At 34.9% G+C, this 72089-nt stretch overlaps 1 long non-coding RNA gene across 1 annotated transcript; it reads left to right on the forward strand.

Moving 5' to 3' along the window:
- Nucleotides 1–14441: 14441 nt before the first annotated feature.
- Nucleotides 14442–36206, forward strand: LOC106998386 (uncharacterized). Its single transcript, XR_001444835.3, has 3 exons — nt 14442–14971; nt 27914–27976; nt 34607–36206. It is a non-coding gene; the product is annotated as an uncharacterized LOC106998386 (long non-coding RNA).
- Nucleotides 36207–72089: the final 35883 nt, after the last annotated feature.

Consider the following 72089-nt stretch of genomic DNA (forward strand, 5'->3'; position numbering starts at 1 on the left):
TGACTCTAACTTATTCCGAAGAAAAATGATGCTATTAACTTTACTAATATTAAATATTTCTTTACCAAACCAAACCAAAGTACAAAACAAAAACAAGAATCATGCTATCTTATGCAAACTGCTTAAATTCAATACTTTATATGAATATACTAAAACCTTAATGAAAGTAGTAAGAAAACCTATAAAATGTATTCATTTATTTTTTATTAGGTGGTTTAATTTTTAGGTCAATGTAGCCCTAATATCTAAGCACAGAAATTGGCAGTAATGGTCCACATCATTATGCCTTAAAAATTAGACTGTGCTTATCTACCACTTTTCTTCCTTGAAAAGCAAAAAATCTTGCATTGTTGAATAAAACCACTATTTTAAAAAGAATTATTAATATCTGTGTTCAAAGGGAAGAATTATATCCAGTAGTACTGTAATTTATGGTATTTATTCCAGAATCACTAGAATCTGTACATTTCTAAAGAATTTTAAATGTTAAGTCTATTACATTTTTTAAAAGAGATTTTAAGTAAAATCATGACAAAAAATACAATTTCTAAGTAATTTCCTTTAGTTGAAGAGAGGTATATTCTATGAAAGACTACAAGGACAAGGAGGAATTTACTATTTGTAGTTATAATACCATTTCCCACAGAGTGATTCAAGCAGACGGAATAATTTCAGACATAGGAAATGCTTTCCTAATAATACCTCTAAAATATATGGACTTCCAACATTTTACAAATGCCAGTATTTCCACCTCTCTGTCTTTTATTTACATAATTTCATCCTTACCATTCCAGAAATAAGGTCAGATTACTATTTCATTAAGGAAATTACTAAATGGAGGCCAAGATATTAAATACTATAATTTAATTTGCACAGTTTATTTAACATAAGTGTAGAACCTAGATATTTTGTTTTCCAGTATGGTGTCCTTTCTATTTTTTCATGTGCCCACCTTCTCTGCTGAAAAAAGTGAAGAAATTTAATGTGAAATGTGTAAGCAAAATATATATTTATGGTAGCACTCACGTTGAAAGAAAGAAAGAAAAAGGACAGGAACGGGAAGGGAGGGGTGGGGAGGGGAGGAGAGGGAAGGGAAGGGAAGGGAAGGCAGAAAATGAGAAAGTTTGAAATAAATACCGTTAAGATGGAAAATAATTAAAGGAAATCTAGTCAGTATTAAATAATGAAATACTAGTAAAATAAATGTGCCAGATCAAATGATTTCCTTATTTTTTAGAAACAAATAATTTATTTTAGTTTTTATATCGTCTCATGATCTATGAAAATCAAACTTAAAATATACAAATCTGGAATGCAATACTTGTCATAATTTTAAAATAGAAATTAGCCGGGCGCGGTGGCTCAAGCCTGTAATCCCAGCACTTTGGGAGGCCGAGGCGGGCGGATCACGAGGTCAGGAGATCGAGACCATCCTGGCTAACACGGTGAAACCCCGTCTCTACTAAAAAAATACAAAAAACTAGCCGGGCGAGGTGGCGGGCGCCTGTAGTCCCAGCTACACAGGAGGCTGAGGCAGGAGAATGGCGTAAACCCAGGAGGCGGAGCTTGCAGTGAGCTGAGATCCGGCCACTGCGCTCCAGCCCCGGCGACAGAGCGAGACTCCGTCTCAAAAAAAAAAGAAAAAATATGAATCTCTTCCTGCATATACCTCAAGGAAGCCTGAGAAACATGTGATAGGTAACAAAAATGAAGAAAAAATATGTTGGTTTTGAGAGATGTTTGTTAATTCGTTGGAAATGTTTATATTAATAGTACTCAGAAGTCATGCATCTTTATCCATAATATGTTCTCAATGACTACTGTTTAGCAGAAGTTTTTATTGACTTCCAAAAGAGGGAACAACATAAAACATTTGCTTTCTGAAATACCAGTAACCATTTTCTCTTCAGCTACAGCAATGTATTACTTTGAAATTGATTTGGGGCTTAGGAACCAAAATAACTTAGTTCAACTCCTGACTCCATCATGGGTAGCCCTGTGCCTCTAACTAGCCCCTGAACTTCTGCAGTCTTAGTTTCTCGAATGAGCAAAGCAAATAAGCAATGGTAATTACCTTTGATGTTGTAAAGATTGACCAAAATAATGGATGGGGAAAATGGCTGAGATATAATAGATTTCCAATAAATGTTGACCATTATTAATTAAAATAAATCTGACATCTTGAGCCTAATTGATTGGTCACAGTGTAATGCTTTTCACAAAAGTAGAGAAGCAGCAATAAAATTTCAGATGTCACTATATAAATAAATTGTTTGGACTTGAGATGCAAGTGAGTAGTTGGACATTCTTGGATTTAATTGCAGAAATATTATTTATGTTTAGGAGACCATTAAAGAGATTACACCATAATCTCATTAGTTTTCCCAAAAAGGAAGTTGGACTCAAAGTAATCATTAAAAGTGATGTATAAATTATAAGTGAAAGCACCAGCATGACATCAAAATTATTTTACATTTCATTTTTCTATTGTTATTTCCTCAATTACAATTTCAGAAATTATTACAATAAAGTTACTATAGCTTAAAGATTTTAACCTACCTATTTGGAAAATTATTATTTGGAGAGTGCTTAAAATGGTGCCTAGTACCTACAATTTTATACACACACACACATAACATGCACACACATAAGGGGGACAGAAGGAGAGAGAGAGGATACATTTACACATGCATACATACATAGAACATATTAGGTATCCAGCTGCATAGATAAATGAGTAGAAAGATAATGTCTTTGTCTGTTTTGTGTTGCTGTACAGGAATACCTGAGGCTGGGTAATTTATGGAGAAAATAAGTTTGTTTGCTTATAGACTGTACAAGAAGCACGGCATCAGCATCTGCTTTTGGTGAACATTTCAGGGAGCTTCCAGTCATGGTGAAATGCGAAGGAAGCAGATATCACATGGAGAGAAAGGAGGCGGCAGGAGAGAGGGGAGGTGCCGTGCTCTTTTAAACAACCAGCTCTCAAGTGAACTAATAGAAGGGGAACTTAATACCACAGGGAAGGCACCAAACCATTCATGAGGGATCTGCCCATGACCTAAACGCTTTCCATTAGGCCCTACCTCCAACCTTGGGGATCTCATTTCCACATGACATTTAGAGGGAACAAAAATCCAAAGTATATCAATAATCATACATCGTTTTCCTTAGTGGGGTGTTTTAAATAAATAGGACACTCTGAGTTGATAGTTTTCTATTCTAATATACATAGACACATACCAATCATTTCTAGGTTATTTACTGACTCTACATTTTTTTCATAGAAAAGGAAAATAAAGCATTCCCTTTTAAGATAGCATGTTTCCATTTCTTGATTTTTAAAGAGACCCAGATGAATTACATTTTTGACAAGTAATAAGTTTTAGATAGTAAGATAAATTTCATGTGCTGGAAAAGTAGCTAAAGTGTGCTGATTGTCTTATTTCTTCAATGACTGATGCTTTAAATGCTTAAAAATGAGAACCTAGAATGGCCTCTCTAAACAATCAAGTTATAATGGAAGTACTGAAAATAGTCAACTAAACTTTTTACTGTTCGTTTGTTCTCCCATGAAGTAATTATTTTCTGTTTAATTTATATATTATCTCCAAATGTTTTATTTTCTACAATAGAAGTTAAATATTTAATTTTATTTTTTTAAATCCAAATAAAAAAGCACTATGGCAAAAAATGTTTGATGCTCAGAAATGAAAAAGAAGAGTCGTGCCCTCTATCTACGAACATCAGCTTTATTAAGATTTTCCACATTGAAGACATTTGAACATATCTCCTGTCTTTTATCATCATTATTTAATAAAAAAAAACAAGGCATTAAAACACAAGTAGTGAAAAGAGCATAATCCCAGAATAAATGAAAAATTTGTTGCATGAAAAATTCACCAGTGTTTTCATATTTCTCATAGTGCACCTAGCTGTATACTAACATTTGTGAATGGCTAGTTTACATTGTTTCCCCTTTTCAAAATGTATAGCATAATGGAATGTTAATCTTACAAGTCATAGAATCTCAGTGAATGTGTAATTAAAGAACTGTTCACCTAAGAATCATAGAATCTCAGCCTATAAGGAAATATTATTGAAAATCTAATATTCTGCTTGGCTTGCTAAAAAAAGAAGTTATTTTATCATTTTACAACAATATCTCATATCTACAGTCATCCACTCTACTTGTCTTCTTGTTTCAATGACTGATTTGACCTTCAGGCTCTCTAAAGCCCAACTTCTCCACTTGTAACATGAAATTACTTTCCGCATCCTTCAAAATTGCAGATGGCCACCTCTCTTCTGGAACATTATTTTCTCTAGGGTCATTTCTGTCATTAAACAAAATGCTCTAGAGTTTTCTATCTTCACAAATATCTACTTTACTTTACAGCTCTTCAAAACACAAGTTCTCTGCTAGCAAGATTTTCCTAAAAGACTGTTTCCGGTTCTTGCCATTCTCCTCCTAAGAACTTTCTAATAGTTTCCGCTTTGAATTAGAATAAATTTCAGAATACTTACACAGCCTACAATAACCTCTATAAAGTACACCCTAGGGCTTCTCCAAATTCATTTTGACTACTCCACCTCCCTTACTTATCACTATGTACAGCCGCACTACTCTTCTTTCATATCCTTAAGCAGTCGGGTAGCTTTTCTGCTTTAGGGATCACTGGACTTGTTTTGCCCTCTCTCTAGAAAGCTCAGCCTTCAGATATTAACAGTGCTGTCATTCAGATGTCCATTCAAATTCCCAGAGACCTGCAATACCCAGACTTCCTTCAGTAGCATTGTCCACCACTGTCACCCTCATCGACTATTTTACTTTCTTCATATCACTATCTACAATTGACTTTTTACTTGTTGAATACTTGTCTTATTACCACTCTGGGATACAAGTAAAATGAAAACAGGGACCTTTTCTGTTTTATTTACTGATACATGCATAAAATAGTTTCTGGTACATAGTAATAGGCAATGGTATTTATTTTCTTTTTAATACATGCAAATATTTAACTATGTATCCCTGAATATTTCTCACATTCACATGTATATATAGTTTTAAAGTAATATTAATTAACCTATGCATGAAATTTTAAAGAGATTTGATCCCATTTGCAGTTGCTTTGATAAAATGATAAATGATATAGTTTGGATATCTGTTCCTGCCCCAATCTGTTGAATTATTACCCCCAGTGCTGAAAGTGGGGCCTGGTAGTAGGTGTTTGGATCATGGAGGGAGATCCCTCATAGCTTGGTGCTGTCTTTGTGATTGTGAGTTCTTGTGAGATCTGGTACTTTAAGAGTGTACCTCCAACCTGACTCTCTCTTGCTCATGCTCTTGTCATGTGATGTGCTTGCCCTCCAACCTCCAACCCTGACTGTCTCTTGCTCATGCTCTTGTCATGTGATGTGCTTGCCCCACTTCACCTTCTGCCATGAGTAAAAACTCCCTGAGGCCTCCCCAGAAGCCAAGTGAGGTTGGTGCCATACTTGTAGAACCTGCAGAATCTTGAGTCAATTAAACCTCTTTTCGTTATAAATTATGCAGTCGCAGGTATTTTTTATAGCAATGAAAAAGGCCTAATAAAATAAATAATCACAAATATGCATCTCCGCAATTTTCTTTTCTTTTACTTTTTTTAAAATTTATTTTTTGAGACACAGTCTCACTCTGTTGCCCAGGATGGAGTGCAGTGGTACAATCTCGGCTCACCACAACCTCCACCTCCCGGGTTCAAACAGTTCTCCTGCCTCAGCCTCCCCAGTAGGTGGGAGTACAGGTGCATGTCAACACACCCAGTAATTTTTGTATTTTTAGTAGAGACGGGGTTTAACTATGTTGGCCAGGCTGGTCTCAAACTCCTGACATCGTGATCTGCCCACTTCAGCCTCCCAAAATGCTGGGAGTACAGGCACGAGCCACCATGTCCAACCTTGCAATTTTCAAATAACTACATTTTTAAGATAATTCTATGTTTTCATTGCTGTTAAAATTACAAAAATGAAAAAAAAACTCTAATTTCTTATAATTGATAAGTATCTGATTAAAATATATAAATAATACACACACAAATATATTTACATTTAAAAGTTCAAACAACAATTTAGATTTTTTATTGGTAAGTGGTAATTTACAGTATTTCTGCTTTTTAATACCAAAATTATACCAGTAGGTATTTATAATCTCTAGAGAGCTCTTACAACATAGATATACACAAAAGCACTGTGGTAGATAGGCTATGAACTGGATGCCTTCCTTAATTATATTCACACCTTGAGCATAGGATAAACCTAATGACTTCCTTCTAAACAAAGGAATACAGCAAAAATAATAGAATATCACTTTAATGGTTAGGTTACAAGAGGCCGTGACTTCTGTAATGCTGGAGATGTTATTGCACTCATGGATGGCATGCTTTAATAAGGCAGGTTGCCACGTTGAAGAAATCCATAAAGAACTTACTCCTGCTACATGCATTTGGAAGCAGAGCCCTTCCCAACTGAGACTTGAGATGACTATGGCCTGGCCTCCACCTGATGTGAGAGACCCTGAGCTAGAGGACCCAGGTAAACAGTACCCAGATTCCTGACACACAGAAACTGTGAGACAATAAAGATGGGTAGTTTTAAGCTGCTAAGTTTGGTGTAATTTACTATATAATGATAGATAACTAAGGCCCCTTTAAATTCAGATTCTATCTTTGAAAATATTTAGAATTTCCACCTTTGTTTTGTGTTCTCCACTCAATTATGTTATTTAAATATTTTCCTCTATTTTTATAATTCTAAACCCATGTTTTCTTCTCTTTTTATCTAGTGAAGCCATAGCCACTGTATATTCAATAATACAATTACCTAATCAATCTTCAAGTTACTACAGCAAGAATTTAATATTATTGACTATACAACTCCATATGATTACTGCTAAGTTTTTGTAATTATAGAAAGAGATGCTTGTACATTAGGTTGGAGAGTTGAGAGATAAAACACATTTCAGGGGCATATGGATTGAGGAAGAAGTAGAGCTCAATATAAATAAACTGGAACTTCTCAAGAGTTAAGAGGCTTGTCAAAAATAGTTTTTCCTAACCATTTATATTATTATGTTTCTGTTAGATCATGCACACTGATATTTTTGAGATTGGATGCTGCAATTTGAAATAATCACATCTAGTTTCAAAGAGTTAGTGAAATGTAGATGAAAATCAATATAGGCCCTCAAATCTTACTTACTAGTTACTTTAGGAAAATTACAGAGTTTGTTATTTATTAAAACCAAGCAGCAAAACTTAATTCCTTCTTCTGATATATTCCTACCTCTTTCTTTTGAGGTGTTTTAAAATTGTGCTTAAATTTACAAAAACTGTGGTTACACTTCTACTTGAATCTAGTTGAATAAGGCATAGCATGTTATTGTTACTGCTCTCTTAAGTCAATGAGACTTATATGAAAATATACTGACTAGAGTATCTCTTTGCTTTATATCTTTCTTGCTTATTAGATGCTGGTTTCATGATGACAAGAACAATGTATTTTTTAAAAACCATATGCCTTTAAAAATCGACACCCTTTCCATTCAATATCTAATCGATTGCTACATTTCTAATTCGGTCATTTTTGCTGTGTGTGTGTGTGTGTGTGTGTGTGTGAATGTTGGTTAAAATCAAGTATAATCATGGATCTCCTAATTAAAATGTATTAATAGTAGTCTATGGAATGAATTCCATTCCTCCTAATATGACATACAAGTTCTTGCTAGTGCAGTATATAAAAAGATTTGCAGGCTTGAAGCAGGAAGTCCTGTGAGTTAAACCTTGGGATTTCATTGATCAAGAAAATGTCATTGAACATTCCACATACCTTCTCAAATTAATTCTCAATTCATCAAGGTGAAGATAAGATTGCATACCTTAATATATGTTGAGGAAATAGAATGAACTAACTTATGGAAAGAACATATTCAAGCACATGATCCATAAAATTAGGGTGTAGTTGGTGTCAACAGTCTCATTTTCTATCTACCTTATTCCCATTCACTCTCCAGCCGTGCGAACGAGAAAAGTTAGGGGCATTGTATGCCCTGTGTTCAGCCATCTCTTTTACATATCTTCTCGCTTATAAATTATAAATATTTATTTCAGGCCCAACTCAAATAATTTTCACCTTTTTTAAATTTTCTCCCCTACAATTCCCACAATCTTTATAACTTTATCATTTCTCTTATTTTTAACCATATCATTTTATATATGATTATCTTTCATCACTTAGTAAAGTGTCAGCATTTAAAAGCCATAAAAATATTTTACTTAGCCTTCTCTTTGTTTAGCACAGCACAAGGAAGGCACTTAATATTTGAGTAAGTAAATTAAATTAGTCACTGAGAACCTATTTCTAGCTATTGATTTGTGTTAGATACTTATTGTAAATAACATGAAAATAAATGTTTCAACTGTTGTTCATTTGCTATGAAATTAGTTACATAAGCTAAGGGTAGTGGAAAGGCTACAGTATTTTGTACAATGAATCACAGACAGTTCTCCCCAAAAAGCTTGGTTGTGTACTTTATTGACTTCTTATCACATAAAAGAAATATAGGTCTCTCTACTCGGATGATAAGTTTTGTGGTCTTGTCATGGCCTCTAATTTTGCCTTCAATTAAATAGTCAAAAGAGCAATTAGATTTAAGGGATTTCTTTCTTTATTAGACCACTTGGCTCCATCTAGCCTTTCATTGGGAGCATTGATATAGTCTTAAATTACTTGGAAAAATTGATAATGAATTATGCTCCTCGAGGCTGTGGTTAATTAAATTGGCTACCCTTTTGTCTTCAGCATAGGCAGCTGGGGCACTGGACTACAGAGGACTAATGAGTCCTACTTAAGGTAAGTCCTCAAGGAATGTGAATTCCTGCTGTCAGGCAGGAATATCATTCAGATCACAAAGTTCTCTAATCTACTAAGTAGGTCAAACTCTCTAATAGAAAATATAAATCAATTTGGGGTCTGTTAAAATCAGAAACTATGAATTTAATTAGTTATTATATTCAACAAACTTTTATTAATGCTGTTTTGGACCACTGGTTGTGGAGAAATGCTTAAGAAATCCTTTATAATAGGGAAGCACTTGGATCAAAGAATAGTTCTGCTGAAAGCCATGTGTCTCCAGACTTAAGTAGTTTCAGAACAGATTACATGTCTAAACAGGTCACAAGAATTCATTCCATAGACTACTGTGAAATTCATTCCATAGACTATTATTTTGAATTTGTTAAAGCTCTAGTAGAGTGATTAAAATTGCTGTACCTAGTAGCAAATTACATTGCTTTGCAAAATACGCATTGTTGAATGTTACACTTCCTGCTTGAGTGTCTAACATTTTGATGCTGAGAATAAATAAATGTTTTGTGGCTTTCTCATTGTTTTAATTCAATTGTGTTTGTAATTTTTCAGTATAATCTTATTCTTGATATAAGTCATAAGAACATAAGTCAATATTTAATTGCTCTAATCAAGGTGAAACTAGAAATGAAAGTTTATAATGATACTATTAATAAAATAATAATGAATTATTAACCACTTATGAAATGGTAGACACTGTAATAATCATTTTATTGATTGATTTATTAAATATTCAGAAAAGCATTATGGTAGTTACCATTATTATCATTAAAAATAACGTTGAAAATTACTTTAAAAATAAAGAAACTGAGAAATGGAGAGAGTAAAACATTTGCTTATGGTTATACAGCTAATCCCTAGGGAAGTAAGATCTCAAACCCATTTTAACAACACAGCCCACACTCATAGACAAAGAAATATCGCCTCCTTTTGGCAACAAACTGAAAGATTTCAAAAATCTTATATTTCAGATACAGTGGCATGTTAAATATAATACTTTACTGTTTAGTATGTACCATGGACCAGCAGAATGACCATTATCTAGCAGATTTTTAGAATTGCAAAATTTCAGCATCAGAATTGCAGAACATCAGCTTCAGCTAGACACATTGAACCAGAATGTGCATTTTAACAAGATCCAAAGGTGCTTTAAATACACATTAAACTTGAGAAGCACTGATATACCACAGTGTTTCTCAATTTTAAATACACATTTAAGATCACCTGGGAAAATGTATGTATGTATGTATGTATGTATGTATGTTTGTATCATGTGTGTTTATCTGCACATACACACACACAAAGACACACACACATTTCTCATTTCTGAATAATTAAAAATCATTATCTCTGAGGTGGTTACCATGGTACTGGTATTTTTCAGGCCTTCGGGATGATTCCAATGTAGATTCAGGATTGAGAAACACAGGCTAAAACCCTGATACAGTAGTTCTTAATTTTTTTTGTGCACCAGAGTAAGCTAGAGGGATTTGTAAAACTCTCATTGACAGACTCCATTTCCATAGATTTTTATTTTGTAGGTCTGAGATATGGCCTAGGGATTTGTATGTCTAAATGTCCCCAAATGATGCTGATCTAGGAATCACATTTTGAAGAACTATTGATGTGATAAAACTTACGACTTTGCAGAAGTAATTAGGCTTACTGGGGATGGAAGGAAAGAGGGGTAGAAAGTGCAGACTCTAAATCAAGCACACTTGGATTAAGACTCTTCTGTCACCTATTACTTTTGCAAACCTGGTCAAGATATTTACACTTAATTGAGAAAACCTTCATATCCACTTAATGAAGATACTAGTGCCAGTATCATGAACAGTGGTAAGAATGAAATAAAAATGTGTATAAATTCCCAAGATGGTGTCTGACACATATCCTTTCCTTAATCCATGTTGTAGCTAATTATTGGAGCTCAATTATCCCAGTTTTTATTTTAAATCCCAATTGCAGCAGTTAGTATTAAAAAATAAATTTCGTATTGCTAATTAGGGCTCATACAGTTGATAGAACTAGCCAAGTGTACAGTGAGAGAATTGGAAAGTTCAGATATTTATTATAGATTAATCATCAGAAAGCTAACAGCACTGGGAAATCAGCCCCTCTACCATACATAGAAAATTTTTCAAGTAAACCCATAGATAGTATATTTACCTTTTTCTACCTTTTATTAAAATTTAAATTTTATGCTTTAGGTTCTGGAGTTCTAGTCAAGTCTCTTCCCATTTACCCACATGCAACTTTCACTATAGTGAAAAGAAATTGCAGATTCCTGACATCAAAATTCTGTTTCAGACATCTGGCATTCTACACATCAATTTTCTACTGCATTTGCTGTTCTTCTCAATTGTTCTGTAAACCCACAACACCCTGTATGATGATCTGAAATGAACTTAACACTGCATTACAATATTTAACGTACTTTCTATCTTCATTACACCATAAGCCTTGAGAAGGTAGATCTTTATTATTTGTCTTTACTTTCCCAAAACTTCCCACAATCTGCATTATTGCAGACACTCAACAAACATTTACTGAATGGATGATGGAGCAGTGTCCTCCAAATAAAATACAAGTGTTAAACAGGTATGTCAAGTATGACCATACGGCTGATGAAATAAATTCTGCTTAACTAGCATTTTCAAAAATAAAGCAATGGGCCAGGCATGGTCGCTCACACCTGTAATCCCAGCACTTTGGGAGGCCAAGGCGGGTGGATCACTTGAGGTCGGGAGTTCGAGACCAGCCTGACCAACATGGAGAAACCTGGTCTCTACAAAAATACAAAATTGGCTGGGTGTGGTGGTGCAAACCTGTAATCCCAGCTACTCGCGAGTCTAAGGAAGAATTGCTTGAACCCGGAAGGCAGACGTTGTGGTGAGCCAAGATCATGCCATTGCACTACAGCCTGGGCAACAATAGTGAAACTCCATCTCCAAAAAAAAATATATATATATATATATATATATACACACACACACACACACACACATATATAGCAACGAAAACTGAAATTTATACAGTGAAATATTTTCTGCTATTATAAAAATGAATTACTTTAATCCAATATACAAACTAATCAAAAATATGTACTAGAAATTCTCTGAAGCCAAAACCTTAGGATATAGTAGTCTCCATGAAAATGATTGTGCATTACACTCAGAAATATGCTCTATTTTATATGTGGTTAAAGCACATGAAATTAAACAAAAAAAAACTTTACAAGTACTTAAATAAAGGTCCAAATTAACTTTATTTTAAAGGAACATTGCAATTAGGGCAGCCAACAAGGTTATGAAACAAGAAACATTTTATGAAATTGTGGAGGAAGCTGTGAATCTTGCTGTGCCAAAATAAATAAACCACAAGATAAAAATAACTCAGAAGTAGAACAAGCAAGAAATGATATCATTAGCAACTAACTTTGACAATTACTTTTTCCCAGGTAAAGCAAGGATACTGTTTGCAAGGACATGATAGGACATAGGTAAATAATAACTGAAAATACTAACATGATTAACATAATATTGAAATAGAAGTGTGAATGTATTTATTCCATTTTAGAGCATCAAAAGTTCTAAAAATATATGAGATAGGAGAAATACTACAGGATTTTTTGAGCCAGAAGCCCAAAGCACGAATACCTCCTCTGAACACACTGATTCTGTAACCTTGAGCATAATATTTAATTTCGGAGCTTCAATCCCTCATCTTTACTTTTTGTGCGTGTACGTGTGTGTGTGTGTGTGTGTGTATGTGTGTGTGTAGTTTCAATAAACTAATACATATAAAATTTCCTAACCCCCTATCTAGTATATGGGTTACATTTAATATATTTCTTTATTTGCCATGCAAGTATGCAGTATTAAAACATTGCAAATCTGTTTAATATATATTTGAGAGGCAGTTAGAGAATCTTGAAGAAGATGAAGCCCCCTTAACAATGAAAAGTCTGCTAATATAAATAGCAGGTGCTTTAAATTTTATATAGTGAAGTTGTCTTTAAATAATAGCTTGTGTGTTTGACTTGTTTCTTACAAAATATTTAGAAAAGTGCTAATCATGAACACTGAGTAAATTAGAAAGTTTGGCCCTTATTCTTTTGAAAATCCTGTAGCCAATCTCTTACCTGATCTCAGATATTCGTTTCTAGGGGCAGTAATTTCCTGAACTCCACAGAAGTGTAGCAGCAACAAAATTAATCGAGATATAGTCACCCCTTGGGGAAGTTGACATAAAAGCCTAGCTCCCCTGGGATTTTTTTTCCAATCCTTCCCATCAGTTTTCACTGTATGAAATAGGCATACCAAAGGTAAATTCTATCATTCATGAAAATAATTCAAAGCCAGTTCTCAAGTACTCTCATCTTATCTACTTAGTATTATATCTATAACCAAGAAAACAAATTAAGCAAGGTATATAGCAGGGAGTTAATAAGCCAGATGGTATCAAAATTGCTAATAATAAACATTTAAGAATTTTTGTAAGACTGAAACACATTTTATCTAAATGTGTTTATTTAGATAAATATTATTTATCTAATAATATTTTTATTATTAGATATTTTTATGTGATTTATGAAAGTCATTGTGCATCCAAATACATGTCTTCTTAAGGATACTGACATCGTCACACATGTAAGTTTTAAAATGCTAAGGATTACGTCTTTTAGAAAAGATATATAAGAGAATCCTAAAAATGATACACACTAATCTCTCTAGGAATAATTAGGTATAACCTTGCTAAGACTGAAAGGATAGACTGAGTTCATTATGAAAATCTGATTTATGAACTTTCTACTCAAGTAACTTTATGGGAAAGTGTTGGATATTCTTTTTTATATTTTAAGAAAAAAATTTCATTAATCAAATATCGTCAGATCTTGACCTGAAATTCCTCCACCAATTCATCAAAAGGATGTTTTGCATTTGTTTTCCCTCCTCTCGCAATCTTTTTGTTAATGTACTAATTTATATTTTTTAGAAAGATGTGTTCTTTTCCGGTGATTACTTGTGCTAGGAGTGCACTGTGCCCCTTTCCTACATTATGGTATTTGGAAAGAAGGAAAAAATAATTGTAATATTGCTTTCAGAACATGTCATCAGAATAAAGAGAGTTGTATAATCTCGATTCATTAATTTTACAAACATTTAATAAACACCTATATTTAGCCAGGAACTCTTTTGGGTATTAAGTATACAATCATAAACAATTCAAAGTCCCTGGCCTCATAGAACTTACCTTGTGAAGGCATGCATGGGGGGCAGGTAGAGATGCATATAACAAAAATAAATAAATAAATATGTATTATGTCAGATGAAAATAAATACAACAGAAGGGAAAAAGTCAGAGGAGGAAATTACAGAGTGTCTAGTATCAGGGCAGGCTGGATGCTATTTATAGAGACTTATCAAAATGACATTTGAGTTCAGACCTGTAGTAAATGAGAAGCCATGAGGGTATTCAGGGAAGAATGTTTTAGATAAAGGAACAGCGAGTGCAGAAACTCCAGGGCAAGAGTGTACAGGGAGGCCATCATAGCTGAAGCAAAGTGGACAAGAAAGTGGTAGAGAATCAGGAAACATTGGTAACAAAGCAGCCAGGTTGTAAAAGGACTTGTATGCTCCTGTAAAGAATGTTGGCTTTTTACTAAGTACAATGAGAAAACACTGAAGGGTTATTGCAGAAGAATGATATAATATAACATACATTTTAAAAGGACAGCTCCGCTGGCTGCATTGAGAATAACCTGAGCCAACCTAGAAGTTGTGATGATACTTCTGGCTTGGACTAGAATAATGCAGGTAGAAGGGATGAAAACCGGTTTGCTGATGGTTTGGCACGTGGCATGTGTGGGAAACGGAGGAATCAAGGATGTCATAATGTCATGTGGATGTGAGCTTTTTCCAGTCCACTGAAAAAGCCAGATGTGTTATCATTATCCCACAGCAAAACATCCATATCCCTGGCTTCATTGTACCTCTTGCCTGAACTGTGCTGGATAAACAGCCAAACATTGACTGTCTCCTTTTCAAGTTCCTTGCTGTCTGTAAGTTTTACTTTATCTATCTCACTTTACTTAAAGTTACTTACTTTACTTTAAAGTTTCATTTTACTTATCTTTAATACTTTAACTATATCATTTAAAAGCAACAGTGCCTTTCACAGTCAAGTCTATTATATTTTCTCTGTTCTCTCTCTTGATTAGGAAGTCATCAGGCCTTAAGAGAGAAAATCTGAGCACACATTATGTGCTATAGACTGTAATGAGAATGCTAGGTAAATTAAATAATTAAATTCCACAAAATCCTCATGGGATAACTATTATGTATTGATATATTTATACAAAACATATACCTGTACTCTATGTATTAAACATATGAAGTCTAAAATGGACTGTTTAATTTTCCCAGGGTCAACAACATGGATGTGTGGGAGCAAAGATTTGAGTACAGATCTATGTGCTTTCTAGAAAAGTCACTAATCTTACTAATCACATGCTTGTATATTTTAAAGACTAACTCTCACAAGATAACTATATTTTCAGTTGTCTGACCATAACATATTGAAGAGTTCCTACAAAATTATCTATATTATGATCATTTATTAACCCAGAGCTACTTATACTTCACTTTGCTGAGGTCAGAGCAGGACCCAGGCTTTGGAATGAGAGAAATCAATTGGTATACGGTGAAGTGGTCCTAACTGCCAATGATGGGCAGAGGGCAATGGTTGAACGTGTGTGTACGGGTTTGTGTGTATGTCTGTGTGCATGTGTGCAATCTTGATGAAATGAAAATTTACAATTAATATGTTTCCATGGTTAACTTGGCCTAGTCTTTTATCTAGGCCAAGTTTGAAAACTTGTTCTGTGATTTCCTAGTTTCATTTGTATGTATGGGTGCCACATGTCTGTCTCATTTAGCCTACGTATTTATTTCAATTCTTCACAATTTAGAATGGTATTGGTGCAGCACTACCTTTAAAAACAGGAACATAATTAATATGTTTTACTCTAAAATGAATTTTTCTGCACTATGGGATTCATTTGAATTAAACGGGTTCTTAAAAGTGAGGGACTAGTTAACATTAGATCATCAGAAGCAGGAGTCCATCCCAAATAGAGGTTTATTTATTGTCATCATTTCAACAATTAACCAACTGGTAAGTATTCATTTTTACTGCTTATATTTAGCACTAGTTGTAAGATATTATTCTCTAGTTTTGTATTTTATATGATAATTTACAATACTTCATTTATATTTATAATCATGGTTAGGATTAGCTGTACATTCATTATGCATGCAAAGTTGCAATAAATAGTTAGAAAATTACCTGCACAAATCACTGAAATAACCAGGCACTTTCTATTTTGCAAATAGAGGTAGATAAAATTCTTAGAATCCAGTTTATTTTGCATAAGAAAAAAAAGTACATAATTACGACAGCTCTTTCTAAACTATCTAAATCACCCATGATTGGCAACTTAGACCTCTGTATGCTCTTTTATTTGGTTGATTTTGCATATTCTGTCAGTTGAATGTACAAGGAATTTCTCTCATAGACACTTTACATTACTGAAGTCACAAGAAAAAGTCCAGGCTCAAACTTCAGAAAAAACATCAAGCCTTGTACCACAGTATTTTGAACTCAGTCCTCCCAGACTGAGAAGTAGGTTGTGGGCTTGAATAGATAGGAGTTTTATATTGAGTAGAGGGGCAAATACTGTTTTTCTAAGAAAAAGTTCCATAATAGAGTAGCAATAGCAGTCCTGTTTATGGATAGTCAGCATCTGCTGTATGCTTCTTGTATTTGTCCATTCCGAAATTTTCTTAGTGATCTGCTCTCAAGATTTCACGTGACAAGAAGCTTCCAAGAGCCAGGGTGTAACAGGAAGCAATCAGAAGGTGAAAGAATTAATTTTTTTCTTACCTGTCCCATTTAACTTAATAATTATGTCAATATCAATTCTAATGGCCTTAGAAGGCATAGAAAAATCAGCTTTTCTGCTACCTCTCCTAGTTCAACAACCACTCCATCAAACCTGTGTTAAGTTTAATTAGAATTGCAGTCTCTGATGCGTATGTATCCCAGGGAGTTGACCACACCTCCTGCCAAATAAAGAACTAAAGAATGGGCAAGGTGTGGTGGCTCATGCCTGTAATCCCAGCACTTTGGGAGGCCCAGGCGGGCAGAGCACTTGAAGTCAGGAGTGCTGGGATTACATTTTTATTTTTAATTTTTGTGTAATTTTTAAGATGGAAGTTTTCCTCCGTTGCACAGGCTGTAGTGCAGTGGCAGGCTCATAGCTCACTGAAGCCTCAAATTTCTGGGCTCAAGGGATACTCCAACCTCAGCCTTCTACATAGCTGGGACTACAGGTATATGCCACCATGTCCAGCTGATTTTGTTTCATTTTTTGTAGAGAGAGGGTATTGTTTTGCTGCCCAGGCTGGTCTTGAACTCATGGCTTCAAGTGATCCTCCTACCTTAGCCTTCCAAAGTGCTGGGATTACAGCACCATGCTTGGTCCAATTATATTTTTAAATGTATATGTTTATACATTGATTATATATACATAGATAATTATATATATGCATATATATATATATATCCTATATTTCAGCTGGGTGAGGTGGCTCATGACTGCAATCCCAGCACTTTTGGAGCCCAAGGTAGAAGGATCACTTGAACTCAGGAGTTACCTAGGCAAAACAATGAGATCTCATCTCTACGATGAATGAAATAATTAGCTAGGCATGGTGGCACACATCTGTAGTTTCAGCTACTCAGGAGGCTGAGGTGGGAGGATGGCTTGAGCCCAGGGAGTCAAGGCTTCAAGCCTTCAGTGAGCCATGATTGTGCCATTGCACTTCAGCCTGAGCAACAGAGAAAGACTCAGTCTCAAAATAAACAAAAAATAAAATAAAAAGGTAGCAATAGAAAAAAACCTTAGATTTTAAAAAGTCTCAGAGACTTTGAATGGAAGTTCCATATTACTGCAGAGGATCATACACACAGATTTTATTTTACATATATATATGTATATATACACACACAGACAAATATACATACATAAATATATTGATATACACAGACATATGCCACATAACATTTCAGTCAAGGACAAACTGTACGTAAGATGGTGGTCTCATACTATTATAAAGGTGCTAAAAAACTCCAATCTCTTAGTGATGTCATAGCCATCTTAACGTTATAGCATAACGTGTTACACATGTTTATAATGATGCTGATGTAAACAAACTGCACTTCCAATTGTGTAAAAATATAACACAATTATATACAGTGGATAATAATTTTTAATAAATGACTATGCTACTGGCTTATGTATTTACTATACTACATTTTTATTATTATTTTAAAGTACATTCCTACTTACTAAAACAAAAGTTAGCTGTAAAACAGTCTGGAGCAGGTCCAGAAAAAGGCATTCCTATCTGCTCCATGCATTTTATTGTCCTTGAAGACCTTCCAGTGAGACAAGATGTGGAGATGGAAAAGTGGTATTGATGACTTGACCCTATGTAGGCACAGGCTGATGTATGTGCTTCTGTCTGAGTTTTAACAAGAAAGTTTAAATTTTTTTAAAAAAAGTAAAAATTAATAAAATTAAAATAGAAAGCAGCATACTGATTATGGATATGAAGAAAAATCTTAGGCCAAATGCAGTGGCTCACACCTCTAATCCTAGCACTTCGGGAGGATGAGGTAGGCAGACAGCTTGAGCCCAGAAGTTCAGGACCAGCCTGGGCAACATGACAAAACCCCATCTATACAAAAATACAAAAAAATCAGCCTGGTGAGGTGGTGCACGCCTTTAGTCCAAGCTACTCATGAGGCTGAGGTGGGAGAATCACCTGAGCCTCCAGCAAGTTGAGGCTTCAGTGAGCCGTGATAGTGCTACTGCGCTGTAGCCTGGGTAAAGGAGTGAGACTCTGTCTCAAAACGGAAAAAAGAAAAATGTGTGTGTGTTTTATGCTAAATGTTATTACAAGAGTCCAAAAGTTGAAACCATGTTTTATTAGTATAATTTCAGTTCTGGGATACATGTGCAGAACGTGCAGGTTTGTTATATTGGTACACATGTGCCAGGGTGGTTTGCTGCATCCATCAACTCATCATCTAGGTTTTTAGCCCCACATTCATTAGGTGTTCCTAATACTGTCCCTCTCCTGGCCCCCTACTCCTCGACTGGCCCTAGTGTGTGATATTCCCCTCCTTGTGTCCACGTATTCTCATTGTTCAACTCCCACTTATAAGTGAGAACATGCAGTGTTTGGTTTTCTGTTCCTGTGTTAATTTGCTGAGAATGATGGTTTCCAGCTTCATCTATGTCCCTGAAAAGGACATGAACTCATTCGTTTTTATGGCTACGTAGTATACCATGGTATATATGTGCCACGTTTTCTTCATCCAGTCTATCTTTGATGGGCATTTGGGTTGGTTCCAAGTCTTTGCTATTGTAAACAGTGCTGCAATAAAGATACATGTGCATGTGTCTTTATAGTAGCATGATTTAAAGTTTATGAAAAGTTTATTAGGTAAAAAGTTAAAGGAAGCAAATGTTCATTTATTTTCAGGAAAAAATATTTTTAAATAAATTAATGTATCCTAAGTCTACAGTAGAGCATGGTAATGTCCTAGGCCTTCACATTCACTCACTACTCACACACTGATTCACCCAGAGCAACTTTCAGTTTTGTAAGCTCCATTCATGGTAAGTGCCCTATATAGGTATAACTTTTTTAAAATTTTATACTGTATTTTTCCTGTACTTTTTCTGTGTGTAGATATGTTTAGCTCCACAAATAGTTACCATTGTGTTACTTACTATTGCTACAATATTCAGCACGGTGACATGCTGTGCAGGTTTGTAGCCTGGGAACAATAGGCCATACCACGTAGCCTAAGTGTGTAGTAGGCTATACGTCTAGATTTGTATAAGCACATTACACTCTATAATGCTTTCAGGATGCTGAAATCACTTAACATTGCATTTCTCAGAACATATTTAGTTGTTAAACAATACACGACTGTTAAGCAATAGTTTGGTATGTTTAAACCATTTGGTAAGTAGAGGAATGGTTGTTAACTATAGAGATAAATCACTTTAACCCTTAATCGCACTAATATATTTAAATTTGTAGTAAAGAGAAAGACTTTGATAATATATTGGAATGGCGAAGGCAGAATAGACAATTTTTGAAGGTGGACAATATTTAGTAATGTAAACAAACCCTTTGTGTGTCCCAAGAAGTAAGAGCCTTAGCGGTTCTGAGTATAGACTTAGGGCAGGTAAAGACCTGAGAGAGATTTTAATAAGAAAGACAAGATAGATGCTACATACTTTACAGTATATTAAGACTGATACAGTTATTTTGAGTTTGATATAATATAGGCTCAAGGTTCACAAAACAGCATCATAATGTTGACAGTAGTACCATCAATCAGGCTATTAAGATGATAGAACAAGACACAGCTCTCACAGCTTACACAGAGCCAGCACCTGCCCTACATATAACAGTACAATGGGAATTCATCAATCACATCACAGCTATGAGATGAACTTCTGAAGTTTAATATGGGTAAATGGATATGACTTACTTTACGGGCTGTGTTATCTGTAGTGTGAGTATCTGTTTTACCTGGGGCTTTCTAAGTCAGGCTGACTCATCCATACACCACACTTCATGTCAGTTTTTTAAAGAAAGGCATGGACACACTAACAGATGTTTCCATAACTGACCAGAATTTTCCTGTTTCTTCAATACCTGATTATCCGCTTAACTCACCACTATGACCACAGTAGCACACACTGACTTCTTCTTACCCTATTTGTATATTGCCTTATTTTCTGGGCCATAAGCCAGACTCTATAAACCAATGTATAACACTGGTTTTGTCTCCATCTGACTCTTTGGTCTCTGAAATTATTATGATTTAGTTCCAGTCTTTAGTTTCTGTGGCCTGTGTGGTACTGTCTTCAAAACCCTAGATATACTCCCTAGCATCTTCCTCCTCATTCTAATACTTGCTACCTTCACTGTTCTTAAAATGAAGAAAAGAATGGAAGAAATATGGGATTAGATAACTTAGATTCCAAATTCATAATGTTTATGAAGTAAAATGTTGATATTGATATACAAAATATATAAAGTTAATACAGAATTTAGAAAATCTTAGACATGATTTTTACTAGCTTACCTCTTATACACAGACAATATTGAACATGTGAACTACATTTACAGATGCAAGCAAAACAATAATATCAGAATTATCATTTGTTATTCAAGAATTACTGATGTATGTTAATATAAAAAGTTTCCAAATTGAAGTGTTTATTTCAATGAACATTCAGTGTATTCAGTGTATACTTTTTTACTCTGTACTGAAATATAAAATTATGAAATTTCACACAAAATTATAAATTTCAGGTTTCTTTATACAAAAATCAAAAGATCTAACTATCATGAACACATATTTCTCTATGTCAACAATTAAGCCCAGAAGAAGCTGCCTACTCTGCTAAGGTTTACATAGTTTCTACCATTACACATTAAATTTTTAAATTTACTTTTTATTTTATACACATGTATACATTTATATTTTTGATGTTTTTTGTTCTTTTTATTTTTTACGAATTTCATATTATAACGAAGTTGCAATAATAGTAAAAAGAACTGTATTCCCATGCATGTATGCCTACATCAACTTTTAACATTTAAAAATTACAGACATTATACTGTTTATGTGCTTCAGTATGTGTTTCCTAAGAACAAAGTCATTTTCTAATATACCACAATATAGTTATTCAATTAGTAATACAACATTGACATGATGCTATTATTTACTACAAGTCTCTTATCTTTTGTACAGTTATTTCTTTGTATGTAAGGTAGCATTTCTTTCTGGTCACTTTCAATAATTTGCTTATTTTATTTGTTTTTCAGCAGTTTAGATACAATGTGTCTAGACATTGTTTTCTCTGGGTTTAAGATGCTTAATTGTTGCTGAGGTTGCTCAATCAAAAGTTGATACAGGGTAGCTTTGTAAGTTTTCAGGAATTTTATTTTTAAATATTATTAATGTCCTCTCATATCCTCCTGGGACTCTAATTAAATGCGTACTATACTGAACAACATTTTTTCAGAGGTCACTGAATTCTTGTTTATTTCAGTTTTCTCTATATATAACACTTTAGTTCTTCAGATCTGATAATTTCTATTGATATAATTTCACATACACTGACTTCCCTGTTTTGCTGTCTCCAACTAATCATTAAACCCATATAATTAATGTTATATTTTGTCTGGTTCTTTTTTATAATTTTAATTTCTCTACTAATAGTTACATCCATATACTTACTATAAATATCTCTTCTTTTATTCTTCTAATATTTATTATAGTTGCTTTGTCTTTGTCTGCTAGTTCCAATTCTGATCATCTTACTGTTTTTTTATTATGAATTATATTTTCTTGTTCTATTGAATGTCTAGAAATTTTTATTGGTTATAAGATATTATGGATGATACAATGAAGTGATTGTATATTTTGTTTCCCTCTCCATAATAATTGGATAAATTCCTGAAAAATATTAAGGGAGGAAACCATGGGAATTGCTGTGGAAAAGGCATTTTGTACAAAGGAATTACAAATGCAGAGAAATGGTGCATTCAAGGAAAAGGGAAGAGGCCAATAAAAGTACATTTTCAACTTTATATCTTACTTTAGCCATATATGGTAGCTTGTGCCACTAATTCCTAAGAATTTTCAGGGTTCAAAAGGAAATTTTGTTTATATCTTGTTGGTATGAAAGTTTACAGATGTTAGTTTTAATTTTCTCTGTGCTTCCAGGTTATTAACTACTTTTTTTTTTGCCAATTTTCTTTCCAAAAATGTGTAATTTCTCATTATTTTTAATTTATTCTCTTGTCTTTTTGAAAATCTGGGTTAATATGTTTTCATGGTTGTCATTTTGGGAAATTAGATTTAATCACTTCACCTAGCAGTAAGACCCTTTAGTATTACACACTACCTGTGGCTCAAGTACAACCCTGAGTATGGGGGCCTCTGTATTACCACACTTAATCCAAACAATGACCCACTTATGGATTTGTTACACCTATTCTTTTACATTATTTTACTCTAAGAAGGTGTAAGATTTTGTGTTCTTCCCTCTCTCTTTACCTCCAAGAAATGTAAACTACGATACAGCTGTATGTACCATATGAGGTGTGGTACTTCATATGGAAGGAATAAGGAATTTTAATTAAAACAGGCAAGACAACTATCATCTTGAATCACAAGACTTGGATATCTTCATTCTTTTTTTTCCCCCATGCACTTTAGTTATAGCAAGAGGAGCAGTAGTGGGAAACAGAGCAAAGTTACATAAAAGTATGTGTGGAATAGGGTGCTCTTTTTGGCCTAAATATCTAAATCATAAACTTAAAAAGTACAATGGATATTCAATTCTTATAAACAGAGGAAAAATCATCCATGATTTGTGACTGAATCATAATTTTGTTTAGAGCCAGAATAAATCATAAAATGAAATAAGAAAAAAAATCAATTTTCCAAAGTATTGCAACATTATGAAATAAGAGTCATTCTTATTGCACAGATAAGTAAAGTAAAACTCTAAAACAGGAGATGGAAAACTCTGTTATGGGCCAGATAGTAAATATTTTAGAGTTTACAATGACATAGCCTCTGTGGCAACTATTCAGCTCTGTCACTGCAGCATGAAAACAGCCATAGACAATATGTAAATGAATGTGAATGACTGTGTTTCACTGAGGTTTAAATTTCATATGTTTTGAATGGATCATGAAATATTATTACTCCTTTGAGTTTTAAAATTATTATTATTAAATGTAAAATCCATCTTAGTTTGCGAACCATTCAAAAACAAGCAGAATTTGACTCACAGGGCATAATTTGCCAACCTCTGCTCTGGAAGGATAAATAATTACCTAAGGACATGCAATTGGTTGGATCCTGCTAGAACATAATCACTTTACATTACAAAAGTAATTCTCTTTTCATTTAATTTCTATGTGATCCCATCAAAATTAAAATCAAGCATTTCTCACCTCTTTGCAAAGCTCAGTCTTTTCTTTTTCAAGGAGCGAGAAATGCCAATAGAGAAGGAGACAGGAAATATCTAAAATGTTTTTTCTTCTTCTTTTATTCCTTTTCAAATGCAGTGTCAACTTGTATCCAGATATTGCTCACATTGTTCCTGCTCTCTGTCTGAAGGTGAAATTCTTCAAATACCTCACTGTCTAAAGTCAACAATTGACATAGTTTATTTTTGTGGGGGAACAGAATGACTTTCTAAGAAAAAAAGTGAACTTACAACTTTTATTACTTTATCCAAGCCAGAAAAATTTGAGTCTTTGAAAAGACTCAAATGTATTTTTTTTCAATATTTGAGATACTGTTGTTAAGAATTATTTTATAGAAACACAAAGATGAACTAGGCCAGGCATGGTGGCTCACGCCTGTGATCCCAGCACTTTGGGAGGCTGAGGCGCGTGGGTCACCTAAATTCAGGCATTTGAGACCAGCCTGGCCAACATGGTGAAACCTCATCTCTACTGAAAATACCAAATTAGTCAGGCATGGTGGTGGGCACCTATAATAACAGCTACTTGGGAGGCTAAAGCAGGAGAATTGCTTGAACCCAGGAGGCAGAGATGAGCTGAGATGGCGCCATTGCACTCTAGCCTGCTGACAAGAGCGAGACTCCATCTCAAAAAAAAAAAAAAAAAAAGGATGAACTTAATTTCTCACCAAAAGTGCTATTAACCAAGGATTTGTACATATTGTACAACATAAATGGCCATAAGGGACACAAAGACCTTGGCCTATTGTGGAATGAATACTATTGTTTACTAGATATTTACATTTTCCTATCACCTGGTAGCATTTCACTCTCTCTGCCTCTGTACTTCGGGGGAAACCATGTGACCACTCCAGTCAATGAATTACTAGGAGAAATTGAACTGTATCACTTCTGAGTTGAGAATTTAATTGGTTCTGTTACATACTCTGGGGTGCTATTTACTATTTATCAGACTAAGTGAAAATGTTTCAGATTACAGTTCCTCCAACAGCCTGGGTCCCATGGTAAGAATAATGGCAACACTGAAAAATGCCACCGTCAACTTGCAATCAAAATTTACGGTGAATAACACATAGAATGAGTAAAAAACAAAGCTTTGTTGGTTTAGGCAGCTAAGGTTTGGGATTTTGTTTATCATGACAGAATAACTTGGCCTTTTCAGACTAATATAGTTATTTGACTTGAGGTCACAACCTGTTAACTCCATCAGCCTTTTATGGGAAGGACAACCATTTATGTGAGCCTATTAAACTCACATAGAAGATTTTATGAAATTTGTCTAATTGCATGTGCTACTTCTAAAATGAATATACAAGAGAGTATATTTTGTCTACAGCTATCCTCAGAACTTGTATAATCTACTTCATCATGATTTACCTAGAGTGGAATTGACCCTGCTTTGTGCCTATTTTCTCTATGTTACTTTAAACAAAGGAGCTAACCTAAGAATATAAGACTTCCCTGACCCTTGATCTCAAGAGTTAAGCATCTGGCAAGACTCTTTGTTGGTTTTTTTAATTTATTAATATTAGACTCTTAGAATGTGCTACTTTAACAAATTATAGCAAAAATAAATACAAAGCAAAAATAGGCTGAGATACCCTATCTTTGCAGATTCCAATGAAAATACCTCCCATCTTGTAAGTCCCTGGGTTATTCCTCTGACTATGCTTAGTATTTTGGAAAAGGATGCCATATTATTTTAGGAGAGACACCTTAAAAAACAAACAAACAAACAAAAAAAACCCAAAAAACAAACAAACAAACAAAAAAACAATGTTACCATAAAGAAATGCCTATTTTTTGTTGTTTTGAATTTTATCTTTTATTTTAAAAATCTGTGCAAAATCTGATTGTACAAAATAAAAACGAATCAAGAGAGTGCTCCATTTTTCTAATCATATGTTGCTAATAAAATCATAGGTTAAAAAAGGAAAGCCCTCAAATGAGACGGGTAAGTTTAAAGAGAGACAAAAAATAAAGGTGACATATTTGCCATAAAAAAAGAGGAATGAATTAGACACCCATTGGAGTATTAAAACCAAGAGCAGTGGATTCTAAAGTGGTGAACAGGTAGAATTTTATTTGTTTTTGAAGTGTACAATGCTTTAGAGGCTTCCTTTTTGCTACTGAATATTTTAAAACCTAGTAAAAAGTGGTTAGATTATTTAAATAAATTAAGTAGTTTATATAAATATCTTTTTCTGCCAGAGTTAAATCACCATGGCAGAAAGGGGAAGGAGACTCTTGAGAATCCAGTGGGAGAAATGACACAATTCTTTCAAAGTTACAACTTTGAGGTACAATATTACACATGAGAGCACAACAAACTCAGTATTAATGTAAAAGGACTGGATGCAGTGTCTCACACTTGTAATCCCGACACTTTAGGAGGCTGAGGTGGGAGGATCTCTTAAACCCAGGAGTTTGAGACCACCCTGGTAACACAGAGAGACCCTGTCTCTAAAAAAATAAAAAATTAGCCAGTATGGTGGCATACACCTGCACTCATAGCTATTCGGGAAGCTGAAGCTTGGGAGCTGAAGCTCACTTGAGCTTGGGAGGTTGAGGCTTCATTGAGCCACTACGGTGCTGAGAGACAGGACTAGCTGGATTTCCTAGGCCAACTAAGAATTCCCAAGCCTAGCTGGGGAAGGAGGCCACACCCACCTTTAAACACAGGGCTTGTAACTCAGCTCAAAACCGATCCATGAGGTACTAAAGAGGACTCACTAAAATACCAATTAGGTTAAAAGCAGGAGGTAAAGAAATAGTGAAATCATTTATCACCTGAGAGCACAGGGGGAGGGACAATGATAGGGATATAAACCCAGGCCTTAGAGCTGGATCGGCAACCCCCCTTAAGTCCCCTCCCATTGTATGGAAGCTCTGTTTTCACTCTATTACATCTTGCGACTTCACACTCTTCTGGTCCGTGTTTGTTCCAGCCTGAGCTGAGCTATCACTGGCCATCCACCACTGCTGATCGCCGTCATGGCAGACCCACTGTTGACTTCCACCCTTCTGGATCTAGCAGGGTGTCCACTGCGTTTCTGATCCAGAGAGGCTTCCATTTCCGCTCCTGTTTGGGCTAGAGGCTGGCCATTGTTCCTGTGCAGCTAAGGGCCAGGGTTCGTCCTAATTGAGCTGAACACTAATCTCTGGGTTTTGTGGTTCTCTTCCATGACCCACAGCTTCTAATAGAGCTGTAACACTCACCACATGGCCCAAGGTTCCATTCCTTGGAATCGGTGAGGCCAAGAACCTCAGCTCAGAGAACAAAACACTTGCTGCCATCTTGGGAGCTCTAAGAACAAAGACCCACCGGTACCATCGCCACTGTACTTCAGCCTGGGTGACAGACACATCTGGAGCTCTAAGATTGGACCCCAAAGGAGGACACTCCATGGGTTCTGCAAACCTCAAGAGATTCTGTCTCTTAAATAAGTAAATGAACACATGAAATTATAAAAGGTAACCGATATACCAGCAGACAAATTAAAAGAATACCTGGCATTATAAATGTGAAATTATGGCACTGAGGATGGAAAATAGAATCTGGAGGCAGGAAACATAAGGCCCATTCACACTTCACCTATAACACCTATATCCTCTCCCTAGGGCATACACTGTAAATGACTTTGTAACTTTACTCCATCCCCTTCATTTAGATAAGGCGTACCTCAAGTAGAGAGTATTTAAACTCACAAAAGCTCTGTAACAGGGCTCTTGAGCCCCTATGCTCAGGCCCGCTCCCACACTGTGGAGTGTACTTTCTTTTTCAATAAAACCCTTCATTCGTTGTTTTGTTTGTGTGTTTTGTCCCATTCTTTGTTCAAGATGCCAAGAACCTGGACACCCTCCACCATTAACATGTTTTGGCGAGCCATCCCAGAGGAAGAGGTAAGCCCTAAGTTTGGGATTCATTTTTCTCCCTTTCCTTTCTGCTCCATTCAGGGTCTTTCTCTCTCTTTCTCTCTGTCTCTCTCTCTCTCTCCTTTCCTTTCCAACTTGGCACCCTTGGAGGGCAGCACCTAAACACTGAAGTAATTGCAGGTTCTAGCTGTGGCCAGTGAAACCAAGGGGTTTTCACGTGGAGAAGCCTAACCGGCACCGCGCGGTTGGCTTAAGGAATCTGGGTCTTTTATTTTTATTTTTTTCCTCTCTTCCTTTTTCAGTCTTACAGTAGCTTTTTCCTAGTAGTTCCTTGGAATTGAGGGCAATTGGCTGGGTCACTCCCCAGTATTGCCTGAAGGCCTGGGAACAAATGGGAATAATTGCCCTGCCCTGAAAGGGTAAGGAAGTTTAAAAAATTCTTTTCTGAGCGTGGTCCCTAATCCCTACGTGGGATGCAGCTCTGAGCAAACTCACACGTGTTTCAGGCAACTTAAACCTTCTTTTCATATGCTAAATCCTTCCCTTGCTGTACTCAACTGGCTAAGGAACAAAAGGCTCACAGGGCATCCAGTTCACATTACAGTTCATGACTCTTCTTAAAAATCGCATAGTATGCTTTGGAGGGGAAACCTGCATGTGGCGGGCACTCCTAAGGCCAGAGACATCTGGAGTTCTAAGATTGGACCCCAAAGGACACTCCGTGGGTTCTGCAAACCAACAGTATGCTCTTGGCAGAGGTTCTGAGATCTAGTATCAAAACCTCCTTAGAATGTTCTCTCGCAGTTGCAATGCTGCTTGGCCCCAAAAGTGTTTGGAATCTGAAGTTGACTGTCTAATTGGAAAGTTTGATGACGTTGCATGTATATAGGCTTTTATGCTGTTCTTCCAAGCAGTGGCCCTCATTAGCGTTTGACACCCTCCTTTGTTACTGTTTGGCCCTAGTGCTCCTTAGAGTCTGAGGACTGATTTACAACTGCAGTGGAGACTGCTTAACCTGGAATTTTGTTTCACAGCCTTCCTTGGATTGTCTACTGGGGCAAAGTAAAACTGGCAAGCTTGTATTACTATCTCAGGCTAAGGTTCCAAGCTATTGGATCTTCATTTATGTGTGTGTGTGTATGGGTCTAGATGTGTTTATGTGTATGTACACTTAATTGTTTTATGCCGTGTCTACCAAATTGGCTTGTAAGTAAAAGAGTACTCATAGATTAAGTAAATAAGTCTAAGCAATTTTCAATTTCACATGACTGAAAATATAACTTTACTAAACAAGCTAGCTTTAAAATTATTGGTGAAATGAAAACAGAAATGCCTTCAGAATAGTTAGCATACGTTTTATCTAAATTTTATGTTTGTCTTTGCTAGGTATTTTTAAATGTCAGTGTTAATTCAAGATGGGAGCTGTCCTGGGTGAGCCTGCCTCCCATTCTATTCAAAGTCTCACTGAGATAAATGCATATCTGATTGCTTCCTTTGGACAGGCTAATCAGAAACTCAAAAGAATGCAACTGTTTGTCTCCCACCTGTGATTGGAAAGACCTCCATCCTCCCACTCGCCTGGAGTTGTCCTCCCTTTCTGGACCAAACCCATGTTTGTTTTATATATGTTGATTGATGTCTCATGTCTCCCTTGTTAAAAGTAAATTTATGTACAGTGAATGAGATAAACGCTTTAGGTAAATTTATGTGTAAATTAAAATCTTAAGGCTATTTTTAATGCTCATTTAATATATGGGTCATTTCCAAATAAGAAGGGTTGTAATATTGAGAGGCAGGTCTAGCTGGATTTCCTAGGCCAACTAAGAATCCTTAAACCTAGCTGGAAAGGTGACTGCTTCTACCTTTAAACACGGGGCTTGCAACTTAGCTCACACACGACCAATCAGATAGTAAGGAGAGCTCACTAAAATGCTAATTAGGCAACAATAGGAGGTAAAGAAATAGCCAATCATCTGTTGCCTGAGAGCACAGCAGGAGGGACAATGATGGGGATATAAACCCCAGGTATTTGAGCTGGCAACGGCTACCTTCTTTGGGTCCCCTCCCTTTGTATGGGAGCTCTGTTTTCACTCTATTTCACTCTATTAAATCTTGCAACTGCACTCTTCTTGTCCATGTTTTGTTATGGCTCGATCTGAGCTTTTGCTGTCTGTCCACCATTGCTGTTTGCCCCTGTCGCAGACCCACTGCAGACTTCTATCCCTCTGGATCTGGCAGAGTGTCCACTGTACTCCTGATCCAGCGAGGCGCCCATTGCCACTCCCGATTGGGCTAAAGGCTTGCCATTGTTCCTGCATGGCTAAGTGCCTGAGTTCATCCTAATCGAGCTGAGCACTAGTCACTGGATTCCACGGTTCTCTTCCGTGACCCACGGCTTCTAATAGAGCTATGACACTCACCACATGGCCCAAGATTCCATTCCTTGGAATCCGTGAGGTCAAGAACCCCACGTCAGAGAACACGAGGCTTGCCACCCTCTTGGAAGTGGTCTGCCGCCATTTTGGAAGCACCCTGCACCATCTTGGGAGCTCTGGGAACAAGGACCCCCCGGTAACAATATGGGGAAATATGTTTCTAAAATTTTTGAATTATTCTTATTTACAAATGCTCGTATCTAATAGTTCAGTATTGTTTGCTTTTTAGGTCCTTACTAAAGTTTTAAGTTACTAAGGATAAAAATTTTAGCTAACATGTAATTCTGTATAAAAAATGTGCCAGAAAGGGTTATGTTATTAGTGAAAAAAAAAGAATAATTTTGTCCAATTCAAAAGTTATCCAAGAGTTAGTTCAAATTACAGATTTGAAAAGGTTGTTTATAAAACAATGTAGTAAGGAATGATTAAGTAGGGGAGCAAAATGTGGGGAAATCTTAAATAATAAAATATTCTGTAAAACCTGATAGAGAATTGCAGACATTTGGCTAATTAACATTTTCCTAGTTAAAGCTCTTAGTCTTGATTGAAGTAAAGCAAGAAGTATTATAAAAATTGTATTGTCAGTTTGGCAGTTGTATTTTAATATAGTTAAGCATGAAGCTAAATTTAGCGTAAAGCTAAATTTCACATACATGCTTGCATTGCTTCACACTATGTTTACTGTTTTGTGTGGATAGTGCTAAATTGCTTATTGGTCATGTGCCTAACATGGATTTTTTTATTGCACAGAGTGTATAATGGTATTAGTGAACTTAAGGGTGTTGAATTGTGTATCAGGAATAAAATATTCATTATGTGATTTTTGGGGGGGCCCTAGGTAACATTGCAGCTTCCAGAGTAAATTGAGTATGAAAATTTAGGATTGGTTTTTGTTTATTTGTTTTTGCTTCTAGTTTTCATTTATTTGCTGTTTATTCTCCTCTGGCTTTGCTTGTGTATCTCTATATATAAAATCATGATTTTTTTTTTTTTTTTTTAGTTCCTAATGGAAGGCTTTTATTCAGTTCTGTGTTCCTATGCATTTCCCGCAAGTCATCATGCATTCAATTTATCTGGAATTCCTAAGCTACTTTTGTCAGGCCTGCAGGAATGAATGGAGCACACCAGCTTTTTATTCTTACACTAACTTTTTGGATTTTAGGCTTCCTGATACTTTAAGTGTGTTGAGTGTACTCTCACAAATAAAATTTGAGTCATTTTTCTCTCTCTGTTTAGTTTCTCCAGAATTCATAACTATCTATGAATATTCTTAATTCAAGGCAGTGTGTTTGTTTGCATACAGTAAAGCAGGGTCAGCAGGGTTGCCAGGGCTGCTTAGGGAGAGCGAACCCAGGAACCTAGAATGACTGCAAAAGGGTAAGAATTTCTTACCAGTCTGTCTCTGGCCTCTTTCTCTCTGTTCAAACTGGTTAAATATAAAGTAAAAACCACTGTTTATCTCTTCTGCAAAGTTTTAATTAATTGGTTTAATAATAATAACAGCCTAAATAAAATATTTTGTCAGAAAAATAGGAAATGCAATGCCTTTAATTCACACAACTTTAGTAATCTTTGGGAAATACAGTTTTCAAAATTATTGGTAAAATAAAATTGTCTTCAAAATGTAAACATGTAGTCTAAATTATGTTCAAGTGTTAGGTTTGCTAAATACTTTAAGGTCATAAGCTGCTTCTTTGGCTTTTGAAAATTGTTTAACTTGCCAGTTTTCCATCTAGATAAGGCCTGGGGGCCTTTGGAGTTGGCCACACCCTAGCTATGCTGGACATAGACCTTATCAGAACGTAACTTACTAAATTTTACACTAAAGTTAAAATTGCTGAGACTCACCAGTGTAACATGCAATTAAGACTACTAGAATTAGATTTACATGCAAGGTGTGTAAAAACAGTAAAATGTTCTTTTTTATTAAAGGATTATAAGAAGGCATAGAAATGTAAAATTTCCCTAGCAATAAAGGGTTGTTTTAAGTTAGACAGGGAAAGATGAAGGTTCAAAGAAGTGGTGGAAAATTGTGGAAATTAATCTTGCAGAAGAGGTTCTCTGTGTGAACATGTTGACTAAATTCAAAGGGTTATAAAAGGTGTTTGTTCTTTAAAGTTTCCGAGTCATCATTTTGGCAAAATAAATAACTTACAGAAATCTGGCATTCCCAAAATCAAACTTCAGTTTCAAAATTGACTTCTCTGGCACCTGGCTTTTCCAGTACCTCAGAGGGCCCCTGAAGTGTCCAGAAAAGAGAGGTAAATAGGATTATTTGACATGTTTAGGTACTTGGGATTGCCAAAATGATGCTCTATCTTCTTTAGGTTATATTTTTGTGAATAATACTACATATATTTCAAAATTGTATGGGATTTCTAAAATTCTAATGTCTAAATATATGCTATAAATCATAATTATAATTATTATGTCAAGTTATTGTGAACCACAGAAATAACAAAATTTCCTTGTGTAAAGTTACTAACACAAGTAAAACAAAAAATTAATGAAATATCAATACTTTCACATTAAACTCACTATTAAATTGTTTAAAGCAGTTTATAACCAATGCTTGATTCCATACTCCTGGGAAAACACTTAAAGCTTCAGGTACCTTTGGTCACCTGGTCGGCCACTTAAACATTTTATAAAGGGATTTCATTCGCTTGTTATTTTCAGTGAATGTTTTCTGGTTGTATTAAAGCTTTCCCCTGCAAGAGGACTGATGTTATAAGAGTAAATTATTATGCTACAATGTATTTTCACAAAATGAAGAAAGCCTTTTATGGTTTGAATCTTCCGGAAACATCAGAGAAAGATTGTCCCTGCCATTAACAGTACAATAAAACTTCAAGACCTTTAATTTTGGTTTCATAATCTCACAACTGAGAAGGGTTCCTCCATGCTCTTGGAGCTGTGCACCCATTGGAACCCTTGAGGTAAAGCTAACCAGGAAAATTTCTCCCAAGAAGACAATGGCATCCTTGATGTAAAGAGTGTTTCCCAAGTTCACAGATTAAAACTTCTACTGTCATAAAACTCTTATCTTTGAAATTTTTTTATGCCTATGCCTCTATGAACAATGGAAGTGGAAAGGGGGTGTTATGTGCACTAATGGGGTGCACTTTTATTTGTGAAGGAGTTTGCAGCCAGCCTTATACATGGATAATCTTATACTTGATAGATAAAAGATGAAGGCCCAATGTAGGTAAGAAACCTTAATATGTGGCCTCATAATCCGTCAAAAACACTGGTTCATTCCTCTTAACGCATATCGTGGGTTAAAGAGAACATTGTCAAAAGGCCTTCACTCTTCTAAAAGGGCATCATTGGTTAGGTCTTTTTTCCATGGTTTAAAGTAAAAGAAGCAATCATTAGAAATGTATCCCTCATGATAGGTTCTATAGCAAATTCTACTGTAAAGGCTACAGTTAACAACAAACTTTAAATTCTCTTATGAAAGTTATGCTAAATGAGAGAACTGGCTGAACAGAGAAGTATCTGTCCAGCTTCTGGCACTTGTGGCCTATGGGGAGACACATCAAATAAAGACTATAGAGATTCCGTGGTAGGGGATTGATGAAGAAACTGCTTAGTCAAGTGAGTAAACTCTTTATCTAGCTCATTATTTAATCTATTTGATTTTATGAAGTCTGGTTAATGGAGACCTCGGGTAAGGAGCATACTCTGAACTCTTGGTATTATCCTCCCAATAGTTATGATAATAGTCTCCCTGGTGTTCTGTATTCTCTCAAAGGTTTTAAATGTTTGCATGCAGCTCTCTCTAGAATGCCATATGGTCTCTCTTCAACTAGAATAACAGGAGCTGAAAGAAATGTGCAACCACAAAGACACCATAAAGCGTAAGTGAGGTGCTGAGACTGGAAATCCAAAATTATGGTAACTGATAGTGGCGTTAAGGCGTTAGGTTTTGGTCACGCTCTCACCTAAGTGAGGACTTGACCAAAAAGGGGGACTTTTTTAAACAAAATTCTGCAAGGCCATTGTTTTGGACTAGACTCATGCACTAGGCCCCAACAAATCAAACCAAACCAAAATGCAATAGCTCATGCTAAGACTTTAAATAAATACATAGATTCTAGGATAGACCAGGTTTTTTTAATCCTGCAAATCTCTCAAACAAACATTTCTGACAGCATAGGTATCCATCCCCTGAAGTACGCATTACATATTTTAACTAAATTCATTTCCTTTCTCCTAGAAACCATCAAGCTTCAGCAGATCATGCAACAAAGGTTCCAGCCAGTTCCAGGTGAAGACACTGCCCGTGGCCATAAAGAAGTTACCCTGCCTCCACTAGACAGGACAGGGTGAGAGTTCTGTAATCCCAGATAGGTAGGGACTACTCCTCAAAACAGCATGAAGCAGTTACAGAAAAAAGGACCATTAGTTCGTCTGCCTCCCATAAAGATTTACGGGAATTGCATCCCTTGGGGAGATATAAGGTAGGAAAATAGGGTCTGGAGGCAGGGAACATAAGGCCGATTCACACTTCAGCTGTAACAGGAAATATCTTCTCTATAAGGCACACGCCATAAATGCCTTTGTAACTTTACTTTCCTCTTCATTGACATAGGGCATACCCCAAGTAGAGGGTATTTAGACTCACAAAAACTCTGTAACAGGGCCTTTGAGCCCCTATGCTTACGCCTGCTCCCACACTGTGGAGTGTACTTTCATTTTCTTTTAATTTTTTTTTTTTTTTTTTTTTTGAGACAGAGTCTCACTCTGTCACCCAGGCTGGAGTGCAATGGCATGATCTGGGCTCACTGCAACATCTGCCTTCAGGGTTCAAGTGATTCTCCTGCCCCAGCCTCCTGAGTAGCTGATATTACAATCACATACCACCATGCCTGGCTAATTTTTGTATTTTTGTAGAGATGGGGTTTTGCCATGTTGGCCAGGCTAGTCTTGAACTCGTGACCTCAGGTCATCCTCCTGTGTCGGCCTCCAAAAGTGTTGAGATTACAAGCGTGAGCCACCACACCCGGCCTGTACTTTCATTTTCAATAAAACCCTTCATTCCTTTCTTGATTTGTTTGTGCATTTTGTCTAATTTTTGTTCAAGAGACCAAGAACCTGGACACCCTCCACTGTAAACAGCATTACACATAATGCATCCTTTCTTTAAATCATTTTTAAAAAGTCAATTCCAAAATATTACTATACTCTTGGGTATATCCTTCTTATTTCCATTTAATAATACTTTGTTAAATATAATTGTGATTATGTATTTTATCTCTTCTGTCCCCGTATTCAACTTTATAACATACCATGAGCAAATGCTCTTTGTTTGCAAATAAAGAATTTCAATCATAATACATACTAACAGCAAATATATTTTTAGGGCTGCAAATTAAACCCATTTTACTCACTTCAAATATCACACAAAATAAATCTGTAGACATGTATATTGAAACAAAAATAGCAAGAAAATTGCTATAACATATGAGGTGTTAGAAGACTTTAAAAGAAAGATAAATAATAATTCAGATTTACTCGAATAGCAACAAAGCCTGGTTATATCATCTTGTATCATCTCGTACAAGTGAGGATTCAAATAAACTACAAAAATTTATTTGAACAATGTGATTAATAAAAAAAAGGGAACATCTAAAGAAGTACTTTTTTCTTTAATATTCAGAAATATTTTAAATAAATCAAGAAAATTAGAGAAAAATGGCATATTGATATTTAATATAAAAATAATTGTGTATTAACCTATACAGAATATTATGAAATTATCACATTGACTTTCTTTCAAAATCAATTACCCTGAATCTCACTACATCAATCAATTAAATTTGTTTTCTGTACCTGACGTCTGAACAAATGTACTACATAAAAGAAAACTGCCCTTACCCAGGAACTGTCTCTACCTTTGTCTTGGACTTAATAAAAAAAAAAAAAAATTCCAGAAGCCAATTTATTTATTTATTTATTTATTTATTTATTTATTTATTTATTTTAAATTTATTTTTCTAATTATACTTTAAGTTCTAGGGTACATGTGCATAACATGCAGGTTTGCTACATATGTATACTTGTGCCATGTTGGTGTGCTGCACCCATCAACTCGTCAGCACCCATCAACTCGTCATTTACATCAGGTATAACTCCCAATGCAATCCCTCCCCCCGCCCCCTCCCCATGATAGGCCCCGGTGTGTGATGTTCCCCTTCCCAAGTCCAAGTGATCTCATTGTTCAGTTCCCACCTATGAGTGAGAACATGCGGTGTTTGGTTTTCTTGTGATAGTTTGCTGAGAATGATGGTTTCCAGCTGCATCCATGTCCCTACAAAGGACACAAACTTATCCTTTTTGATGGCTGCATAGTATTCCATGGTGTATATGTACCACATTTTCTTAATCCAGTCTGTCACTGATGGACATTTGGGTTGATTCCAAGTCTTTGCTATTGTGAATAGTGCCGCAGTGAACATACGTGTGCATGTGTCTTTAGAGCAGCATGATTTATAATCCTTTGGGAATATCCCCAGTAATGGGATGGCTGGGTCATATGGTACTTCTAGTTCTAGATCCTTGAGGAATCGCCATACTGTTTTCCATAATGGTTGAACTAGTTTACAATGCCACCAACAGTGTAAAAGTGTTTCTGTTTCTCCATATCCTCTCCAGCACCTGTTGTTTTCTGACTTTTTAATGACTGCCATTCTAACTGGTGTGAGATGGTATCTCATTGTGGTTTTTATTTGCGTTTCTCTGATGGCCAGTGATGATGAGCATTTTTTCATGTGTCTGTTGGCTGTATGAATGTCCTCTTTTGAGAAATGTCTATTCATATCCTTTGCCCACTTTTTGATGGGATTGTTTTTTTTTTCTTGTAAATTTGTTTGAGTTATTTGTAGGTTCTGGATATTAGCCCTTTGTCTGATGAGTAGATTGCAAAAATTTTCTCCCATTCTGTAGGTTGTCTGTTCACTTTGATGGTAGTTTCTTTTGCTGTGCAGAAGCTCTTTAGTTTAATGAGATCCCATTTATCAATTTTGACTTTTGTTGCCATTGCTTTTCATGTTTTAGACACGAAGTCCTTGCCCATGCCTATGTCCTGAATGGTACGACCTAGGTTTTCTTCTAGGGTTTTTATGGTATTAGGTCTAAAATTTAAGTCTCTAATCCATCTTGAATTAATTTTCGTATAAGGAGTAAGGAAAGGATCCAGTTTCAGCTTTCTACTCTTGGCTAGCCAATTTTCCCAGCACCATTTATTAAATAGGGAATCTTTTCCCCATTTCTTGTTTCTCTCAGGTTTGTCAAAGATCAGATGGCTGTAGATGTGTGGTATTATTTCTGAGGACTCTGTTCTGTTCCATTGGTCTATATCTCTGTTTTGGTACCAGTATCATGCTGTTTTGGTTACTGTAGCCTTGTAGTATAGTTTGAAGTCAGGTAGCGTGATGCCTCCAGCTTTGTTCTTTTGATTTAGGATTGTCTTGGAGATGTGGGCTCTTTTTTGGTTCCATATGAACTTTAAAGCAGTTTTTTCCAATTCTGTGAAGAAACTCATTGGTAGCTTGATGGGGATGGCATTGAATCTATAAATTACCTTGGGCAGTATGGCCATTTTCACGATATTGATTCTTCCTATCCATGAGCATGGTATGTTCTTCCATTAGTTTGTGTCCTCTTTTATTTCACTGAGCAGTGGTTTGTTGTTCTCCTTGAAGAGGTCCTTTACATCCCTTGTCAGTTGGATTCCTAGGTATTTTATTCTCTTTGAAGCAATTGTGAATGGAAGTTCATTCCTGATTTGGCTCTCTGTTTGTCTGTTACTGGTGTATAAGAATGCTTGTGATTTTTGCACATTAATTTTGTATCCTGAGACTTTGCTGAAGTTGCTTATCAGCTTAAGAAGATTTTGGGCTGAGACAATGGGGTTTTCTAAATATACAAACATGTCATTTGCAAAGAGGGACAATTTGACTTCTTCTTTTCCTAACTGAATACCCTTGATTTCTTTCTCTTGCCTGATTGCCCTAGCCAGAACTTCCAACACTATGTTGAATAGGAGTGGTGAGAGAGGGCATCCCTGCCTTGTGCCAGTTTTCAAAGGGAATTTTTCCAGTTTTTGCCCATTGAGTATGATATTGGCTGTGGGTTTGCCATATGATTTGTCATATGATTTGTGGGTTTGCTCTTATGATTTTGAGATACGTTCCATCAATACCGAATTTATTGAGAGTTTTTAGCATGAAGGGCTGTTGAATTTTGTCAAAGGTCTTTTCTGCATCTATTGAGATAATCATGTGGTTTTTGTCTTTGGTTCTGTTTATATGCTGGATTACGTTTATTGATTTGCGTATGTTGAACCAGCCTTGCATCCCAGGGATGAAGCCCACTTGATCATGGTGGATAAGCTTTTTGATGTGCTGCTGGATCCGGTTTGCCAGTATTTTATTGAGGATTTTTGCATCGATGTTCATCAGGGATATTGGTCTAAAATTCTCAATTTATTTTTATACTGGGAATATTTATGAGGCATAGCAAAATATTTTATAAATAATCAAGGTATTAAGAAAAGTACATTCAGATGTAACAAAAATATATCTACAATCACTTAACTTCCTCCTTTTATACAGAAGAATGGATATTTTACTGCCTAAGAGAGGAGAGGGACTTAAACTTGACCAGACAACAACAAATAGACCATTTACTAATTGTGAATAAAAACACTTAAAAGACTCATACTTTATAAATAGGCAAGATTAAAAAAGGTTAACATGCGACTGATTGATTGACTGTTGATTTTCTGTCCAATACATCAGAAGCTTTGAAGTTGTCACTCTGTCCTAACAACAAGTATAATGCTGAACAAATGGAAACATTAACACCTCTTTTTAAATCTGTCAGAAAAATGAAATCATAGGGCAAATCATTGCCCTCAAAATTGGAGAGATCCACAGGTGAGTACGGAGAATCAAAACTTTAGGAGTAGAAATGTTCACGAAAACTAATGCCAGAATAGGGAAAACCAAACTGTACCAGATGAATTACTGGAGGCTCAATGTGGACAACAATGAGAATTAAAAATGCCAAGAAGACTAGTCATTGAATGGTTCCATACTTGTGTTGATTTTCACCTCTTGGAGCTCTACTAGGTTCTTACCATGAATATCAGAGAAAAATCCCTTGGGGCTTCCATCAAGTAAAAGGGGAAAAGGAAATATTTTGAGTACAAGTCATCCTGCTCTTAATATGATCTGCCCTTAGATAAGGTAGTTAATCAGAGCCTAACTTGTTGGGATTTTCCCTTCTCTGACAGGGGAAGGGAAATACCAAACTCCAACATACTCTACCCATCCTGACTTACCTAACAGGTGGGGAATTGATGGTATTGATAAGTACTTGTGAAGTTCACAGTCTAAAGGTACAGGATCACCAAAAGACTGAGACCTAATCATGGGACTACATAATGCTTCCTCATCTTCCACATCTAACTACCACATTACTAAAGCCTATTGGTAATAGTTTCTTTTTCTCAATAAATCATGTCTGGCTCTCAAAAAATTAAAAAATAAAACACATACTAAAAGGCAAAACACACACACACACACACACACACACACACACACACACAGTTTGAAGAGACAGAGCAAGTATCAGAAGTTTACATGACAAGAATGTTAAAATTATCAGACCAAGAGTTTAAGACAATTATGATCAAGATGTTAAGGGTTCTAGTGGATAGAGTAGACAGCATGTAAGGACACTTGAACAATGTAAAACAGACAGGAAAATTCAAAGAAAAAAGCAAAAAGAAATGCCAGAGATAAAAAACCACTGCAACAGAAATGAAGAAGGCCTTTGAGTGTTTATTAGTAGACAAGACATGGCTAAGAAAAGAATCTGAGCTTGAGGATGTCTCATTAGAAACGTACAAAACTTGAAAAACAAAAAGAAAAAAGATTGTAAAAAGAACAGAGAATATCTAAGGATTATAAGACAGCTACAAAATATGTAGCATATGCATAATAAGAATAACAGAAAGAGAAGAAAAAGACAAAAAAGAGAAAGATGTGAAGCAATAACGAGTAAACATTTTCCCAAACTGTGACACCAAACTGTGGATCCAAGAAGCTCGGACACCAAACTGTGGATCCAAGAAGCTCAGAGAACATCAAATAGGATAAATGCCAAAATAATAATTTACACCGAGGCATATCAATATCAAACCACAGAAAATCCAAAATTGAAAAATAATTCTGAAAGAATCCTGTCGGATAAAACACATTACCTATAATGGAGCACAAACAAGATTACATTCAACTTCTCAGAAATCATGCATACAAAGTTGAGAGAAAACCCCCATTCTCCTAAAATTTTATACCTTGCAAAATTGTCCTTCAAAAATGTAGGAGAAATATTATTTCTCAGACAAACATAAGTTTAGAAAATTTTTTGCTACTGCCTTGCCAAAAATCTTAAAATAATTTTTTTTAGAGAGTAAATGATACAGGTAAAAAACTCAGATCTACATGAAGAGAGAAAAGGCAACAGAGAAGGAATAAGTGAAGGTAAAGTGAAAATTTTAATTTTTCTTATTTTTAATTAATCTAACAAATAACAGTTTGTTCAAAATAATAATGAAAACATTGAATTCCATTATACATTTTATATGTAATGTGTGTGTGTGTGTGTGTGTGTGTGTGTGTATGTGTGTTAAAAAAATCACAGTAATGATACAAGGGACAAAAGAAGGGAATTAGGATGATGATGATTATTATTATTATTATTATAAGGTACTCACAGAACCCACGAAGCAATATAGTGTAGTTTGAAAGTGGACTTGGATATGTTGTAAATGTATATTGCAAATCTATCTATGGCAATCCCTAAAAAAAGTTTTAAAATGTATAATACGCTAAAAAGGAGAGGAACATAACAGAAAATGCTCAATTAAAACTTCAATAAGCCAAAAAAGTTCTGCCTTTTGGAAAATAAAATAGGAAAAAAAGAACGAGTGATAAGTAGAAAACAATAATAAATATTACATATATCAATAATCACTTTGGACATCAATGGTCTAAATGCATCAATTAAAACAAATGTTGTCAGAATGGATCAACAGCTAAACCCAACTACAAATTGTCTATGAGAAACTCACTTTAAGTATAATGACAATACAGAGTAAAAGTAAATAGATGAACAGGTATATGCTATAGAGCATGAATCAAAAGAAAGTAGGTGTGGCTATATTAATTTTAGACAAGGTGGACTTCAGAGCAAGGAAATTTATCAGGGATAAACAGGGGCATTACATAATAATGAAAGTATCAGTTTTCCAAGAATATATATGAATCCTTAATGCATATGTGCCAAAACTTACACATGATGAAACAGACAATCTGAATAGCCATTTATGAATTACCAAAGTAAAAAAGTATATATTATTCCAAAACAGAAAGCAATGGGTCCAGAAAGTTTCATTGATAATATGCACTAAAATTTATAAAATAAATAATCTTAATCCTCTATAGTTTCTTCCAGAATAAAGAAGCAGTGGGTATACTTCCTAACTCATTCAATGTGGCCAGCATCACTCTAATACCAAAATCAGAAAAGACATTACAAGAAAACCACATACCAATATCTTTCATAACCATAGATAAAAATTCTCAAAACAATATTAGCAAATTGAATGCAACAATGAATAAAAATAAATATACATCACAAAGATGTCCTTCAGTAGGTGAGTGAATAAATGATACTTCTAGACAATGGAATATTATTCAGTACTAAAAAGAAGTGAACTCTCAAGGCTTAAAGAGACATGATGAAAATTTAAATATATATTACTAATTGAAAGAAGTCAATCTGAAAGCCTACCTATTGCAGATTACAACTATTTAACATTCTAGATAAGACAAAATCATGGATACAGTAAAAAGATCAGTGTTTGCTAGGGAGGGGAGGGACAGATAAATGGAATGTACACAGAGGGTTTTTAGAGCAATTGAACTATGCTTTATAATATCATAATGGTGGATACATGTCATACATTTGTCCAAATCCATAGAATGTACAATGCCAAAAGTGAACTCCAATGTAAAGGATACTTGACTCTAGGTGATGGTGTTTATGTACCACTCTGTGGGGGATGTTAATAATGGGGAAAGTTGTGAATGTAGGGGAACAAGGGGGTATATGGGAAATTTCTGTACTTTTCATTCGATTTTGCTGTAGACCTAAAAGTGCTATAAAAATAAAATATATTAAAAAGATAAAAAAAAAAGAACATTTGAAATAAAATTAATTCAGTGCTACAAGGAAAAAAGGAAAAAATATTGAATGTTGAATGTAATAGAAACAAGATAATATTCAGCTTCTCAGAAATCATGAAACATTGAGAGAAAACCCCCATTCTCCTAAAATTTTATACCTTGCAAAATTACCCATCACAATTTGAGTAAACATTGAATTTTAGGAGAATGGGGGTTTTCTTTCAACTTTGTTTGCATGATTTCTGAGAAGTTGAATCTAATCTTGTTTGTTTTACATTCAACTTTTTTTACTGATGGTGTTTAGTGGGCTTCAAAATTACCTTCAAAATTTGAAGGGTAATTTTACAAGGTATAAAATTTTAGGAGAATGTGGGTTTTCTCTCTACTTTGCATGATTTCTGAGAAGTTGAATGTAATCTTGTTTGTATTACATTCAACTTTTTTTACTGATTGTGTTTAATGGGAAATTAGATGGAGGCTAAAACTGGATGAAGAACAAAAAAAGAGTGACAGCAACTGGATGTTTTAGTTATAAGTTGAGAAATAAAAATAAATAAATTATAAATTCAAAATTTGAAGGGTAATTTTGCAAGGTATACAATTTTAGGAGAATGGGGATTTTCTCTCAACTTTGTTTGCATGATTTCTGAGAAGTTGAACGTAATCTTGTTTATATTACATTCAACTTTTTTTTTTTAACAATTGTGTTTAGCAGGCTTGTGGAAATTAGATGGAGGCTAAAATTGGAAGAAGAACAATAAGAGAGTGACAGCAGCTGGATGTTTTGGTTATAAGTTGAGAAATAAAAATAAATGAATAAATTATGACTAAAAATATCTTACTTCTTTGCAGCCACATTGCAAACAAAATTTGCTGGTTTCTTAGTCATGCAGGGAAAGACTGCAAACATGGATGCTCTCTTTATACCATTCTTAATAATCCCTACTGCCGTTACCTTCCCACCCAATTCAAATTCAAATAAGCATCCATATAATTTGTGCTTATGTATCAATAGATGTTTTCACTGATTCTGTGCTTTTTCATATATACCATTAGAAATCTATGATAAATTTTATTTTACATTTTACAATATTTGGTTTTCTTTCAAGAAGATATATATTATACCAAGCAGGTGTAGATTAAGGCAAACCCAGTATATATATTAAGCAAGTGAAGGTGACAGTCAACAAAGAGTTGAGTAGATACGATGATGAATTCTAATGAATACTAGAAAGGCATTTTCCTTGCAATAGTCATTGTTCATGATCCACAGATAGTAGGTTTTCAGGTCAAAGCTACAATGTGTCAGCTTTAATTAGTACCACACAGCAGTGAAGAGCTGCAGATCTTGTTATGTGTAACTATTTATTGTTCTCTACAATTCAAATCAAAGGTAGATAATAAATTTCTAATTAGAAACAAGAATTCATTATTGATTGCACAAGATCATATCAAAGTTATGTTTTTCTTATACTTCTATGAATATATAGAAAATTTAGAAATTTTAGGGAAAAGCAAGCCTTTTCATCGATTTTTAAAATGCAAAATACTTTAAATGGTAAGAATTCAATATTTTAATTGAATTTATTCAAATAAACATGTGTGACCATTTGTTTATAAAAGTGTTGCCCAAGAGAAAATAAACTGAATTAATTTTCAAGATTAGAATTATCTAGCTCATAAATTAAGAATTAGGTAACTAAGTATTTATTAGAAATCATATTCATGCAACCGGCATCTTTATATTGGTAATTTATTTTTAATTTGAGCTTCCAATTTCCTGAATAAGTAGTCTAGTGGCAGAGGGAAAATTTTCCCTTCACCCCCTGAAGGTTCGACAAAGTCAGCTGACAAAGGCAGATTAATAGGAGAAAGGTATACCAAATTTGTTTTAATATGCACAGCATGGGGCAATCACAGGAGAATGATTACCCAATAATCCAATGCAGTACGAGGGCTTCTTTACCCTTCTTCATGGTGTAGGGCAAAGATGGGGAATATAGACAATTCTTTTGAGATGCAATAAATGATTTTCAGAGAAAACGAGTGAGCACACAGAACCATGGCCTGTCACCAAGTGTCTCTGGGCTCTGTGGGAGGTAGCATCACAGGTTATGGGAGAGTGAAGGGAGGAAAGCATGTCAAGCAAGCACTCCCTTGTTATACAGATGAATATATATCAGATAATCTTGGAGCTGCCCTCAGAAAGAACTGGTAGTAGTTTGTAGTGTACTTAATCTTTCATAGATCTTGAAAAAGGGAGGGGGGCTCAAAGAACACCTGGTTGCTTATTTCACTAATGTACTTTTTTTTTTCCCTGCAGATGCAAGTCTTCTCCACAAAAGGCAGCTTTTCTGTGCGATTCGTGCCTGTAAGCCCTCTCAATAGCAGTCTTGAAATATGTCAAATAAGTCCATTTTTGGTGAAATTTCTTTGGTTTCCTATAGTACGTTAATACAGCATGAAAGAGGAATTTATTTGATGAGAGTACAGTGTGTAGGAAAAACAAGAAATTAAACATTTTGTATATTTTTTGGCCTCAGGCTAAAAGTCTAGTATTTGAGGGTCATTTGAATCTGTTTTATTGTTTTCCTTCTAAAGTTAATTGATTGCAGTATGTTTGGATTAGAAGAAAAGCATCCCTGCTGCTGGATGGCAAAAGCCTGGTATGCATGTGCTACACTGGGGCCTATCATGGGGGGGGAGGGGGGAGGGGGGGAGGGGGGAGGGGGGGGAGGGATTGCACTGAGAGTTATACCTGATGTAAATGACGAGTTGATGGGTGCAGCACACCAACATGGCACAAGTATACCTATGTAACAAACCTGCACGTTATCCACACGTACCCTAGAACTTAAAGTATTAAAAAAAAAAAAAAAGTTCATTAGTGCAATGCTTGAACAAATACAACTGTATATTTGTGGATTAAACAGTATAATTTTCTTAAAAGTAATTTTTATATAAGTCTGATGGGCAGAAAAGTCTAAGAGAGAAACAAAGAGACAGAGAGATGGACAGAAAGGAGAGGCATGCAGCATTGCTGGGGCATTACCATTAGCAGATACTGTGAGAAGAGCAGTTGTGAAAGTACACAGAGGGCTGAGAGAGCATCAGGCCTGATGAGACCTGAAATTTGGCAAAGTTAAAAGCACAAGCTGGCCTGGGCATAGAGGAACAAGGGCTGGTTTGAAAAGTGTCACATGAAGAACCTTCTCTCCAACTATATTTAGCTCAGTAAGTGATAATCTGTAGGTTACATTGTATCACACAGCCTTGCCCACTTTTCCCAGGTGCCAGCCCTGAATAGCAGGTAGAATTGTAACTGGGACAAAAATGATTTGCTTTTGGAAGGTGGTTCAGATCTCGTTTAAAATGTATAGGAGTAGAACATGAAGCAAATATTCTGTCTTCTCGGTCTATAGAATTCGGGCTCCCTGTGAGAAGAGAAAATTTAGAACACTTACAGATCACACCACATTCTAGTGGCAACTAGTTGGGGTTATGTCCTCCTTGTATTTGTGCTAAGACACTCCGTCAAAGTTTGGCTGTCTTTTTATTTTTAACTTTAGAAAGATATAAAGAAGGCTGGGAAGGGAAACCATTTACTGTACTGAATAACTTGTGACAATGATTTTCATTCTAAATAGATTTTTTAAAGGTAGTGTTATTCTTGGCCATTACCTAAGATTCTCAAATGCTTTCAGTGTAATGTACCATTCATTATAATGATGTTCCTTTTTTAATGGATTTGGAGCTTATTTGATCAGAAATAGGATAAAACTGAACCTGATAAACATTCTGCTGAGATTATAAAAAAGAAAGATTCATTGCCTTAGAAGTTTTCAGGAGACACACAGTATACTGAAGGGGTAACATAATAATTTATAATTTTTGCTCCTTGAAAACATCTTTGTTTTGGAAATTCAATTTAAATAATTTATATTGACATAAAAATATTATTAATGAAATAATATTTTCAGCCAACATTATCTTCCTGATAATTGCAGATAAACAGAGTTTCCAAAATCAACTCCTAGATAAGGGCATATAAACATAGATCAAGGTAGTGTAAAATGTTTGACTTTTATTACACATTATTGATAACTCATTTAAAAAGGAAGAAAGGTTATTGGGGACTTTCAGTACATTATTCCATTTCATCTATTTTATATTTGTGTGCTTTAATTTTTTTCAGTCCTGCTTGCTTTTTGGCTTTTATTTAAAGAACAAGTCTTTTTTGTGTTTCTTAAAAATGAGTATTTTGCAAAGAATCATAGTTATGTCATAGAGAGATTCTCTATTGCCATTGGAAGTGAGGTTGAAATTTGAAGAATCTACTTCAACTGACTTTTTTGAACTTTATAGATATTTTATTTGATTCTTGGTCTTTGTCGTCCAGAATATTATCTTTCCTTTGTGTATGGTGGAGGGGCGGGGAGGGGTGGGTGATTTATTTTATTACACAATATTCTTCTAAGTGATATTTAGCGACATTATCTCTTGTAAGCTATAACACCATGGGTTGAGTGATTTCTTTTTATTCTTTTGTTTGAAAGACAAACATTTTTTTCATTTTTTTGGAATGTAAAATACTTATCAGTAACCTGTTTTTATGGTGTAGGTTTATTTTGTCATATGCTGCTGCAGTAGTTTGTAAGACTCAGACCCAGATGTCCTCCTGTTATTAAATAATTTTAAGTAAAGAAAGAACATATTAGAAGACGGTTTTCCATTTGCCACCATTTTGTTTATCTTATAATGAAGTTTATTTATAAAAATGTATGCTACCTCATTTTATGCACTCTGTCTTTGGAGCCCTCTACTATTCAGATTAGGCAGTTTCTTTAAATGTGCTTCATATAGAGCAGAGAGTTTATCCAAGACTTATCTAGCTTGATATAGAATACCTTCACATTTGTTTTCTAAAGTAGGAAAATATTGGCTTACATTTTATATTTTATTTTAAAAATGAGAGTAACATGCTAGTTAGTCTGCCAAAGACAAATCTTTTTGAAAGATCTCATCATCCTTACCTGTCCTATTGATTTTTTTTTAACCCCAAATATCATAGAATCTGGGATTTGAATGATTTTTTTTCTCCACTTCTGTCTTTTCAGAAGACATAACTATATTTGTCAACATAGTTTTGACAAATCATTTTCTTTTTCTTGAATTCAGCTAAGCCTGACTGTTGATTACTGAAGAGTTCATTTTTTTAAGTCAGAAGCGAACCACTTAAGCACTTCAAACTCATTCAATAATTAATGTTTTCAACAACAGTAAAATCAGAGATAATTACCCAGTATCTCTGCATTGCGAAACTTCCATACTTATTCTTGGAATCAAGGTCATTGTTTGCATTTGCTTATTCTACAGATATCAATGGCTACGTCATATGGCATTCAGCTTCTGTCCTCAGACTGGAAACAAGAAACAAAATGTTATTAAAAGCACTTTTTTCAAAGCCTTGAAATTCAGTTAAAATTGTGCTTTTCAAATTACAAGTCTATTTTTTATAGTTGAGCAGATACTAGTATTACAGAGAATCAATTTATTGTACTACAAAGCAATGTTAATGACTAATTCTCTACAAGAACAAAAATATTGCTCTTCTCAAAACACAGGCAAACACCAGTGACTTCCTAACAGAATTAATAAAATAATTGCTGATATATGATTACAATTTCCATGTTTTAATTAATTAAAGTGATTTTTTTTTTCACTGCAAGAACAGGAGAAAAACACTAATATACAAAGACTGTGCTATTTTCAGAAAATAAATGGAGGGACCTAGACTAATATAAAACAACTTATTATTGATTTTTGTAGCAATAGGAAATTTATAAGTCCTTATATTATAAATTTTCAGATTGAAATATTTGCTAATGTCTTAGCTTTAAGTATATAAATTCTATAGGCTACTTTGTTTTACCATAAGATACTGTCTCATAAAACATAAAATTTATTCTAATATAAAAATATATTAGAAAATTAGTAAACTACACATTTATAGACCAAGTTGACAAAATAATTTGTTGTCACTAAAATGAATGATCGTTTCATTATCAGTTAGTTACTATACTCAACTTGAAGTTGTGTGAGGGCCAATGGAAGGACCAAGGAAAAACGTAGAAGAAAATTTGGAAATGATAAAATCATCACTCCTTATAAAATGTGTGGAACAACTTATTTCTTCTAGAGTATAATTAATATCCTAGGACTCATTCCACTAGAACTGTGAGCTAGTAATGTCCTATTAACTGAACTTTATTTTTTCTCTCAATTTTCAAAGCCTCTTAAGGTACTCAACTATATCTGTTTGGATGATTATCATGGTGATGCCAACAAATAAAACAGAAACTTTTTTGAGAGACCAAGTCCTATGTATTAGTAGTATTCTTTCTTGTGTACAATGTTCACCACAAACTTGGCCACTGAAAACAACACACACGTATTATCTTATACTTTCTGAGGACCTTTAGTCCAGGCACAAATTAGCCGGTTCTTTGTGCAGGGTTTCACAAAGCTGTAAAGCATCAGTCAGGGCTAGGATTTCATCTAGAGGCTCCCCTTGGGAAGCATCCACTTCCCTGCTCACATGGTTGACGGCTTCAATTAGTTCTTTATGTCTGAAAGATTCTTGCCAGTTTGCTTCTTAAAAGACAGAAAGTGGAGTGACAGAGTCTCCAGACTGAGTTGGTTAGCAAAAGTCTTACATAACATAATATAATAATAGGAATAAAATGCTGTCACCTTTGTGGAATTTTACAGTTTTGAAGTCAGCCACAGGTCCTGCTCACATGAATGTGTGGACATGAGCACATGGGGATCATGGGAGCCACCTTAAAGTCTGCCTGTCCAAATCGTGTTCCCTCTTCAATGCCTTCCCATTCAGAGCTTTACTTAAGCAAGCACTGATGGAAATGAAAGAAAGGTCTGGAGGGAAGACTGTCACTGAGGTTCCACCTTCTAGAGTAACATTTAGAAACTGTCCCAGTTTGAACGCATGAATTTCATTATTCATAGCATATAATAGAAGAAAAATCACATGCTTGAATGAAAGGTTATCTTTTAACAAGCAATCATAAAGGTGCAGGTGTATAAATGAAATACAGTTTTATTCAGATAGACTAAAGTTCAAACATAAAACGAATCTTTCTCACATATTTGGAAGATGTGAAAAAGTAAAATAAAATATTAGAAGAGATTCAGGGTTTTCATTGCTAACTAGTCTTTTAAACAGTCCCAAGCAATTTTAACTGTTAACTTACAATAGTTTGCTTTTATTTTAAAAGTATGACATATGTATTAGACATGCAACTTGATATGAAGAATAAATTTTAATAAAGAACAGGGCAAGACAATGTATACAATATTTCAGAATAAAAAATTTTAACAAACCTATTTTCTGATTCCAAAATTAGACTCAAAGACTTTCTTTCAGTTTCAAAAACAATTTTTTTCTATTTATATAAAATAAGTTAAGTTTTTCATATTTAAAGTGTCAGAATATGTGTTGTATAATAAATTAGCTACCGAATGAAAAATCCATCTAGCTAAAATAATCTGGTTTATCTTCTAATTTCATTGACATATATATATATGTATCATTTTATATTTTTTATATATATATATAAAATAACATGTAAGGTCCCTATTTAAAAAACACACAATCTTAATTTACTTTGTATGTGCTGTTCTTTTACCTCCTAATGAGATTTTTTTAAATTTTAAAATTAGTATTTTTTTTTAAATTTAAATAAATAGTTTTAAAAAGACAATTAGATTAGCTTATTCTTATAAACTTCAATTTAGGTATACAATTAATAAAGATAACACACAAAAACTTTTTTGGATGACCCATTAGTGTTGAAAAAGTTAGCACTGGCTTCTATATCTGGTTCTCGTGATGTAGCCTGTAAGATGACCTTCATTAACATCTTATTTTCTCCTTCTTCCTTCCACTTTCTTCTCTCATGCAAGGAGTCTTACTGCTTGCTAACTCAGATTGCATAGATTTCCTTGAGAGTTTTACTTAGTTTGTTTATGGCTGCTAATATCCTCTCACCACCTAATGCTGCTTTCTTCTTAATCAATTCCAAGTTAATCTAACATTGAGTGGTGGTTTTGAGATATTGCCAGCTAACAACCAGTAAGGAAACCATAGTATTGGATAAAATATTTCCTGCATAGACAGAATGAGGAAGACTTCGACATGATAACTCGGTGGGAAAAAAAAAAAAAAAAAAAAAAAAAAAAAAAAAAAAAAAGGTCTTTTTTTTTTTTTTTTTTTTTGAGACTGAGTCTTGCTCTGTCACCCAGTCTGGAGTGCAACATCAGGATCTCGGCTCACTGCAACCTCTGCCTCCTGGGTTCAAGTGATTCTCTTGCCTCAGTCTCCTGAGTTGCTGTGATTACAGGCACCCACCACCACAACTGGGTCATTTTTGTATTTTTAGTAGAGACGGGGTTTCACCACGTTGGCCAGGCTGGTCTGGAATTCCTGACCTCAGGTGATCCCCCCTCCTAGGCCTCCCAAAGTGCTGGGATTACAGGGATAAGCCACCATGCCTGGCCTAATTTTATTTGTTTGTTTGTTTTTTGAGACAGAGTCTCTCTCTGCAGTCGATTGGAGGGCAGTGGTGCCGTCTCCGCTCACTGCAAGCTCCGCCTCCCGGGTTCACGCCATTCTCCTGCCTCAGCCTCCGGAGTAACTGGTACTACAGGCGCTGGCCACGATGTTCGGCTAATTTTTTGTATTTTTAGTAGAGACGGGGTTTCACCACGTTGGCCAGGCTGGTCTGGAACGCCTGACCTCGAGTGATCCCCACTCCTAGGCCTCCAAAAGTGCTGGAATTACAGGCATGAGCCACCACACTCGGCCTAATTTTTCTATTTTTAAAGAAGACTACTGGCGGGCGTATCACCTGAGGTCAGGAGTTCAAGACCAGCCTGGCCAGCGTGGTGAAACCCTGTCTCTACTAAAAATACAAAAGTTAACTTGGAGTGGTGGCGGGAGCCTGTAATCCCAGCTACTCGGGAGACTGAGGCAGGAGAATCGCTTGAACCAGGGAGGCGAAGGTTGCAGTGAGCCGAGATCATGCCACTGCACTCCAGCCTGCATGATAGATGGTGACTCCACCTCAAAAAAAAAAAAAAAAAAAAAAAAAAAGGGGGGGGCTTTCAAGTAGTTGTTAAATCTATCAGTGGATCTATTTAAAAATGTAAACTGTTACACACTAGTCCTGATTATGTGCTGGTGTGGGTGCATGGAAAGCTGATAAATTGAAACTTATAATTCATTATACAAATGATAATCCATTCTACAAAAATGCTGATTGTGTGATCTTATCCCCTTCAATTAGGCAATAGCCAATTGAGTGGAAATGGTACTTCATTAATAGTAAGAAAGATGCATCATATTGCAAGGTAAAACGTTACTAAAAGATGAGTTCTTGAAGATACTTTACTAAGAGACAAATTGGATTATTCTGTAAAGCTAAATCTTGGGACTCACGTTCAGGGATACTAGTGGGATATCAGAAGCAACACCTTCTGCTCCACGCAGCAACGACGTGTGCAATGCTCCATTGCTGGGAGAGTAAAAGCTTAATCCTGGAACTGCCAGGAGCAGACACTGATAATTATGTTTTCACTAGATTGACTTAAAGAAAAAGGAAAAAAAAGAAAAAGCTTACTCCACGAGCACGGAATATCTTTATTGCCTTTTAGGGAAAGTCAAATTCTCAGTGACTGATTAGTTCAAATAGCAGCAATGCCCCTTGAAAAGAGATGGTAGGAGAGTGAAAAGTCTTTCATTTCTCCCCTCATCCTTCAGCTCCCACATCTCCGTTGGGAAGATGACAGAAATTTAAGCATAAATTTTCTCTTTCTTGGTGGAAATATGAAGTAAAGGCAGATAATATTTCTTTTCCTATAATAAAACACTAGTATTTCCCAGCGTTGTGATCCAAAGAAGTAAGAGCAACACATCTTAACAATGTCTTTATAGACACAAGTTATCTAAACCTGAAATACATTGAGAAGTAAATAAAGCAAAACAAATCTAGCACTTTAAGCTCTCTTTGCTTTTCAGCCTTCTTTGTTGGACACAGCTTTTATAACACCGGGACAAAATTTGTTTGCATTAGTCACATTGCAAAAAAAAAAAATTGGATGTTGATGGTTTCCATGTTATCCTTGCATGTCCTCAGCATATGTCATAGAACACAGACAAGAACAAGGGTTAGCACTGGGAAATCTAAATGTTGGTATTATGTATCTTTATAGTGTGGGAATTTTGTTTTCTTGTTTTGAATTAATTGATTGATTGATTTTTGCTTCATGATGCTGAATATACATGATTCTTATATCTATATTAATGTCTCCCATTCATTAGACAAGATAAACTCTATGACAGAGCTACAATTCCAATAGTTCCCAACGGTGCCAGAATTCAAATTACTCAAGTTAGGATTGTTCTATACTACTGTGCTTTTTCACCATAAACTCATTCAATAGATAATAATTTAATACAACCATATTTTATAATTGCTACATCATGTGACTTAGTTTTATTTAATTTTAGTACCTGTTTATGTTTCTGATGAAAATATTTAGAGATGCCTACATCATCCAAAAGAAACTAAATGGATGGGTTTTTATTTTTTATTTATTTATTTTTTCTTTGAGACAGAGTCTCTCTGTCTCCCAGGCTGGAGTGCAGTGGCATGTTCTCGGCTCACTGCAACCTCTGCCTCCCGAGTTCAAGCAATTCTCCCACCTCAGGCTCCTGAGTAGCTGGGATTGCAGGTGCATGCCACCATGCTTAGCCATTTTGTTTGTTTGTTTGTTTGTATTTTTAGTAGAGACAGGGTTTTGTCATGTTGGCCAGGCTGGTCTTGAACCTCTGCCCTCAAGTGATCTGCCTGCCTTGGCCTCCCAAAGTGCTGAGATTACAAGAGTGAGCCACTGTACCTGGCCCTAAATGTATGTTTTAATTTTGTATATTCCTTAAAGAAAATTACATTTTAATTTTTTAAAATTGATAATATTTCAATTCATCTAAGAACATAGGAGTAAGAGTTTTATAAAAAACACATTTCTCTTAAAATTTTGACTGAGAAAGTTATTAAAAGACTTCTTTAATTTTCTTTCCCTCAATGGGCAAATAAAAATATGTTGATTATTCATTTATATAAATGTTTTACTGAGGGCAGGAAACATAATTAAGCATTTCAAAATCCATTAAATAATTAACATTTTTCAACAACGGTAAGATTTGAGCTAATTAGCAATATTTTCCTCATTGAACTTTGTATCTTTACTCTAGGAATCAAGGCCATTGTTAACATTTTCTTATTTTACAGGCACTAATGATTATTTTATACAGCATTCAGCTTCTGTCCTCGTTCAAGAAACTGATTATAAAAGACAATGAGATAATTATTTTTATGATACATTGTAATTATATCAAAATACATTTAAGGCACCTGATAATTTAAAGGGAGGATATTTGTCGATCTAGTTGCCTTTTTATTCTATAATGATATTTTTTCTTTTAAATTCTGATGCTTCTTCCACTAACTGGAAATGTTGCTTTTGTTCAGAAATCACTGGACAATATAATAGGAGAGAAAAAATCAATCAGACACGAATATTTATATGCCCCAAATGACACTGTGTCATTATTTAAGATATTAATTTAAGACTTGACAGGAGTTCTTAAAATTTGGGGTACTGAGGTTTACTCCATTTAGGAAGGTTATTAAGATAATCTTCAAAAAAAAGAAAGTTACACATAAAACTTCAGAGCACAGTTAAATCTTTTGAAAGCTCACCCACCCACTCAACCACTTAATTGACTTTGAGTTAGTGGCAATTGGCCCAGGCAAAGTGTTACTTTCTTCTCAACATCTTAACTTAATGATTGATGTTCCTCCCTTAGATGATACATCTTTGACCTAGTCCTTTATTTACTATTTAAAGTACTTGGTTCCAGTGATAATAACTGACAAGGTGCATGATTACCATATGGAAAAATTATTTCCGAATTTCTCAAGATACATCTGAATTCCCCCCAAAAAGATTAAAGACAACTTGTAATGTCTATAAATGCTACATTCTCAAGACCCTACCATCAAAAAAACCAGGAAGTTTTTAGTTATTTCATAAGTGCTACTTTTCACGGGAATATAATCCCAGTCTCCTAATATCTGGAATACGGTGTTAACGTCGGGAGATGAAAAAAATAAAAGAATGAGATTATGATGTATATATGGGTTGGGGAGTAGGTGTGTGGGTGTATGTGTGTGTGAGGGCTTTTAAAAAAAAATTTCAAGAAAGTGAAAGTGTAATATTGGAATCAAAATCTATATTGGAAGTGGTTGAGCACAATTTTAGCTGTAAAAAATTGAAGCAGTGATATAGAAGATAATCCAGAAACACTCAGAGAGTAAAGAAGAAAATGAAGCACCTAGACATAAAAGAATACATGTCCTGTGACTCCGTTTCCATGGCATGTCCAGAGGTGGTAAATCTATAGAAACACAAAGTAAACTAATGGTTTCCTGGGGGCAGGAGTGGGACTTAATAATAAATGCATGAGAGGTATCTTAATGCGTTTATGAAAATATTCTAAATTTATTTTATGGTAATGATTATGCAACTTCCTAAATGCACTAAATATTATTGAATTGTACACTCAAAATGGGTGAACTATATGATATGTAAAATGTCTCAACAGAGTTATTTTTTAAAAAGGAGACAAGGAACTGATAGATAAATTAAAGCAATATAATAAATATGAAGGAAAGAGAATTTTGATTTTATGTTCAGTTCTGATATCCTATTTTCAATAAACAGAACTAAAAGATCACAAACACCAATTAATAAAATAAGAAAATAAGAAACTGAATTGAAGGCAGGCATGTAAATGTTAAGTAGATGGATCACTAAATACCTAGACAACAAGTTGGAAGCTTTTGAATAAAAGGAAAAATAAAAAGGCCTATTGATATGCATATAGAAAACAGAAATAAAACTGAGGGAGGGAGTAACAAAACTGGAAAACAGAGATGGAAATGTGTTCTTTTCCTCCAGTGTTGTATTAGAAGACAATGGGTTTGTATTTTGAGAATTTAAAAATAATAAATCATTATTAAAAAAATGACATATCAAATCATTTTTCATATGTGAAAGCTAGTGTTTTCCTTTAAATATGAAAACTTCAGAAAATAAACTAGCCATACATTTATCTACAAAAAAACCCTTCCAGATTTATCCTAATTTACCTGAATTGAAATCAAATTGAGATGCATAAATGAAAAACGATTTGTAAAAGAATTTTCAAGTCTTTCCTTAATTAAGCACAACGACTCAGGAGTTGGTTGTCAGGTATATTCTGTCACACAAAGATGAAGTTTTATTCCCCACTGCTTCCTTTAACTTTTCTTGTCATGTAGTCATTTTTTTTCTCATTTCTAGGAAATATTTTCTGTGCACAAAAAACTTTACCCTATTGCTTAATTAAATATTTTTCTGTTTCATAAATACTTAGAAGAATAATAGTTACTCTCCCTTTCTAATTTATAAAATAGCCAATTATTTTTACAGTAACTCATGCTAGAAGAATCACTAAACAGAATAGTTCTTTATGTCCCTTAACATAAATATATTTCATTGTGATGACATTCTTCATTGAAAAAGCAATTTAAATTATGTTTTCTCAATACTTTAAAATGTATGAAATGACTATTCTTTTTACTATGTTGGAAAGACTAATAAATTTACCAAGAGTAACATTACCTGTTTTCCAAATAATGTAAACTGTAGTCTAGTATTGACAGTATTTTATTTTTATTTAAAAATAAAAATTAGCATTTTGAGCTTAACTCTAGTCAAATATTCATTCAAAAAGTGTATAAGGAAGTATGTTAAAATATTAGACATAATTATTTATATATGGTAAAGCTATAGATGTTTAAATGTATTTACATAATTTTTTATAACTCAAATGACCCACAATTGGTCATTATTTAGCAAATGAAAATGAAGTATACCAAGTTAATACATATTTTAGAAAGAAATGAAAAAAAAATTATTATAAATATGTCCTAAATATTGCAAAGGACATATTTAGACTAAATTTAATCAGTCAGATAAACAACAAATAATTTTTAGTGTAAGTACATCCCATACAATATTTGAGATATAATAATAAAAATATTCATTGTTTACCTCAAATGCAAATTTAACTCAGTGTCCTGTAGTTTATCTGCTAACCCTTTCCATCATAAGAAAATATACTTCTTTTAATTAAAAACCTACTCTTCTTTAATGTACTTGGCTTTCTGGATTTGGAAGAAAATGTACCAATATAGTCCTGCTGTTTTCTCTTTAGGTTCCAAGTAGCATGTCATGCACATAATACGTTCCATAATTAAAAAAAAAAATCCTGATTATATAAAGACCGAAAAAAAAAAAAAAACTGCACCAAGAATATTAGAATATACATAAAACACATTAGTGAATCCAGGTGACTCAGACTGCTAGGAACTAACTATCCCATTGTTAACGGAAAAGTATTCAGCACAATTATTTCCTTCAATTTTTTCCTCTCTAAATTGTTCAGTCTGCTCTTCATTTAACTGATAATTTCCTGTTTGAATGAATAATTCTAACATATATAAGAAAAAACACATTTATTATTATATAATTATACAGTATCTTTGTAGATAAGTTAGAAAGGTGTACATTTTCTAACCTTTGTTGTTATCATTAAGTGATACTTAAATATGTAGTGAAAGGAAAGTAAATTTGGGGACCCCAGACTCATTTAGCCAAAGAGAAAAGTCAAGCTGGGAACTGGGTTACGCAAACCTGCCTCCCCCTTTTGGTTCCTAAATAATATGAGTACAAAATGAAAAGCTACATGCCTCCCCCATACTTTGCCCACAGGAAATTCTCGGTGAGCTGTTAAAACTTCACCATGACAATGCAGATTGATAGCTTATCTTTACATGTTCAGTCACGCCTGCCAGACACAAATGTGTATCTGATTGTTTCCCTACCCTATTTTGTCTGCTTTGTCTTAGGTAAAATGCAGATTCCCCACATTTTTCCTCTGCCCCTTTTGTTTATGTGAAAACTGTGTGCTTCTCAGTATCCCGCCGTTTCCTCTTTAAATTTGGAGCCCTCAAAATCATCATCAGAGAAAGGCATAGACCTGTCTTCTGAGCGTGTCCTTAACTTTGGCAAATAAATCTCCTAAAATGATTGAGACGTGTTCATCATTTTCCTCGATTAATAATACATATGTATGCCTTACACCCCAAACTTTTCCATGAAATATTTAAAAAATTTATTCACATGCTTTTTTTTTTTTTTTTTTTTTTTTTTTTTTTTTTTTTTTTTTTTTTTTTAACCGCAAAAAGTGTAGATATCGGCCGGGCGTGGTGGCTCACGCCTGTAATCCCAGCACTTTGGGAGGCCGAGGTGGGCGGATCACAAGGTCAGGAGATCGAGACCATGGTGAAACCCCGTCTCTACTAAAAATAGAAAAAATTAGCCGGGCGCAGGGGCGGGCGCCTGTAGTCCCAGCTACTCGGGAGGCTGAGGCAGGAGAATGGCGTGAACCCGGGAGGCGGAGCTTGCAGTGAGCCGAGATTGCGCCACTGCACTCCAGCCTGGGCGACAGAGCGAGACTCCGTCTCAAAAAAAAAAAAAAAAAAAAAAAAAAGTGTAGATATCTAGGTGGTGATCATCTGAGATCTTTATTAATTTAGCTCTTTCTCCTGCTTTGTCTGACTTTAACAGCTGGATTAGAGAAGTCTAATTAGCATCTCAGGGAAAAATGGAATTTTCTTAGTATCATGGATATACAATGCCAGATTCCCAGGTGTAAAAGTTTGGCAATGAAAAATGTTAAACTAAAACACAATTTTGGTAGCAAAGTATAGTATCAAAGTATTGGCATAAAAACTTGTTATATTTCTGATTCATTTAGCTCCTAAAAGCAGCATTTTTCCTGTTGTGATTATATTAGAATGAATATGCATTATCTACTGTTATTTGTACGTTAAAAATATCAGAAATATTTAATTATAAGGCTTAGGTTCTATTGTTTTTTCCCCTACCAGGTCACTCATTTTAATGAAAACTAGAGGGATCATAGACACTATCCCCCATTACAAAATACACAGAGCTGCAATTCTAAATGAAGGGCAGTTCACTAAATGTTTATCAGAAAACTCACCTCAGAGCAAATGAATCTATGAAACCCAAATGTGAAATAGACTGTTTTCACCTCTCACGATATTCATAGGTAATCCTCATTGTAAACCAAGAAGGGAGGGTGGCATAATCTGAGAAGGCACCTTCCAGAAAACAACTTTGCTGTTAAAACCAGCAGTCATTCCTCAGATAAGGCAGACTCTTCTGTCTTACAAATCTAGAAGCCACATGGTGTATAACACTAACATTAAAAATTACTTCTGAATAATGTTCTCTTTTTGGTGAAAAAAATATCCCTTGAAAACCCCCTACACACAAAATCCCCTTATCTCTGAGCTTGGGAGGGACAGAGGGAATCATTTCAAGCTGCTCCTTGACCTGAAGAAACTGGTGGCCACACTTAATTAAAAGATTAATTTATAATCCATCCAAGTATTCTTTTAATTTTTTCTTGCTGCTGAAATCTCTGGACAGGCCAGAGAAGAGTTTATTTTGAGGCTTTTCATGATACTGTTTCTGTCTCTTTTAAATGAAAGTCTTCTCCCATTCTCAGTGATAGATAGAATGGCCTTCCTCTGCATATTAAAAAAAATGGGCATGTTGCCAGTCTAGGAAAGCTCTCTGAGAACTTTTACTCCATTATTATGGAATCTTGGAAACAGCGCCTGGCTACAGTAGAATGGATAGTGTCTTTCTATGGAAAGAAGAATCAATAAAGACTACAGAAAAGGAAAAAGGCTAAGTACTGTAGGTTCTTAAATGAAAATTGATTTCCACCATTGACCATGGAACAAGCTCATCAGTAACATTGCATTTAGAGGCAATCTAATTGTTTCTTCTTAAGGTAAGGTTTGAACTTGGATGGGAAGTAAAGAGGGAAATCAATCCTCTGTTATCACAGGTACCTTAGTCACAGCATACCAATTCAAGAAAATGCAATTATTTAAGAGCCCATTGTAACCACTCAATGGATTGCCTCAGAAAATCAGCTGCATCCCTCAGAAATATATGGGTATAATTTTTAATTATTTCTATTCTCATGTAGGTACCTGATCACAAGAGACACCTTTAATTCCTCTCAGCTACACAATAAATGACATACAAAAGAACATATATTAGTGCAAATTCAAAAGTAAAATAGGGAAATTATCCAAATAATGGGCCATACTGATGATTTGTCTCTGCATGAAAAGGACAACATGTTATTTATTTACTTGTCACTTGAACATAATAAAGGTATGGAACTGACTATGATAAATCCGTGGTTTCATGGTGCTTCTATTCTACTTTACATGCGATTAGGGAGGAGGAAGATAAACAAAGAAGTAAAAAACTAAGAAAGAAAATAATTTACAAAAGAAGTCAGTGGTGAGACCTGACCTTGAAATAGACCATTCCAGGGCAAAGGAATTGCAAGAGGAATTAAGATTTCTGTGATCAAAAGACGGAAAGAAGAAAATCCATTGTGATTGAGTCTGTAAGTTAGATTGGTAATGTGAATGGATGTGATAGGGTATGCAGGAGCCAAATTATGTGTGATTTTGGAGACCATGATAAGCCACTTAGGTCTCCTTGAAAGTAATATTGGAAAGCTTTGTATGGTTTTAGGTGGGGGTAGGGGGCATTGATTTATGCTGTATACAACTCATGCCAGCTGACCTATAAGAAACAAACAGAAGATGCATGAGTAATGAGGCCTTTACACTAGTCCAGGGGAGAAACAACGATGACTTTGACCATGGTGATAAAAGATTTTCTTACAAAACTATTATGTTTTCTCTAAAATCTTTTTGAATTTAGCAATCTCAGGCTGGGACAGTGGGACCTAAAAAATGACTGAATGTTGCTTAATGACAAGGAAATAGAGAGGGTTCTGAATACACCCTCAGAGGGAAACAAGACACAGAATATCAAACACCCCACAGTAAGCCGCAAAGCCTCCCAGAAAATTTTGAGCTCAATCTTAACGTTTATTGAATGCTACGTTGCCATACATTCAAGTTCTTGTAATTACAGTAAAACTACCATCTATCTGTTTTTCATGTCATTCGCTTTTCCTTAAATTTCATCTCGGCACAGTTCATTTGTAGTTTGATCCTACTATTGATATTTTCACAATCTATTATTATCCTAACCTCATTTTAGCACAGTAGAAAGAGCATTGACTTAAAAGTAGGTGGATCCCAGTTCTGATCCATCTTACTGACTGCAGTGACCTTGAGAATTTCTTAACTTTCACAGATTTTCATTTCCTATTCTTTAAAAGTAAAAATAAACCTATGGTATGCTCTGTTTTATACATTTAAATTTAATCCACATAGAAATTTTACAAAGTAGGTATTATTATGATTTCCATTTAATGGTTAAGAAAAACTGAGGTATGCAGACATGATAAATAACTCAGTCAAGGTTACCAACTAGTAAGCTGAAGAGCCTGGATTTGAACACCAACTTCCTGATTACAGAACCCACATTGTATCTGTAATAGACTAACATATCACAGATACGTAATAAAGATTAGTTACCTCTTTCATCTTTTTCTGCACCCCTTATCCCATTTCAAATTATAGTAATTGTATCTTAAGTAATTGTACCTATCAGAATTATTCAATTTTTCAGTATCTTGGCTGAAAGTGGTATCTTTTTTTCTCAATTTGTCATTTCCACCAAAAATCCTGAATAAAACTCACACTTATTATTAAGAAATAATTTTTTTATTTCATTTCCCTCCATACCACTTTCACAGTCATATAACCTGAACTGGTAATGCTAATAGAATTCTATATCTCTTGGATGATGTTTTCAAAAGAAAATAATATGTATGGGGTACTTGTCAGTTTTAGATAACATGATAGATTTTTCTGCATTTGAAAGAGCAACATGTATAGTTATGATTTTGTGAACACTCACTTCCAAGTTACAGTACATAATTTTTTATGGAAAGGAAAAATGAGAAAATATTATACAATAATATGATTAACCAGACATCTGAATGGGAATTCACTTTCTGTGAAGTTAATGGTAAGTTTTTGTTCATAAATGCTAAAGAATAGCTGGAAAGGACATCAGAAACAAGTAGGGGATGTCGTGTTGGTACTGAAAAATGTTAGGACAGCTCTGAGGATTTGCATTCAGTTTTAGAGTAGTAATGATGATTATATAGACCTTCTCATATATGTAAATGATACAGACAGGAGACAGGGAAATATTGGGTAGAAGAGGGGAGTTCCCCAGGAAAGGCCTCACCCTCAAGCCTGGAGACCCGTGACCCTAAGTGGGAAAGACATTTCTGTTTCACACGCAAAAGGTTGCCTTTTGGCCTACCACTCCCTTATCCTGTATCCACATAAACCCTGAACCCCAGGCTCTAGAAGCAGATGAGCAGATGGTCAGACGAGGAGACAAGCAGAAGAATGACAGAACAGCATGGCAAAGAAAGAGAGAGGGAAAGGAACCTCTGAACACCGAGAGGAGTTCAGCTGGGGATGGACAGAGAGGAGTTCAGCCAATGGATGGCCAAGCTCCAGAGGAAGTTCATCTTCCCATTCCATCCCCCTCCCACCTCCCCATCCATCTTGCTGAGAGCCACCTCTACCACTCAATAAAATCATGAATGTATCCTTCAAGCCCGTGTATGACTCAATTCTTCCACGCTCTGAACAAGAGCTTGGGGTACAGAAAGCTGTCACACTAGCTCTCTGCCCTTGAAAAGCCAGAGGATCCATAGAGCTGACTAACATGTAAGCCGTCTGTGAATGACAAGGTTACAAGAGCATTATAACACCGGGGCTGCAGGCACCCACCCCTAGACACTACTGCAGGGCTGAACCCCAAAGCATTCACCCTGGCTCTTTCATCTACCTGCCTATGTATTCCCCTTCCTGCCAGGGGTTTGAGCAGTGGCAGCTGCTGAACAGGCAAGCCACAACCCTGTGTCACGTCCTGCCAGGGGAATCAGGGAACTCTCCTGTATCATAAACATATAACATGCATGTGTGTAAACAAATATCTTAGTGTGTCTCCTGGGTTTAAGAAATGCATCATGATTTACACTATTTTTTAATATTTTAAAAATATTTTTGTTATTTTACACTAGCCTTGAGAAGTAATAGTAGTGGTGGTGGAAACTGTAGCATCCTTAGTAATAATAATAGTAATCTATTTTAAAGAAGCAGAAATTGAGAAAAAATAATTAAATTACTTCAGATTATACAGCTAAGAAAAGCCAGATACATAAAGGATATATCTAGATATATATGGATAATGAATTCACTGTCTTACACTCCATATCTCTGGATTTGAACTGCAACATCAAATAAATTCGATTTTCATTAAAGCATGTAAAGATTTCAGAGGGACATTTATATCTCTGAAAAATGCTTTCCTGGTTTGGGTTATATATAATATTTAGTCTATTTTAGACACTAAGCTGTTGTAAATAAGCTGTTGTGCTTTATATATTTAAGTGAGATAAAGTTATTAAGAATAGTAAATGTAAAGAGGAAATGTATCTAAATCCTCTAAATGTTTAATCTCCATTTATCTTTAATTAATTTCTAGATATTAAATGTTATTCCTGAGGGTGACACAGGTGGATTGCATGAGCCCAGGAAGCCAAGACCAGTCTGGGCAACAGGGCGAAACCTCATCACTTCAAAAAATACAAAAATTAACCAGGCATAGTGGTGTGCACCTGTAGTCCCAACTACTAGGGAGGCTGAGAAGGAAGGATTGCTTGAGCCTTGGAAAGTTCAGGCTACAGTGAGCAAGGATCCTGCCTCACACTGCAGCCTGGGTGACAAAGTAAAACTCTGTCTCAAAAAAAGAAAAAAGTATTCCCGTTTTTGGGTTTTTTTTTTTTTTTTTTTTTTTGAGTAAGGAAACTGTGAGATCTAATAAGTCCACGAAAGAACTATCAGCAAATTAACAAAATCATATCGGTTACTCTCCTTTTATCTGATCCATGATTAATATAACACACATCCCTATACAATGTAAATTTATGGTTTTGTCTCTAAATATATATATACATACACACTCATAATGAGTATATGAGTAATGAGTATATGTTATACATATATATATGAAATCCTGATAAATTTAGATTTACCAAAAATTTATTCTTTAAACACCAAAAATTAGATTAACAACAAAAATGTAACTAAGAACAACAGTTATTGAACAAGCACAATGCCAGATGATGTACTAACTGTCTTTACCTGTGTGACCCTATGTATTTCTAACAAATCTCCTCAAAGTATCATTGAAACAAGTTGCCAGAATCATAAATTGAAAATGAGAAAGATTAAATAACCTGTCTCAAGTCATGCAACTAGTAGTTGTCAGAGTTTATATTTGGTTATACCTAGTATCTTTTTTGACACAGTTTATCCTTACCAGTAGCTGAAAGAAAAAAAAGATATTAATTTGCACTAACTATGAAGGAAATATTTCTCAGAACTAACTTCTACCAGAGTATCTCATATTAACTATCAAATATTAACAGTAGGGTAATGACTTTAGGGCTCAACAAGCCTGATCTTAATAATCCTCTGGCATCTTGAGTTGTAAGATCCATATGCCATTACTGTTAAACTTTGATCCATTTTGCAGTTTTGTAATACTTGTTACTGTTTCTTGATTTCTATTGTGCTGTGGTAGTGTATTACAAGCTCTTTCTACATTATCATTGTTAGCATTTATAAACTATTGAAATAAATACTTGGTTACCACAACAGGAAATAAGAATTGCCTGACAACATGATCTTGGAATAACCTTCAACTGCTATTATAACTGGTATTATAAATTATAAATTATAAAACTGATATTACACACTTATAAATTAACTGACATTATAAATATAAAAACACTATTCATTGTTTCCAAAGTCTATTTTTATAGTAGAGTTTAATATAAGAAAAATAACAAAGGGTAATTTTACCATTTATAACAATCTCAATCCCTGTAATATTAATGGAAGTTACATATTCCTTTTGGGTAGCAGAGCTAAGTAGGCAAAACAGTCAAACTTTTATAACTAAAGTTTTAGAAAGTTTATGACAATTATGAAAGTGTTTCAGGGAAAGAAGTTCATCTAGGTTTTTTCCCTAGTTATTATTATAGCAATAATTTACCAAAAGTATGTAGTCTAAATGAAAATGTCTTAAATGACACATATTACAGAATTCTGAAATAGAAATAAAGGAGGGGAAATTCTGTATCTAACGTCTGATTTTTTAATCTTAAACAATTGTGTACGATTTAAGAATAACTTCTAATAATGCAGTTTTTATTATAAAGTTAGCCTTTAACTGTTCCTCATGCTCCATATTCCAGTGACTAAGGATTTCGTAAAATTGATATTAAAGCAAAATTTTAAGTGATTTTCCAATTGTTCCCATTTGCAATTGGTTTGAACATCTATATAAAATTTTTGGCAATTAAAAAGCTTAATAGCTAATTGTTATATTACTAACATGTTAATATCAGTTGATTTAAGTAATACAACAATGGAGTCAAGGTGTTGATTTACGTCCCAGGGCAGCCCTTCATAACAGACTCGCCTTGTGACCTCCATCAGTCATCTTATCAGGATTCCTTTCTGATTCCAAGGATATGACAAAGACAAGGGAAGAAAGCAGGAATCTTTACAAACCAATCTATTATCAAAATGAAGGGAACAATTCAGGCCTACTTCTTGGTTTTAGAAGTACAAATTTTGTGCACCAAATTGCACAAATAATGTTCTTGATCTCTGAAATTTAAGAAGACAGATTTTCTTTTTCTTTTTTTTTTTTTTTTTTTTTTTTTTTTTTTTTTTTTTTTTTTTTTGAGACGGAGTCTCACGCTGTTGCCCAGGCTGGAGTGCAGTGGCGCGATCTCGGCTCACTGCAAGCTCCGCCTCCCGGGTTCCCGCCATTCTCCTGCCTCAGCCTCCTGAGTAGCTGGGACTACAGGCGCCCGCCACCGCGCCCGGCTAATTTTTTGTATTTTTAGTAGAGACGGGGTTTCACTGTGGTCTCGATCTCCTGACCTTGTGATCCGCCCGCCTCGGCCTCCCAAAGTGCTGGGATTACAGGCTTGAGCCACCGCGCCCGGCCAGAAGACAGATTTTCATATAACTCGAAATAATACAGAAATGTGCTATTTTGGCCCTAGCAAATCAGCAGGAAATACCACAACTTTTCAAGGATCTGTAGTAAATATGAATCGGCTATGAAATTTCAGTGTCTATAATGTCTGATGTGGGAGATGTGATATTGAAATGAGCATTTCTGATTATGCAGCTAGTAGGGTGTATAGTATCACCCTAATGTAAAAATAATCTAACTGATGGAACAGGATGATCCCAGCCAGAATCAGAGATATGAGATCCTATCCTTGGAAAAGAGTATAAGCCAGAGCCCAAAAGAGCAACACCTACAATTAGTCACTGTCAAAGATAGAAATGGTCAGGGTCGTGATCCCTGCCTTGAATGGCTATCAGTCCTTCTTCCATTATCCCAAGAATTGCCAGTCCAGCCAAATGCATGCTTTCTGGCGAGAGTATCAACGCCAAATCCCTAGTTACTCTTCATCCTTGGTGATGTGAACAAGCAGAGGAAGCCATATTGCCATTGCTAAGCTGAGCCCACCTTGTTAAGCTCAGCTCCACTTGGACTGTGGAGGTCTTATCTCCAAGCAGGAGACATCTCTAAGCCCCAAAGAAAGAAATCAAAGAGTATTTTCTGCCTGTGAAATGGGGCCATTAATAGGACCCAACTCTACTAGGGTTATTTGTTTTGTGTTCTTAAAAACTTTGTTGCCTTTTACCCACAGAGAATTTGTTCTCTTTATGATGACCTTGAGGTGTATGCTGAGGAGAGAGAAACCTATCAGCTTTCCTCAAGGCAAAGTTTCTTAATCTGCAGGTAAACTTCAGTCAGACCACATTGAACTGAAATTATGTATCAAATATTGTGGTTCTATAAATATGTGCTTTTACTTCTAGGAAGAAAGCTAAAATCAAATTTAAAGAGTCAGTGAATCTGAAAAGATTTTTTTTAAAATTTCTGGATTAGAAATTGGCTGCTGTATATGATAAAAAATGTTTGAATACTGAATGTACTATATAGAGAAGCAATATTTGAAATATATCTGAGTTTCTTATTTTATTTATTTCCATTATATATCATACAATATTTTTATAAAGAGATATGTATATTGCAAAACTATGTGAGCCTCAACTAATAATTTTTTTGTTTCTGCATACACAGACACTTTTTGTCTTTATTTATTATGTCGTCTAATTCTGCCATTGTTCTCAGTTAAATCCTTTGTCAGCTCTTAGTTGTATGGTAATTGAGTGACTCTAAAAGTCATGCTACTATTCAGGTCTAGCCTGGCTAGGGACATAGATCTCAAACAATCTCCTGCTCAGTTGCTGAGAATCTTATCTAATCTTTCTGGAGACATATGACTGACAGCACATGATAAAAGACCTGTATTGTGCATTCCTTTATCTGGAAAGATAGAAACAAAACATCTTTTTATAGTCCTTCTAAAACTTCATTTCAGGACTCTACAGTTTTGAACCCGAATTTAAAACTTCAAATGCTGAACAATGTTACATACAACTTTTTTCAGAAGAAATAAATATCATATGAGTAATGCTCTAGTGCCCAGTTTAAGAGTCATACATATATATGTATATAGATAAAATTTGTAAGCTATATATATTTTATATATTTAAAAATTATATATAAACATGTTTATACTTATAAATTATACATTATGAATATATATAAGTAACTAAAATTTTTAAATTTTGGTTTAGCCCAATGATGATGCTGCAATACAGTGAGAAAGAAGAATCTTTCAGAGTTTTCTTAGTCCTGTGAGAAATCAGTGTCATCCATAGAACTTAAAAGGTCATAGTGTGTCTTCCGTGTTCCACTGGAGGTACTGTAGAGATGCCAGAAGGGTCTGAGGATAAGATCTTGGGCTCAGACTTCATTAGATGAGTCATCAACTAGGAGGCCCAGAAAGCAACCCAATAAAAGCGATTATTGTGACTCATCGCTGAGGAGAAGAAAAAGAAAAAGCAAACAAACAAACAGAAACACAAGGGGTATATCAGGGTAAGAATTCTTGGAAATAAAAAATAAAAAATAAAGAACACCAGGAAACAGAACATGAGCCGAGCTGTGGATCTCAATGAGCTGCAATTGACACCAGTGTGTCTGAGGCGTATCCTGTGCTGAGTGCAGAGTGGTATCGGACACACAGGAACACATGAACTGGCTCCAGTAGATTATTAAAAGTTCATGCTACTTCATAAATTCAGTTAATACAAAATTCTCTAAATAAATTTTGTTTAACATGAAGAATTTCTATTAACACATTCAGGAAGTTATATATTCCAGTTTGTCTTAATTTTGAAAAATACAATAACCTGTCTAAAAGCAAGCATTCAAGAATGAAGAAGTTTGTATTTGATGACTGTTTTCAATATGCAAGAAAGTCCCTGTAGCATTCAATGTAAATTTACTTATCAGAAACAGGTATTTAACAAAATCTTGGCAGATATGAATTAATGAATGTTCTGTTGTTTATCAGCCCAAGGTCTGATTCTTGAGCCAAGCCTGTGTTAAACTTTTGAAGAAATACTACAGTGTTTTTTTTAACTTATTTCAGATTCATGAGGAAATATATATGTTGAGTGCTTGAGAGGTAAACTGTGTTACAGATCATATCTTAAATATGCCAAGCCTGAGTGATTTTAATTTGTTCACTTAGTAAGCTTTTTGGAAGTTCAAATGTATTTCAAACAAGCTGGTGATTGAGAATATACATTTTATTAGTGTGATTAAATATGACACTTTCATCTATTACAGTTTAGGCCACTCCTGGATTCATGACAAATATGTGAAAAAATAAAATGATTAAATATACATATCATGCACCCTAAACAATTTTTTTCTATATCTCATTGAAATTCTGTCACAATTTATCATTATTTAAACACCATGTGGTAGTAACAGTCTATAAAATGTCTTCAAAGAAAAATTAAAAATGGGTTTCACAGCATGTATCCATCCATGGGGAACTTCATATCTCTTTGATTCAAGAAAGGAATACACAAATTAACAGAAGGACTACAAATTCCATAATTCAAATCATTTGTTACATCATGTGAAAAAAAAGTAAAAAGTTGTTTATGTGGTCACAAATCATTTGCATATATTTTATATGGTCTGCCAATATGTTGGTAATATGACTTTATACAGGAAGGAAATAAAGAGGTAAATATTAAGTGTGTCAAACATTGCTTCTCTGCAAGAACTTATGAAAGGTATATTTCTTTAAACTTAATTCTAAAATAGCAGTTATCTACATCTAATACACATTCTGAAAGCTATTTCAAAATTTCTCAATCATTCCTTTCACTGGACACATTGACTTCTGAATAGTAAAACTGATTTCATCAGTTAATTTTTTTTAGTACTAATCAATCAAATAACACTTAATATTAGAAAAGAATGATTTATTCCTCAGAGTAAGTTAGATTGTTTTTACTTGGGATCCATTTTTTAAATATTTAGAGAAATATTTTAAGTCATAATTTTTAATGCAGAAATTTACGAAAACAATAAGTCATCAAAATTTAGAATGAATTACTGATTTCTGATAATATGACTTGTACTCCAGAATGAAATATACAATGTACAATAGCTTAGTAAAAGAACATTTTGACGGCCGGGCGCGGTGGCTCAAGCCTGTAATCCCAGCACTTTGGGAGGCCGAGACGGGCGGATCACGAGGTCAGGAGATCGAGACCATCCTGGCTAACACGGTGAAACCCTGTCTCTACTAAAAAATACAAAAAAACTAGCCGGGCGAGGTGGCGGGCGCCTGTAGTCCCAGCTACACAGGAGGCTGAGGCAGGAGAATGGCATAAACCCGGGAGGCGGAGCTTGCAGTGAGCTGAGATCGGGCCACTGCACTCCAGCCTGGGCTGCAGAGCGAGACTCTGTCTCAAAAAAAAAAAAAAAAAAAAAAAAAAAAAGAACATTTTGACTTACATGTTAATTTAAGTGTTGGAAGCTGTAATTTACTTTTGCACAAAATTGGATTACTGATAGACCACAATTTTTTAAAAAAATTAAACAAATAACTTTACAATGATATCCAATCTCATAAAATCAGACCTAAAATTAAGGAAAAACATTATCTATAGCTAACACATATACCTGAATGCATATGATGTTCAGTTTTGGTAGCGACGCAGGGGGTTTAGCAACCTGTCTATGTATGAACTCCATTTTCTCCCTTTACCTACTCTTAAACAATAGTAAAACCTGTTTTTTTTTCTATCACAGAATACTTCCACTTTTGCTCAGATTCCATCCTTTATTTCATTTTCAAAGTCTTTTAAAATTTTGTCTCTCTATATTATCATTAAACTATTTCTGGATTATTTTTATCAGTTTTAAACTATGACCTACTACCATCCCACACCACTCCTGACCCTGGCCTAAAATCAGCACCTAAGAATGAAACAAAAACAAACCAAATCCTTCTCTTGATCCAACTTTATGATCACCACCACTCCCATTCAGCTCACCATTGTCTGGCTCCTTCCTCTAGTACAGTCAATATGAAAGACTTGTCAAATGAAGCGAATATTTGCCGATCTTCATCTTACCCAGTATTTTAGAAATTATCATAAAATGGTTAACTAATTAAAAAAAAAAAACATGTGTGTTGGTTGGGTCTTGAGAGGGCGGGCAATATCACTTATACTACTGTTGTTTGTTTTTCTTTTATTCTCTGGATTTCTGCTGGCCTCTTTTGCTAACCTCCCCATCTGTATAAAGCTTCCAGATATCTGGACCACTCAGGGTACCAGTTTGAGTTATCTTCTTTGGTCTCTGAACATTCTTACTAATGATGATGTCACACATTCCCATGGATTTAAGGACTACCTCTCTGCCTTTATCTCCCTAATTTATTTATCCATCCCAGAATCCTCTCTTTGAGTCTTTCTTTGCATGCCCCTATGATGTCTGCAAAGCAATCAGTCATACTTCTGTTGATCTTATATACAAAATATGTCTTCCCTCCACCCTCTGTTACTCACCTGACATTCATAATTTTAGTCCACATCCCTATCATCTTTTGCCTAAGCTCTACCAGTAGCCTCCACATTTTCGCCACCTCTATTTATCTTACATCCTGATCAATTTTTCACCTACCTATTAAAGGGATCTTAAAATATAAATTTCATCATATTTATCTGCAGATTAAGTCTTTCAATAACTTCCCACTACAGTTAAAATCAAAACCAAATGCATTTACTCTGGTCTGAAAATAACTGCATAATCTGGCTTCTCGCTCCTTTTCAAATCTTATGTGTGACTGCACTCATCTCTCATTCACTGTACTTTAGGCACGTGAATGGTCTTTGAGTTTGTGAAACAAACCAAGTTGCTTTCAACCCTAAGACCTTTGCACATGGTGTGCACAATGTCTGGGATGTTCTTCCCTTTCACATAGTTAGTATCTTCCAATTTATTTTTGTTATAGTTTAAATTTTACCTCTTTGAAAAGCTTGTGGGCCCACTCTCTTTAAAATATCGATCTTTTCTCCCAGCAAATATTCTCTTTTTAGGTTCTCATTTTTAAGTTCATTAATTATCTGCATCTGTTTTCCATTTTCATCCCACATTAGGCTATGAGCTTCATTTTGCTTGAGACCAGGTCTACCCTATTGGCTATAAAAACCCCAGTTAACATGATAGAGCAGGAACACAATAACTATTTGTTAAAGAAACTAATTAATTATATTTGACACCCACAGCCCTAATTAATTGACAGCTGCAACTATCTTATTTCAATGTTTTAATTACTTAAACAGCCAGAATACCTTGGCCACTGCAGAGTTGTTTGGGGCAGGTAGATATGCCCTTGGTAGTTTGGCTGAAAACAGAGAAGCCTGTCTTCCTCTCACATACAGCTTTATGTATGAAGTGACCTAGCATTGAGTTAAGCCTAGCATATGAACAGAGAACTAATAACGTGCAATAACTATGTTCATCTTATATTCTTACCCCTGCTAGTCAAGATCAAATTTCACTCTATATTAACTATTAAAAACATTAAAAAGATGAGAATGATACTGGAGAACATGAGTTAAACTTTGCAGCTCTGTGAAGAAAAACTTCATG

The sequence above is a fragment of the Macaca mulatta genome, chromosome 5 (assembly GCF_049350105.2).
Source record: "Macaca mulatta isolate MMU2019108-1 chromosome 5, T2T-MMU8v2.0, whole genome shotgun sequence".
Lineage (NCBI taxonomy): Eukaryota > Metazoa > Chordata > Mammalia > Primates > Cercopithecidae > Macaca > Macaca mulatta.